Consider the following 72089-nt stretch of genomic DNA (forward strand, 5'->3'; position numbering starts at 1 on the left):
CTTATTTTAGTCAATTAAGCATGATATCTAATTATAATAATTTTCACAACACTTCCATCTATTTTCTTCTTATTAGATTAGATTAGATTATTTTAAAGTAATTAACTATAATTGTTTGCAAAAGTCAGCCTGATAGTTGGGGAAATAGAATTATAATTTTTTTAAAACTTTCATGCATCTTGTGATTTGTATATGTGATAGTGTAAATTTTATTTAATAGTTCTTGGAAGGAAATTTGTTGGTCATTTATTTTTCTTATTCATTATTTTAACCTTCCATTATTTGAATCCTTTATCCACTGAACTAATCAACTTCAGTTTCGTATCACCAGTAGTTATCCCCATGGAAAAGTAACATGTTGTCAGCACTATTTCATTGGATAATGACTTTGATTACTTCCAATGCAAAGTTTTCTAAATTTAATAAACATGAAATTTGTATGTAAAATTAATATAGACCAATATGTCTCTTGTCTTTCATTCCGTAAAAATACAAAAGAAAATCACAAACACATAAATATGAAAATTTTAGTTTTGGAGTCTACAAGAATATGCCTGATTCTCTTAAAAGTTTTGATACTTGCACAAGAATTCAAAAATATATGATATCAGCAAATTGAAATTTGTGTATGCACAAAAAACTGTAAGACCAAAGAAAGCACAATCATGAGACTACATATAGAAAGCGGTATATACTTTTCAAAACTCAAGAAATAATATCAAATGAAAAACAGGATCACTAAAACTTTCGTAAGGTAACATGTGAAAGTCTTCTAATGATACAACAAAATCTAACATTTGGTTAATTAGACTATCATAACTTTTATATGTACGTCATGCACTTCTTCGTGCTGTTTTTCTAACATACACTCTACACATTTTATTTTTATTATATTAAGTTGGAATCTTTTAATACGAGGTCTTCTCTCATCAATTCGTACAATGCCATTAAGTGACAACATATATCGTGAGATCATACCTTGAGAATACATAATAAGTTCATCCATTACTTATGCAAAGACATATAAAATTGTCATAGAATTTAAAAATGTGCTGATTACCACTATTCTGGAGTTTGATTTAGAATTGGCTTTAGATATTGGATTAGAGCCTCCAAGCATAGTTTTGAAGATAAATATTGCCGCTTGGGTTATGAAAGTTTTTATCTGTAATACAAGAAAAAGAAGAAAATATTGTATTTTTTTGTTATTTTCATAATATCAGCGTTTATAATTCAGCTTGTATTTTTTTTGTGATTGTCATTATCTATTCGGTAAATTTTATTAAAATCCCAATAACTTTTAGAATGCCTTTTTATGTTGTTTTTCTGTTTACCTATCTAATTAAAATATAATATAGCTTAGTATTAATTAATTATATTTTCTACACATACCTCTGGTGTTAATAATATTTGTAGAGTAACAAAATACATGGAGTTATGTACGGAGAGACTATCAAAAAGTTTATAGATATGCTTCGAAAGAATCAAATTATTTTCATTTCAAATGGAGAAGTGAAAGGAATAAACCCATCTTTTCCAAGTATCCACAAGGAACTTAAATTAGTATTAACAAAAGACGTATTTATCAAACAAGCACCAACAGGTTTCCACTTGGAGAACATATTGAACAACTTTGTCCCATTTGAAGAAGCATTTTTCATGAAAGATGCAACAAAAATTAGTAAGTACTTATAAATTTCTTACTTTAATCTTTAATGCAAAATGAGACGTTAATTTATATAATCACTTTTTATAAAATTACTTGCAGATATTCTTGCAATAACAATTAACGTGAAGCCGGTGATCAACTATATTACAAAACATAACAAATCAGACAATAGGAGGAAAATCATGCTAATGGATAAAAGGTATATTCATGATACTTAATTTCTAATATCATAAGAAAAAAAATAAGATTAATGTACTTTATTTTTTCATATACAGTAAAATGACTATGCGCGCAACTTTATTTGGGGATTTGGCTACAAATAAATGATCAATTCTTGAAGCCGAAATCAGCCTATAATAACATTATTAGATTTTAAAATCTCTATATATAAAGGTACATAATTTATTGCTGAAATTCTTATTAAAGACAGCTAAACATAAAATTCATCCAATAATTATCTCAATTTTGCAGGGGAGACAAGCATATCGTTGTAAATTACATCAACAATATGTATCAACCCAAAAATACAACTAGCTAAAGAATTAAGGGAATAGTAAGTAGAGCAAGCATACTTTCATATAACGCAATAATGAAATAGTATTATATTTTAATCTAATATGCAGGTTTCATTTGGAAGAAGCCGCAAAAATAAAAGGATCTCCATCAACGCTTTTTATAAATGCAAAAGAAATTAAAATTAGTGATATTATGCATACATCACAGAATTAGATACAGGTACAATATTAGAAACCTATTCTTATTAACATATTTAAATCTAACTAAATTTTGTCAATATACAGAAAAACTATTGCACATTTAAGGTAAAGATAAATACTATTTTAAATAGACTCGACTCATGGTTTTATACTTACAAAGGCTGTAATAAGAAAGTAGATAAAGATGTTAGTAAAGAGTGTCTGAATGATAAATACCGCAGAATCATTGATGACTCAGTATCAAGGTCAAGTAATATATCTTTTTTTATGGCATGAACATATTAAAATACAATATTAACTATCTCTAGAAATCAACAATGGAAACTACAGATACGTAGTTAAGATTCTCGTGGAAAATAGCACGGATAATGCAAGAGTAATACTATTTGATACAGCAGAAACCCTTATTGGATGCATAACAGAATAATTTATTACAGAAAAAGAGGTAATTCCTAACTCTATTCAAGTAATAATTAAGTATATTAAAATAACATTTGTTCTCATTAAAACAGAAAAATAATCAGAGTCCATATTTCTAGAAATTTGTATTAAACATTGAAAAAACGTTCAAATTCCTGGTGAAGTTAGATGAAAAAACAAAAGATGAACGAAGCAAAGGAAATATAATAGCACAAGAAATCTAACTCCAGCATGATATTACAATCGACGTAGATGATGAAGATGCTACTCTAAAATTGCCCAAGAAAAAGATAAATGTGGAGAAAGATTGATCTCAGTTCACTTGAAATATGAAACAAAAATAATAAAGGATAATATTTTTTTTGATCATTTTATATCATATCTTAATTTTTGAGTAGAATTAGGAATTTTTATAAGAGACTTTCATATAACATTATTAGTAGTTTTTTATGCTTATGTGATTGCTTTCATCACATAAAAGTATATTATAGTTACTACTATTATTTAGTTTTTGTCTTTTTATTACTGCTTTTGGACAATTATAGGTGTATTTACCTATCTTTTTTGTAATTGGTATGCTTTGTTCTTCAAATTTCATTGTAAATTTTTGTATGGGATTGCTCTAATCTTACTATTTTTGGATAATTACTCTCTAATTGTAAAGTTCTACGATGCACAATTGTTTAAAAGCTTCATGTTTCTTCAAGTTCGTTCTAAATTTGTTTATAGGTTTGCTCTAATCTTACTGTTTTTGGACAATTACTCTCTGACTATAATGTCCTGCAATGCGCACTTGATTAAAATCTTCATGTTTCTTTGAGTTTCATTATAAATTTCTTAACATGAGCTTATAATGTCCCAATATGTTGTGCAATTTTGTTTTTAATGTAATAAGAAATGTGGTTTCTTTTTTACTAGAATATTAGTTCATAATGATATTGCTATTCATGCTTGATTCTATATTATATCTTGGGATTATTAGAGTTTGGAATATGACATAAAATATTAATTTATTTTATTTTTTACTATTCTACTTGAAGATTATTGTAATATACTAAAGAAATGAAAACAAGAGACAAGAGACAAGAGAAGAAGAGAAAATATAATTTTTATTCTTCTTGATCCATTTTCATACATGGTACAATTTATAGATACATGATAGAAGATAAAAGGATATTGGGCTAATGAAAAGATATTAAGTTAATAGTTCACATACAAAGTAATGTCCACATACATTTTGTCTTTTAGATTTCAACACTCCCCCTTGGACATTACTTTGAGATGTCATGCCTCGTTAAAAATCTCGCTAGAAAAACCTAGTGGGAGAAAAACTAGTCGAGGAAAAGAGTACACGACATAAGTAGATTCTTGTGTTGCATAAGTTGCCTCATTAAAAACCTTTGGCTAAGAAAATCTTGTGGGACAAAACTTAGCAAAAGGAAAAAAGAGTACAATTATAGTCCTTCAAGGTGCAATCTTCGGGATTGCATTGAAAATTCGCTCCCCCTGATGATGACAATCTTCTGAGTCTATGCTAAGAATTGCATTGAAAATTCGCTCCCCCTGATGATGACAATCTTCTGAGTCTATGCTAAGAAAAACCCAGTGGGGCAAAACTTAGCGACTCCCCCTGATGATGACAATCTTCTGAGTCTATGCTAAGAAAAACCCAGTGGGGCAAAACTTAGCGAAAAGGAGAAGAATATGATGATAGACCTTCAGGTCCTAATCTTCAGGGTTATTCTTTAGGAATTTTCTCCCCCTGAAGACGATAGTCTTCCAAGTCTGCGCATACCAACATTATAAACATATTTCTCATAAGTTGATGTAGGCAGAGATTTAATGAACAAATCTGCAAGATTGTCACTTGAGCGAACTTTTTCGACGGTGATTTCGCTATTCTTTTGGAGCTCATGTGGATAAAAGAATTTTGGCGCAATATGTTTTGTCATGGTTCCTTTTACATATCCACTGCTCATTTGTGCAACACAAGCTGCATTGTCCTCATAAAGGACAGTTAGGGCAATATTGTCTTTCGCTAGACCACACGAGCCACGAATGCGTCGTATCAACGATCTTAACCATACACATTCCTGTGAAGCCTCATATAAAGTGATAATCTCTGAGTGGTTAGAAAAAGTAGTCACAATGGTCTGCTTAATAAACCTCCAAGAAACGACAATACCACCACAGAGAAAGACATAACCAGTCTGGGATCTGGCGTTATAGGGATCAGACATGTAGCCGACGTTCGAATAGCCCACCAATGTCATATCTTGGTTTCTTTTATAGAATAGTCCAAGATCTTTTGTACCTTGAAGATAGCGAAGGATATGTTTAACGCCATTCCAATGCCTCCTTGTAGGAGAAGCACTATACCTTGCTAGCAAGTTCACCGCAAATGCAATATCAGGCCTGGTACAATTTGCGAGATAGAGGAGTGCTCCAATGGCGCTTAGATAGGGAACTTATGGCCCTAACATTTCTTCATTATTTTCTTTGGGTCTAAATGGGTCTTTATCCACTTCGAGGGACCTGAGGACTATTGGCGTGCTAAGTGGATGAGATTTATCCATACAAAATCTTTCCAAAACCTTTTTCACGTAGGTCGACTGGTGTAGAAAAATTCTTTTTGGGAAATGCTCGATCTGCAGGCCGAGACAAAACTTGGTTTTTCCCAAGTCTTTTATTTCAAATTCCGTCTTTAGGCATGAGCTAGCTTCTGTAAGCTCCTTGTGCGTTCCAATAATATTTATATCATAAACATAGACTGAGATGATACAGAAGCCATTTTCGGATTTTTTTTATAAACACACAAGGGCAGACGTCATTATTTGCATATCCCTTCTTCAGGAGGAACTAACTCAGTCGATTATACTGCATTTTACCTGACTATTTCAAGCCGTATAACGACCTTTGCAATTTAATGCTATACATGTTGTGATTCTCATTTTCTCTCAATGCAGGGATTTTAAGTCCATCAGGGACTTTCATATAAATATTAGCGTCCAGTGACCCATATAAATATGCGGTCACGACGTCCATCAATTGCATATCTAAATTCACTATTGCTGCCATTGATATTAAGTAGCAGAATATAATACCATACATAACCGGAGAATATGTTTCATTAAAATCAATGACAGGTCTCTGCGTAAACCCTTGAGTTGCTAATCTCGCTTTGTATCTCACCACCTTATTATTCTCGTTTCTTTTTCGTACAAAGACTCATTTATATCCTACAGGGATAATATCATCAGGTGTATGGACTACATGTCTGAATACTTTTCTTTTATTTAGCGAGCCGAGCTCTACCTCTATTGCTTCTGTCTATCTCTTCCAGTCTGAACGCTTCCGGCACTCTGCTATTGACTTAGGCTTTGGATCCAGATTATCATTGGAGATGGAAAGAGCAATCGTGGAGGCAAATATATTGTCGACAACTATTATATTTCTATTATATGTTTTTTCGGTATTCACAAAATTTGTAGCTACTTCTATGATTATATTTCTATTATATGTTTTTTCGGTATTCACAAAATTTGTAGCTACTTCTATGTTTATATCCACCAAATCTTCATCATTTCCCATGTATTCACAAAATTTGTAGCTACTTCTATGTTTATATCCACCAAATCTTCATCATTTCCCATAACATTTGCATTTGGTTGTTCCGCAAATGCAACCTCAGTGCAATGATTATCAAGTGCACGTGTAATTTTACTAGGGCTTTTGCCTTCAGGACGATCCTATTTAGGAGGTTTTGGGAGTGACTGACTTTCTTTATTATATTTAGTTTGTCACAGATTCTTATCTTTCGCACCGATTGGTCTCCCACACTTCTGGCGTAGTGGAGCATCATTTGATATACTTAGTTCCTATAGGATTTCCACTCTTTGTGGTGCATTTACAGTAGGAATATGGTACTTGGTCACTCCTTTGTGATCAGTGAATGCATCTGGCAGCTTATTTGCCAAATTTTACAAATTAATTATCTTCTGAACTTCAAGCTCAATATGACTAGTATGTAGATCTAAATATTAAAGATCTTTTTTGTACCACGATATTTCCCAAAATTCATTTAATTTTTGGTGTTTATCCCCCCCTAAGGAAATGATATCGAATATGCAATCAGCGTACCGAGTAGTAAATTGATCCCCTGTAATGGGCTCTAGGTATTTTATAATTGACAAAGTTTCATAACCGATGTATATACCTAGCTTTCGCTGAGGGCCCATAAAGGTACGCTTGGGTGGTGATATTAGAACATAAACTGCACATCCGAAAACACACAGATAGGAAATGTTTGGTTCTTTACCACACACTGGTTGTAAGGGAGAATAATCATGATATACAGTGGGTCGGATTTGGATTAAAGCAGCAACATGTAAAACGACATGTCCCAACAAGAAATAGGTAGTTTTGAATTTTGTAATAATGACCTAGCAATTAATTTGATCATCTTAATTAACGATTATGCTAAACCATTTTGAGTGTGGACATAAGGAACCTGATGCTCTACTTTAATACCCAATGCCATACAAAAATCACCAAATGATTTGGATGTGAACTCGGCAGTATTATCCATATGAATAGATTTAATTGGAAAATTAGGAAATTGAGCTCGTAATTCAATGATCTTTGCTATTAATTTAGAAAAGGCATTATTGTGGGTGGATAACAAGTTGATATGAGTCCACCGTGTAGAGGCGTCGATCAAGACCATAAAGTATCTAAATGGCCCTGATGCAGGATGAATAGGTTCACAGATATCTCCTTGAATCCTTTGAAGGAAAATGTGAGATTCAACATTCACTTTAGTACGAGAAGGGCATACTATAAGTTTTCCTTTAGTACAAGACTCACAAATATAGTCTAACGATGAGGGGACATTGCTGTTTGGCATATTATGCCCAATTGAATTTAATATTATCTGACGCATCATATTTTGCCCAGGATGACCCAATCGCTCATGCCATAATTTAAATGAATTTGGGTCTTTAAATTTTAAACTTATTGCAACATGGTTAGTATTAGATCGGATATATGTGTAGTACAACCCTGAGGAGAAAGATGGAAGCTTCTCTATTGTAACGCTCCTGGTTTCAACAAGGCTGCAGTCCGAAGTGAAACCAAGAATGTCAAACCTGTCATGCACTACACCGCGCAATAATATGTTTCACTATCATAGAAAATATCTATCTAGTGGAATCAATAACAGGTGTAGGTACAAACAGGCAAAAGAGAAAGTACTGAAGAGAGTAATAACCAACGGATACTCTAAAAGAGATAATCATCACTGATATAAATAAAATAAATCTCTGAATAAAGGAACAATATCTGAACTGAAATACAAATGTCTCGACATCAATCGAAAGAAATGATACTAAGGCACCCTGCCTTTACAAAACTAGAAATAATATCTCAAAGTCTCATAAACAAAGTCATCGTGGAGTTCTAACAAAAATACTATTAATAAAATGTCCATAAATAGAACTAGTCAACTTCATCAAGCTACGGCTCTCCGTACACCTGGCTCGTTACCTGAAAGTAGGGAAACAACGAGCGTCAAAGCGCTATAGCGAGTAACATCTCAACTAACCCCAAGGGGATGGCTAGTTGGATAGAAAAATAACTGATAATACATATAGATAGACAATCATCTACTCTGAAATAAATGAAGATTTGATACTTAGAAATTTACAACACAAGCATGGTACGTCGAGCGAAATAATCCAAACAAGGAAACCCTCATGTATATACTGAAGGAAATCGTGCTATGTCTACATGCATAATACACAGCGGAAGACATGTATGTACAAAAATACTAAGCATGTAGAGAGCATGAAATATTCATATGGATCGTCTAATTAAATCTAACATGATCCTTATTATTAAGTGAGCATACAAGAGTTAGAAAGTCATACTTTCGTAGCGTGATTCGATGGAAGATCGAATAACCCCTAGCTCTTGCTCCTTGTAGTAGAAAATCTCCTTGTAGTGGATCTCCAAGTCTTCAAGTGAGCTTGATAAAATGGGAGTCTTCTTAAGACACAAGGCAAGATATCCACCCCGGGGTTCTTAAAATCCTACTACTTCCTCTTGCTCAAAGATTGCTAAAGTTTAGTAAGAGGAGAGCTCTCTTTTATTCTCTTATGGAAAAAAACACTTAGCCAATTTTCCATTAACCTTTCCATAAGAAAAAGAGCTCATATTTATAGAGTGAAATGTGTTCATGATATGAATGACTCATCCTATGAGTCATGCAATGAATCATCAAAAATTAATGATTAATCAAGTGAGTCATGCAATGAATCATCTTATGAATCATTACATTTCAAAACCATGTGCTAATAAACCATGTGCTCAAACCATACCACTAAGTGACTCATCTCATGACTCATTATACATGGTATGTGTATTTCATAAATGAGAATACCAAATTATTATCACTAATACAGTATTTCATAAATACGGTATATAGTATTATTCCAATCTTTAACTAATTAGTCACTATATGACCAAATAAATCAAGAGTTGACCAAAAGTCAACTGTTGACCAAAAAGTCAACTAGTTGACTAAAAGTTAACTTTATGGGAAAAATACTGGAATTCATTTCCTAAGCACATAGCATTCCGATTTTACCGATATACATAACCGTTTATGTGTATCCGAGCCACCCCGAGGTGGCTCGGCCACCGAGCCACCGAGCCACCTCAAGGTGGCTCGGCTGTGGCCGAGCCACCTTGAGGTGGCTCGGCTTTGGCCGAGCCCCCGCGGGCGGTGTTTTCCGACTTTTTCGAGTCGTTTTCCATTGTCTCGTTTGTCCGTGTTTCGGTTGACCTGAGACTCTGATTTGATGATCTGATTTGGCAGTAAATTGGATTCCTGATTTGGCAGTAAATCCGCTTCTGAGTTCGAGTCCGAAATTAATCTTGATTCGATCGTGATTCGTCCGAGTTTCCCCTTGGTTGGATGACTCGTTGACTCTTCGAACACTTGGCTTGATCCCACACGCGAATGGACGTATTTCGTTACTTGCGTGCGATTCGTCGATCTCGTCGCCTCGTTGGTTCGTCGGTTTGTGCCGAGCTGTGCTAAGGGACCTATAAGCAATTTTATATGCCTACAAACCCCAAGGGGGAGGGCAAGTTGGATAGAAAAATAACTGATAATACATATAGATAGACAATCATCTACACTAAAATAAATGGAGATTTGATTTTTAGAAATTTACAACACAAGCATGGTACGTCGAGCGAAATAATCCAAATAAGGAATCCCTCATGTATATACCATATTTCTAAAATTGTAAATCCCTAAATGCTAAATCCAAAAGCTACATTGTGGAGCAATAATGAAAGACGGCTCCTCTAAATCCCAAATCCAAACTACAACGTAGAGCAATACCTCCATTTCAAACTATATCAAAAATGTCCTGTCAGACATCAGAATACTTGTTCAACTCATGAACTGCATCTACTATATGTTATATAAGGCAAAATCCCATTGAATGTCCAACACATGGACTAAAATAGGAAATAGCCCAACACATGGACTATATATAATGCATGTCCAACACATGGACTATATATGATGTAGGTCCAACGCATGGACTATAAATACTACAGGTCCAACATATGGGCCGCAAGCTACATGTCCAACGCACGGACTAAAATAACGAATGTCCCACACATGGACTATATGATCAAGGTCCAACACATGGGCCACAATAGCTAAACGTCCAACACATGGACTGCGATGAATTATCTCTATAGCATACATGTTTACACTATTCACTATCATGTGTCGGTGAATAAACTAGTCTCTAGTCTGTAGTCAACTCATGTACACAAATCTTAGTGTTTAACAATCCCAAATAATCCAGAAAATCTTGCCAGCAACACTACGTATGCACAACAGAACGATGCAGGAAAACTGACTCACGGTCGATCGCCGCACCCAGCGCGGTCGACCGCACAGAGAACAGAAACTCACTATGCCTCGGTGCTCTCCATCGATCGACCACCGTGCCACGCACGGTCGACCGCGATCGACGATCAACCGCCGCGCCCAGCGCGGTCAACCGCGATCACAACAGAAACTTAGCTATGACTGTGCACGACAAGCGGTCGACCGTCGCGTCCATCGCGGTTGACCGCGCAGCAGCAAAACCCTAATTCTCAGTTTGTTCTATATAATTCGATATCAATATTTGTGTGTGATATTTATGCATACTAGCAACCCTAAACATGTGATATTGCATATCTAAAACGTGATATAAACAGTCTAATCACTATAGACAAGATGAAACAAACAAAAACATGCATCTATATGTCGAAAACCTTCGAAAACAATTATTCTTCTTTCAAATCTCTTGTTAGAATAAACACCAGATCTGGATCTGCACTTAGAAAAATGTGGGTGATCTTTATTAACTGAAAACATGTTCTTTTGTAACATACAATACAAAGATCAACTTTTTATACTCAAACTAGTATGTTAGGCTCATAAAAACATAAGAAAACATCATGTAAAAGCATTTTAAAACTGGGTGAGGGATTGGGCGAGATGAAACTTGCCTGAGAGATGATGAACTACTGTGGTAAGGCCGTGAGAAGGTTCTCCTCTACTGAACACCACTGGATCTCGCTCGAACTCCTCGAAATCCTCCAAAAACGCCCCAAAGAACAAGCTAGGGTTTGCAAGAGGGTAGGGGGAGGCTACTAGGGTTTTCTTTGACAAAAAGGAGGCTCCCATGAATTAAATAATATATATGAGCCCCCAAACCCGACCTGAAACCCGAAACCAACTCAGACTGGGAAAACAGTCTGGCCGCTGTGTGGTCGACCGCCGCGCCCAGCGCGGTCGACCGCACAGCAAAAAACTGCTGCGCCTGAACCTGGCCGCTTGGCGGTCGATCACCGCGCCCAACACGGTCGACCGCGCAGCTGTATACTATTGTGCATGATACGTTCGTGTGCTGGTCTTTTCCACTTAATTTCTCTCTCATAAATACACTAGTTTGATCTCCAAACACTTGTTTTTCATACTCTTCCATGACATAACATATATTTCACAATAAAACTCATTTAAATAAATTTTTACGGGGCTTTACATTCTTCCCCCCTTAAAAGAATTTCGTCCTCGAAATTCCGAGATTGCATCTCAAACATCAACAACATGAGGAAAAACACAATATCCAGTAACTATCATGTATAGACATAGCGGTATTTATAGTTAACAGTCTAGAATGTAAATATTTATACCTTAATCCCCAACTAAATGAAATAGTACGTCGGGCGAAAAATCCAAACAAGGAACCCCCCATATATATACAATGTATTCCAAATGATTACGGATTAAGTGTCCATACCCTCATTCTAGTGTTAAAGATAAATACAGCTATTCTAAAATCATCATGAAACATAAGAAAACAATATTCAAACAAATTACCTGTTTAAACAGGTGTGGGTAGTCACAACGCATATCCTCCTCGCGCTCCCAAGAAATCTTCTCGGATCCTCTCCGGTTCCATTAGACTTTCACCAAAGGAATCACTTTATTCCTAAGCTTCTTGTCCTCTCTAGAAAGTATACAAATTGGGATCTCAATCGTAGTCAAATCGTCCTGAATCTCAATCTCTGGGGCATCTAATACTCACTGCCTCTCCTCATCATGAAGGTGCTTCCTGAGCATAGAAATGTGAAATACATCGTGTACACTAGACATCGATGCTGGGAGATCTAGTCTATATGAAACAACCCCAATACGCTTAATGATCCGAAAAGGGCCAATAAATCTCGGGGCTAGCTTCCCCCGTCTACCAAAACGGTGCACACCCTTAATGATCCGAAAAGGGCCAATAAATCTCGGGGCTAGCTTCCCCCGTCTACCAAAACGGTGCACACCCTTCATCGGCGATACCTTCAACATGACGTAATCTCCCTCCTGGAACTCTAAAGGTCGCCACCTATGATCTGCGTAGCTCTTTTGCCGGCTCTGGGCGGCTAGAATACGCTCCCTAATCAATGCTACCTTTTCGGTAGTCTATCTCACCAGCTCTGGTCCAAGCAATAAGCTATCCTCCGGTTCTGCCCAACATATAGGGGATCTATAAGGTCTCCCGTACAGTGCCTCATATGGATCCATACCAATAGTTGCTTGATAACTGTTGTTATAAGCAAACTCTATCAACGGAATATGATCATCCCAGCTGCCCTGGAAATCAATAATACAAGCCCGTAGCATATCCTCTACCACCTGGTTCACTCTCTCAGTCTGGCCATCCGTCTGAGGGTGGAATACACTACTATGCAATAACCTGCTACCGAATGAGTCCTGAAAACTCCTCCAAAAGTGCAAGGTGAACACTGATCCTCGATCTGACACAATCGTATCTGGAACTCCGTGAAGTCGAACTATCTCTCGAATGAATATCCTCGCATATGCCTCGGCTGTATAAGTAGTCCTCACTGGAATAAAATGTGTTGACTTCGTCAGTCGATCCATAATCACCCAAACTGAGTCGTTCCCCTTCTTCGACTTCGGCAAACCCACAATGAAATCCATCGAAATATCCGCCCACTTCTACTCAGGAATTGGTAAAGGCTGAAGTGTTCCTACTGGTCTCTCATATTCTGCTTTCACTTTTGACAGGTGAAATACTTAGCCACAAAATCTGCAATGTCTCTACGCATACCACTCCACCAAAAGTGTCTCCTCAAGTCCTTGTACATCTTAGTGGTCCCTGGATGTACTATATACCGGGTACGGTGTGCTTCATCAAATAACTCCTTTTTCAGCTCCACACTGGCTGGCACAACTAATCGACCATTCATTCGAATGCCTCTATCTGCCCCAATGGTCCAATCATCCTTGGGCTCCTTAGAAACCTCCTCCTTTCGGATTTGAATCCAAGAGTCCTCTAACTGAGCTCTGACTACTCTATCCTTCCAAGATGGCTGCACTGATATAGCTCCCAAGTATGCGCTGGTCCCGCCAACCTCTGGCCTAAAGTCGAACTGGCTAAGAGTGAGAAGATCTCTATACAACGAGCATCTCAAAGCCGCTACCTGATGTCGACGTTTCCTATTCAAGGCATCTGCTATGACATTCGCCTTCCCCGGATGATATTGAATCGCGAATTCGTAGTCCTTAATGAACTCAACCTATCGCCGCTACCTCTGGTTAAGTTCCTTCTGGGAGAAAAGATACTTCAAACTCTGATGGTCTGTGAAAAGCTCGAACTGTACTCCATACAAATAGTGTCTCCACGCCTTTAGCGCGAATACAACTGCGGCTAACTCCAAATCATGGGTGGGGTAGTTCTGCTCATGAACTCTCAACTGCCGTGAGATGTATGCTACTACTCTCTGAGTCTGCATCCAAACACCTCCCAAACCTGATAGCGATGCATCTGTGTATACAACAAATGTCCTATCACTGCTCGGAATAGAAAGAACTGGCGACGTAGTCAACTTAACCTTCAAGGTATCAAAAGCCCTCTGGCACTCCGTGCTCCAAATGAACTATACACCCTTTTTCGTGAGGCGTGTAAGTGGTGTCGCAATCTTCGAGAAGTCCTGAATGAACTTCCTGTAATATCCGGCCAATCCCAAAAAGCTACGAATCTCGATTATCATCTTCGGTGGTTCCCAATCAAACACTACTGAAACTTTAGCCGGGTCTACTGCTATGCCCTCTCTGCTGATAATATGGCTAAGAAACCTGACCTCAGAAATCCAAAACTCACACTTGCTGAACTTAGCATATAGCTGATGTTCACGCAAGGTCTGCAAAGTCAAACGTAGATGATGTTCGTGCTCCAACTCCAATCTCGAATAGATAAGAATATCATCAATGAATATGATCATGAACTGGTCCAAAAATGGACAGAAGACCCGGTTCATCAAATCCATGAATACCGCGGGTGCATTGGTCAACCCAAATGGCATAACCAAAAACTCAAAGGATCCATATCGAGTCAGAAAGGCGGTCTTGGGAATATCCATCTCCCGGACCCGCAACTGATGATAACCAGAACGAAGATTAATCTTCGAGAAACACTGTGCTCCCTGCAGCTGATCGAACAAGTCATCAATCCGAGGCAAAGGGTACCTATTCTGGATAGTGACCTTGTTCAACTCACGGTAGTCGATACACAATCGCATACTACCATCCTTCTTCTTCACGAAGAGGACCGACGCTCCCCACGGAGAATGACTCCGACGAATAAAGCCCTGAGCTAACAACTCATCCAACTGGGTCTGCAACTCCCTTATCTCAGCAGGTGCCATACGATAGGGTGCTCGGGATATCGGGGCTGTGCCCGGCTGCAACTCGATACAGAACTCAACCTCTCTCACCGGAGGTAACCCAAGTATGTCCTGAAAGACATCCTAAAAATCTGAGACAACTCTAGTCTCGCATATATCCACACTTTGATCCCGCAGCATCACCTCCTCGATGTACGCCAGTAATGACTCCGCAACCTGGTTCCCCTGAGAGGTAGCTACAACTAACTTGGACCCATCAGACGCTCGCAACTTGACTGTTTTTACAAAACAGTCGATACTGACATGGTAGGAAGATAGCCAATCCATACCAAGAATAACATCGAACTCTGACATGATCAATACTATTAGGTCGACCATAAACTCAAACTCATTGATACTGATGATACACCTCCTACAAATGCTCTCTAAGAGCGACAGACTGACAAAGGAATATCTAGAGGTTGAGCTACAAGCTGAAGTCTACTCATAAAGACATAAGATATGAAAGTGTGTGAAGCTCCTGAATCAAAAAGAATACGAGCTGGAAAGGAGTTCACTGAGAACGTACCCTCCACTACGGCTCCACTAGCCCCATGGTCACGAGGGACTACTGCATAAATTTTGTCGGTGCCCTGAATCTACTCTGCGGTTGGTGGTGGGGCATATGGAACCACCTGTCCCTGAGGGATCTCCTGAACTGCTCGAACCCGTCCCCCTATCCTCGGTACCACTGGCGGTGCCTCTAGCCTCGCCTGTTAGCCTTGACCGCGGCCCTGGAACCTGCCCTGCTGCTGGTTCTGCCCTCTTCCTGGTTGTGCTCCCATTGGTGCACTGCGACACTCTGATGCCTTGTGCCCAACCTTACGATAGTTATAACATGTGCCCTGAAACTTACGCTGCTGAGGCGCTCTCTGATCATGCTGAGGTCCTCTCCTATGAGGGCCTTGCTGCTGATGTTGGGGTCCTGAGAAAGGTCTCTTATTCTTATTCTTTTCCTTGTTGTTACCTTCCTTGTCCTTCTGGAACATGGCTGACTCATTCTCCTGAGAGATGGCAGCATCCGCTACCTCTCGAACTGAATAAAACCTCCTAGAAGCGAGGTATCGACGAAGGCCGGGGCGAAGTCCTGCTAGAAACATCTGAGCCTGACGCTCTCCGGTCTGCCACATGCCCGTGAAATGAAGTAGACTCATAAATTTGCTCTCAAAATCCGCTATTGACATGTCTCCTTGAGTCAATCTGGATAACTCAAGCTCTTTCCCGGCCCGTGCCGCGGAAGAGATAAACTGCTCATCAAAGAAAAAGGTGAAGTCCTCCCAGGTGAGCGTCATCCTCTGATCTGGAGTAAACTGTAACCGGTGTTCCCCTGAAAACCCTCAGCAACTGGAAAAGCTGGTACAACCGGTGGTGGAACTACTGGTGGCGGCGGTGGGGTGATGTGACTCGTCATAAGCTCCTCAAGAGCTACCATCCTCGCGGCTATGGGAGCCATCAGATCTATCAAATATTAGGGAGCCTGTTGTGGCTCTGGTGGGGTCTGCTGCGGCTCTGGTGGAGCCTGCTGCGGCTCTGTCGGACCAGCTCTCCGGGTACTAGGTCTACCACGTTCTGCCATCTGTTCGCATAAAAGAAGGTTTATGAGTCTTCAATCAAAACACTTATGGATCTCATATAAGTAGAGAGCTCATATCATATATCTTCACTCAAATACTTTTAAATGTCACAAAAAAATATTCAAAATTTTTGAATACGCATATATAACGTCCTCACCTTTTTTAGGAAATTCTTAGCGGACTCTATACATGAATCCTTAGAAACTCTATTCTAACTCCACGACCCAACCCAGAATGATCCTAAGGATACTGGAACTAGAGCTCTGATACCAACTGATCCTAAGGATACTGGAACTAGAGCTCTGATACCAACTGTGACGCCCCTGGTTTCAACAAGGCTGCAATCCGAGGTGAAACCAAGAATGTCAAACCTGCCATGCACTACACCGCGTAATAACATGTTTCACCATCACAAAAAATATCTATCTAGTGGAATCAATAACATGTGTAGGTACAAACAGGCAAAAGAGAAAGTACTGAAGAGAGTAATAACCAATGGATACTCTAAAAGAGATAATCACCACTGATATAAATGAAACAAATCTCTGAATAAAGGAACAATATCTGAACTGAAATACAAATGTCTCGACATCAATCGAAAGAAATGATACTAAGGCACCCTGCCTTTACAAAACTAGAAATAATATCTCAAAGTCTCATAAACAAAGTCATCGTGGAGTTCTAACAAAAATACTATTAATAAAATGTCCATAAATAGAACTAGTCAACTTCATCAAGCTACGGCTCTCCATGCACCTGGCCCATTACCTAAAAGTAGCGAAACAACGAACGTCAAAGCGCTATAGCGAGTAACATCTCAACCAACCCCAAGGGGAGGGCTAGTTGGATAGAAAAATAACTGATAATACATATAGATAGACAATCATCTACTCTAAAATAAATGGAGATTTGATACTTAGAAATTTACAACACAAGCATGGTACGTCGAGCGAAATAATCCAAACAAGGAAACCCTCATGTATATACCATATGTCTCAAATTGTAAATCCCTAAATGCCAAATCCAAAAGCTACATTATGGAGCAATAATGAAAGACGGCTCCTCTAAATACCAAATCCAAACTACAACGTGGAGCAATACCTCCATTTCAAACTATATCAAAAATGTCCTGTCAGACATCAGAATACTTGTTCAACTCATGAACTGCATCTACTATATGTTAGATAAGGCAAAATCCCACTGAATGTCCAACACATGGACTAAAAATAGAAAATAGCCCAACACATGGACTATATACAATGCATGTCCAACACATGGACTATATATGATGTAGGTCCAACGCATGGACTATAAATACTACAAGTCCAACATATGGGCTGCAAGCTACATGTCCAACGCATGGACTAAAATAACGAATATCCCACACATGGACTATATGATCAAGGTCCAACACATGGGCCACAATAGCTAAACGTCCAACACGTGGACTGTGATGAATTATCTCTATAACATACATGTATACACTATTCACTCTCATGTCTCGGTGAATAAACTAGTCTCTAGTCTGTAGTCAACTCATGTACACAAATCTCAGTGTTTAACAATCCTAAATAATTCAGAAAATCTTGCCAGCGACACTACGTATGCACAACAGAACGATGCAGGAAAACTGACTCACGGTCGATCGCTGCACCCAGGTCGACCGCTGCACCCAGCGCGATCGACCGCACAGAGAATAGAAACTCATTATGCCTCGGTGCTCTCCAGCGGTCGACCGTCGTGCCACGTACGGTCGACTGCGATCGACGGTCGACTGTCGTGCCCAGCGCGGTCGACCGCGATCACAACAGAAACTTAGCTATGACTGTACACGACAAGCGGTCGACCGTCGCGTCCTTCGCTGTCGACCGCGCAACAGCAAAACCCTAATTCTCAGTTTGTTCTATATAATTCGATCTCGATATTCGCGTGTGATATTTATGCATACTAGCAACCCTAAACATGTGATATTGCATATCTGAAACGTGATATAAATAGTCTAATCACTATAGACAAGATTGTTGGCCTTCTTGTTTTGATGGTGATTTAGTAAACAATTTACATCTAATGTTGTTTGTCTAGTATTTGTGTTTTTGTATTTATTCTAGGCAAACAACGTGTTGGAGGATGGATGGAATAACGCTTCAACGACGATATCAAATGGAGGTTGGCGGAATTGTGGAGTGAAGCTTATGCAATTCAAGTTAAAGATCAAGTTCAAGTTTCATCCGCAAGTGTACCAAGTCGAGCTTATTGAAGATCAAGATCTAGCTTGGGTAACTTAGTTTAGGTTTTATATTATGTGTGTTAAGTACCTTAAGCTCAATATTATATACACACACGTATTTGGTTTCTATGTATATATATAGTTATATATATACATGCATGGTTTTGGGTTTTCATGTTTTGGACACACTTGCAAAATACATGAGTTTTCACAAATGGAAATTCAATTTGAGAAATTCTTTTTCTAACATGTTTGTTTTCATGTTTATAAACATTTCACAAAGTTTCATCAAGTTTGGAATTGATTTGTTATGTTTAATGGAATTTACAAAATCATATTTTTGTTCATGCACATGTTCGTGCATGTTTTACACAACAGATGAGTTTTCATAAATGGGAAGTGATATTCAAGAAATTCTTTCTTTTATATGTTTATCTACATGTTTAGAAACTTTCCTCAAAATTTTACTATTTTTGGAGTTGATTAACTGTGCCCAATTGATTTTACAAAATCGTGTATGTCAGCAGATTTTTAGAAACTGTATATCTGTGTTCAAACATTTATTTCTCTCAAATGAGAAATTATTTTTCAGAAATTATTTCTCTAACATATTCTTCTACATGTTTAGAACCTTCCCTCAAAGTTTCATAATTTTTGGAGTTGATTTACTATTTTTAATTGATTTTTTTAGAACCTTCCCTCAAAGTTTCATAATTTTTGGAGTTGATTTACTATTTTTAATTGATTTTATAAAAACAGATACAGAAATTTCTAGAATGCTGAATTTAGGGGTATTTTGGTCTTTTCAGCCTATAACGGCTAGTAACGGCTAGTTTTTGATATTTTCGATTTTTGAGAGTTTGTGGCTGGTTTAAGAGGCTATAAAAAGCCCTCAACTTTCATTGTTTCTTATGGATGTTTAAGAGAGTTTTAAAAAGAGTTTTACAAGTTTGTTGAAGGGTTTTTAAGTTTGTTTCAAGAGTTTGTTTGTGAAGAAAATTCCACAAGAGCTTGAGGAGATCATCTATTGGAGTTTGAGCAATCAACTATTCTTCCTCCATCTCTTATTATCTATTGAGAAGTTTTCTAAACTCTTTTCTAGCTTTATATTTATTTGTTTGATTATCATCTTATTAAAGCTAGTTTTATATTGAGTTTAGATTTGATTAATCTCATTGTTACACACACCCACTTGAGCTTATTGTATTTGCATTCATAATATATTTGGGGTTGTGAGAGATAGTAACATTGAGTTGAGCCTAATTGAGTTCTCATCAATATTAGAGAACAATCATTTGTTGTATTGTTACTTTGTAATACACTTGTACACTGAGAGGAGTGTGTGGTGAGAGTCGGGGATCGTCCCAAGAGGAGTGGAGTCGGTTGACGAACCTAGGGAGAGGTTGTAACCGAGCACTTGAGGGAGACACGGCTAGGTCCAACACTTGTGAGGGTGTAGAGTGTGATTGCATAGTGTTTGTTGTGTGCAAGTTTTTGGTAAGCTTGTAAACCGAGTGTGTAGAAGTTCCAGCTTCCAAACCGGATTGTGATAGTGGTTTTCTCCCCAGGAGTGGGGAGCGGAGACGTAGGACGGAAGGTCCGAACTCCGTGATCATATTGCTTGTTTGAGTTTGACTTAGCACACTTATATTTGTTCATCTTTATAGCCTTTCTCTCATTGTTTATTTCATCCACTATATCATTTGTTTATGTTACCCTTGTGTTTGCATATCCTTGCATATATCATATAGTATACCTCTTTGCTGGGATATATCACCTTGTGTATATTGCATATTCTTGCACATAACTCTTTGTATATCTATCTTGCAAGAATATATTTATTAATTAGTTTTAATTGATATAAAATCAGATTAGATTAGCATAAGACCCTAATCACCCCCCTCTAGGGTCTAACAAAGATGAAACAAACGAAAACATGCATCTATATGTCGAAAACCTTCAAAAACAATTATTCTTCTTTCAAATCTCTTGTTAGAATAAACACCAGATCTAGATCTGCACTTAGGAAAAAAAACAATTATTCTTCTTTCAAATCTCTTGTTAGAATAAACACCAGATCTAGATCTGCACTTAGGAAAACGTGGGTGATCTTTATTAACTGAAAACATGCACCAGATCTAGATCTGCACTTAGGAAAACGTGGGTGATCTTTATTAACTGAAAACATGTTCTTTTGTAATATACAATACAAAGATCAACTTTTTATACTCAAACTAGTATGTTAGGCTCATAAAAATATATGAAAACATCATGTAAAAGCATTTTAAAACTGGGTGAGGGATTGGGCGAGATGAAACTCGCCTGAGAGGTGATGAACTACTGTGGTAAGGCCGTGAGAAGGTTCTCCTCTACTGAACACCACCGGATCTCGCTCGAACTCCTCGAAATCCTCCAAAATCGCCCCAAAGAACAAGCTAGTGTTTGCAAGAGGATAGGGGGAGGCTACTAGGGTTTTCTCTGACAAAAAGGAGGCTCCCACGAATTAAATAATATATATATATGAGCCCCCAAACCCGACCCGAAACCCAAAACCAACTCAGACTGGGAAAACAGTCTGGCCGTTGTGCGGTCGACCGCCGCGCCCAGCGCGGTCGACCGCACAACAGAAAACTACTGCGCCTGAACCTGGTCGCTTGGCGGTCGACCGCCACGCCCAGCGCGGTTGACCGCGCAACAGCATATTGTTGTGCATGATACGTTCGTGTGCTGGTGTTTTCTACTTAATTTCTCTCTCATAAATACACTAGTTTGATCCCCAAACACTTGTTTTTCATATTCTTCCATGACATAAACATATATTTCACAATAAAACTCATTTAATTAAATTTTTACGGGGCTTTACATCTATAACCTGCTTCCGACATCTAATTGACTGAGTCATGAGAAGATGATCAGCACCATTCTCATTTTCGGTTTTAATATGAAAACCATTAGACCGAATATCTTTAAAACTAAGAAGGGTACGTTTGGATTCTGGATATAATAATGCATAATTGATAATTAATTCTGTACCCATAGGAAGTATTAGTGAAGCTCTGCCGGAGCCTACTATCAACACATTATCGTTAGCAATGGTGGTTACACTTTCTTGTTTTTTAGTCAAAGTTTGGAAAAAATTTCTATCTTTCATGATAGTATGTGTGGTAGCACTATCTACCAAGCACAAGATAGTCTCCTTCTCCATGGGTTGTATGCGAGAGTTGTCATGCTATTTAAAAAAAATGAAATATTCATATAAGCACAAAAAAATAAGGTAAAGGAATAATCATTTAAACAAACCCATACGAACTTGAAATTGGCTTACAAAAACATGCAAAATAAGTCTAAAACAAATTATCTTAATGAAAGCAACTAGAACAAGTCTGAAAAAATGAAATAGACTAATAAAACAGGCATAGATAGTGATAAATAACATGATCACTCCTGGTCACCAAAATTTTCAAGCTCCATCTTCAATAAGTCATCATCGTCCAGATTCATATCTCCCATCTTCAACAGGTTATCATCATAATTGTCATCTTTCAGGGTCATGTTTGCTTCAGACAAACCGGCATGATGTTTCTCACCTTGTTTTGCCTTCTCCTTTGAGTCCTTCAGCATTCTCTGATAGGCCTCAACCAAATGTTTCAGTGCATGACACGTGCGAGACTAGTGGTCCTCACATCCACATCGATAGCAAGCTTGCTTGTTATTTACAACCTGTTGATGAGAGTTAGGCTTGTGTGAAGGAGATTTATCCTTGTTCTGACCCTTACCATGGTCCTGAAGACCATTAGCATTGCGACGACCATGACCCCTACCACCACGATAAGACCCGCGACCATGTCCACGACCTCTACTATGTCCACGCCCATGAGTATTACTCTGATTTGCGACATGTGCTTCAGGCATAGCTTACGAACCAACTGGTCTAGCATTATGGTTGCGCATCAGAAGTTGGTTGTGTTTCTCTACAACTAGTAACGCAGGGATCAATTCAGAGTGTTTCGAATAGTTTTTGGTCCTGTACTGCTGCTGGAGTATAAGATTGCTTGTATGGAAAGTAGAGAGGGTCTTTTCAATCATTTCAGCCTCTGTAATGTTTTGCTTACAGAGCTTTAGCTCTGAGACAATGCAGTGGAGAGTTGAATTGTATTCAGTCACGGATTTAAAATCCTAAAATCACAAGTTCAATCAATTATATTGTGCTTGCGGGAACATAATAGTCGTCTGTTGGTCAAAGCGATCATTCAGGGATTGCCATAGAACAACAGGATCTTTTTCAGTAAGGTACTCATTTTTTAGGTCTTTGTTGAGATGATGACGAAGAAAAATCAATGCCTTTGCCTTCTGGACAGAGGTGCTCTGAGAAGCTAGAACAATAGTGCTGCTTAAATCACAAGAATCCAGGTAGATTTCAACATCTAAGGCCCAAGTCAAGTAGTTGCTGCCATCAACGACAAGCTCAACAAATTCCCTTTTGGTGATGTTAGACATTGTTCAGAAATGCTATAATTATCATTAGAAGATATATCAATCTACCAAATTTATAAAGTATTATACTATACAAGGTGTGCATATAAACAAAAGCGAATAAATAAGGGAGCCACGAATCATTAGTTACAGTGCATGCCTCTGTTCTAATTAGCTAGGACAAGTGATCAATCAACTGAAGGTGTGCATTTACAAATTGTATTAAACCAGACTGCATGAAATCAACATATAATAAATGGTTTATATGCATGTATATTATATAACAAATACGAGAAGGGGGATATTCTATATATATAAAAACAAACAAAATGTGAATGTTTATTTATTTATTTTTACAAGATGAAAACAAATTGTATTCATAATAAGACCAACATGCCTGTTTGTGTGTTTATAAAAGGACAACTTAGTAAATATATCATTATCACATGATTCGCATAAAAACAAACCAAAGAATTGCATATCATACTGGACATAATCATAATCATTCGAACATGATTCGCATAAAAACAAACCAAAGAATTGCATATCATACTGGACATAATCATAATCATTCGACGGAAAGCTTGATAAAAGAATTGCATATCATACTGGACATAATCATAATCATTCGACGGAAAGCTTGATACTATGTAAATAGACTAGTGCCGAATGTATTATTACATTGCAGAATATGTATACCTAAAAATCTATTACTACGAACCAATGATCACGAATCGACTAGAGCCACTTGTACTGATAACGTATTATAATATACTAAAGAAATGAAAACAAGAGACAAGAGACAAGAGAAGAAGAGAAATTGTAATTTTTATTTCCCTTGATCCATTTCCATACATGGTACAATTTATAAATACATGATGGAAGATAAAAGAACATTGGGCTAATGAAAAGACACAAAGTTAATAGTCCACATACAAAGTAATATCCATATACATTTTGTCTTTTAGATTTCAACAAAGATATTATTATGTCAATTCATATTGTTTCTTAAGAAATCAATTAAGATGACCCAATTAAGCTTATAATATCCAAAAATATTGTGCAATTCTATTTTCAATACAATAATAAATGTGATTTCTTTATTGCTATAATTATAGTTTATAATGACAATTACAATATCCTAGTTAGGTATATTCATCTTAGTTTAGCTTAAAAATCAATTACATTAATTTTTAATAATATTTAAATAAAAATAATAGTAAATCTAATAATTTAATTTTACATATTTTAATATTTAAATAAAAATAATAGTAAATCTAATAATTTAATTTTACATATTTGAACTCAAGATAAATCTGACTTATTTATAGTAACAAAATAAATATATAATTTAATTTTACATATTTGAACTCAAGATAAATCTGACTTATTTATAGTAACAAAATAAATATAAAAAGATATTTTGATATTTTACCACGTGCACTGCACATGCATAAAAACTAGTATAATAAAGATGCATGTAATTAATGAACAGGCTTGGTTATGTAATTAGTGAGAAAATATCTGAGAACTTTTATTCATTGTTGACGGAGGATGTAGATCATTGGTTTTATAAGCTTTTTCATCGTGTGAAGAGCTTTTATCTAATACTATTATAAAAGTGTGTTGGTATGTTAAAACATTTCTTCTAAAAATGCCCTCCAAACCACATACATGCATCCACAAAACACATACTTGCATACATATAAACATAAACACATACATATACATGCATACATTCTTAATAATGGCATAACTCTCCTATTAATTGTCCACTAATATTAACTTCTATTTTTTATAACCCCTCCACTAATCCAATATTAATGTTATCATAAAAAATTTGCACACATATAAACACATACATATACATGCATACATTCTTAATAATGACATAACTCTCCTATTAATTGTCCACTAATATTAACTTCTATTTTTTGTAACCCCTCCACTAATCCAATATTAATGTTATCATAAAAAAAATTAAGATTGTAAGTTGTATTTGACATAATAGTTGAGAATTAAATGCACACACATATGACAAACTAATAATATACGTTTCAATTTGCAAACAAAGTGTTAACTTAAAATGCTTATATGCATACATTCTTAATAATGGCATAACTCTCCTATTAATTGTCCACTAATATTAACTTCTATTTTTTGTAACCCCTTTACTAAAACGCACATATGACAAACTAATAATATATTTTTCAATTTGCAAACAAAGTGTCAACTTAAAATGTCATTAGTGCATGCATTCATGCATACTTGAAATGAGAGTTACATTTTCAATTGTAGTTTTTATTTAAGTGACAATTACATTTGATTGTTACGGAATTCAAAGAGCCTGCTTTTTATTTATTTATCATAATAGCCCTTACTTGCAACCTATATAAATTCACTCATTTGTTTAGATTTACACTCACCTCTTACAACCCTAACAACATCCTATACTCACCCCATGACTTTACTATGATATTATTTGGATGATACAAGCTCGCCAGTGAAAACATTATCCCTTCAGAAGAGAGAACGACAAAGGGGTGAAAACAATTGGAGTTGTGCTGAGGAAGTACTGAGCTTTACTCGGATTATACTTTATACTGATGTGATTGTTAGATTGACGGCTATATGTGGATTGAGGATACGATTGATACAAGGAAATGTGAAGAATTCGGATTGAGGCTAAAGTTTGAGGTCTAATTTGGTGGGGTTTTAATAAACTTTTTTCTATTTCTATAATTATTACTATGTACTTAATTGTGATTTGAGAGAAATATTGTATTATCCATGAACTTAGTAGATATATTTTTTGTAGCATGTTACTAATTATATGATAATAGAAGAGAGAGAAGGTGAAAGTGAGAATTTTATTTTGTTATAATAGATTAGCAAAAATAAAGATAATTAATATAAACTGGAATAGCATGACACACTTAACATAAAAGCAAAGAACAAACTTGGAATTTTTGTCTTTTGAAAAAAAAAATTTATATAATAAGTATATTATAACCTCCCTATTGTTAAAACTATATTCTAAATTTGCACATAAAACTACCAGTAGTTATTAAATGTCATTCATTATCTTAAATTATAAAGTAAATAGAACTATGTCTTTTAAGATTAAAAAAATTGTATCTTTTGGGTATTCCATGATTTGTCGATGTTCAAAAAATAACCCTGAATTTTTTCACAAACAACCATGGATCTTCATAATTTTCACAAAGACCATTGAAATTTCATATATTTATAGAAAAATACTAAAACTTCATATTTTTTACAGATAAACCCCTATATAGTTCATATAATTTCATATAATTTTTTATAGATAAACCCCTATATAGTTCAAAACTTAAATCTTAAGAAGATTGAAAGAAGTATATGATCTAAATTGTAAGAAAATTATAAATAAGTCCTCAAATGTTGTTATAACTACATTCAAAATGAAACTCTTTCATTAATTAAATAATGAATTGTGTAAAGTATTAGAACATAAAACAAATATGTCCACGTGCAATGCACGTGCACTATACTAGTTTTAAAAAATTGTTTAGACTTTATTTTTAGACCAAGTTCCTTTGCCTGATGTATAGTGTCCAACTATGAGATCAACCAACGATAATGCATTATACAAATTCTTAGTTTTCAAACAACACTAATAGTTAAAAATAATTTTAAATATATGAGGGTCTAGCTAAGTTGAATAAGTAGTATCCTAATGTCTCAAATTCAACTCTCTTGACGAGCACCCATAGAAATTTCATTTTCTGAAAATACCCTAGATCATGAGAAGTTCCGTCACCAAACCCAAAATAAAAAAAATGAAAATAATTTACCTCAACATTAATAAGTTTTCGAAAAAAATGAACAATTCACGCAAATGAAATGAAGGCCAATGAACCTATCAAATTGCTTCTTTGGAAACAAAAATATCTGCCTATCTATCCACTCACCAGTAAATCAAACAAGCGGCTCAGATTCAATGGTCTATTACCATCCCTTAAAACATGTCAGCCACCCATAATCCACACCCTATAATCCTATTTTCGAGCTCAAAACTTGGAGGTGGGTTTATTATTTTTAAAGGAATCTGGCTTGTTTTTAGAGACGTGGTTTCCCACTTTTCTAATGAAGCAAACAAGAAAATGACAATTATTTGAGAAAACGCTTTTTTGTATGGGCGTGTCGGTAATTTTTCTAGGGATTCACATTTTTTTATTGAACAAAACAACTTAAAGCTTTTTGTGATAATAAATAGGTTAAGGCGCGCGATGTCTTTTTTTAGAAGAGCCATAAGAAAGCTTAATTATCTTTTTAGAGTCCATTAGTTTAATGGACGTATAACTTATAGCTCACGCCAAAATAGAGGGTGCATATTTTCCCCTCAAAACGCAATTCAATTCTTGATGATAAGAAACCTCATGTAATAGTTATGTGAAAAAGAAAGAAGGGAAGAATTGAATCTACGTTATGTTTTTCTTCTTATACCAAACAAATGTTCAAAAAGTATTAACTCTAATGGTTAATTGTCTTCCCTAGATCTTTCTTTTCAATTATTTCTCTAATTATGAATTCTTACAATTATTAAACTTGAAACAAGGCTGAAAATTATAATAAAGATACATGTAATTAGCAAACATGTTTGATTTTATAATTAACGAGAAACTATCTGAGAAATTTTATTCATATCATTGACTGAAGACGTAGGTCATTAGTTTTTATGAGCTTCTTTGTGTGCAAAGAGCCTTTCTAGAGTGTCCGACTACGAAATCAGCCGGTAATAAAACTCTATACAAATTCCTTACTTTCAAACAACACTCATATTAAAAAAAAAAAAACTGAAAATGGTTTACCTCAACATCTAGTTACTCAGGTTAATTCAGTAGATTTTTTAATATGAACATTCACACAAATAAAATGAAGTCCGAGGAGCCTATCAAATTGCTTATTGGGAAACAAAAACATCCGTCCATCCATCCGTCTACTCACCAGTAAATCCAAACTAACGGTTCAGATTCAACGCTCTCGCGTCGCGCCGTCACCTAGAACACGGTGGCCGCGCAAAATCCACACCCTATCATTCCAGACTCAGGTCCTTCGATTCTTTTTCCATAAAAGTTATTTCTCCCCGCTCTCTTCTACGACGAAACCCCCCAAATAACAAAAAGAAAACCCTAATCTCGAAATTGTCACTTCATTTCTCAATTCCTAAGGCTTCAATTAGAAGAAAGTCTAGGATTTTAGGGTTTGCAATGGCCGATGTTATGGACATGCCCTCGGAATCCCAGGATCGCGGGCGAGAGAAGTCCCTGGATGAGTCGCCGCCGCCTCCTCCGCCTCCTCCGAGGAGAAGGGATCGGGATTATCCTGCGCTTCCTCCGCGTCCGCCGATGGGATCTTCGAGGGGCGATAGAGATCGCGAATATAGAAGGAGGAGTAGTCCTAGCCCGCCGCCTTATCGAGATCGCCGTCATTCTCCTCCTCGCCGTTCGCCGCCTCCTGGAGGGTTCAAGAGATCGAGGAGGGACGATGGAGGTTATGATAGAAGACGAGGGAGTCCAAGGGGAGGGTTTGGATCAGATGACAGGTGAAAACTTAATAACAGTTTCTTACCTTGTGAAAGTGAGGAGGGAAAAAAACCCCCCTTAGGGTTTGCAGTATTGTTCGCTTGTATTTCAAGAAAAACGATCTCTTGTTTATCTTGAGATGGGAATATGCAACTCGGGGAACTTAGGGCTTAGGATTATTTATTTATTTTGTTGTTGTTGTTGCTATTATGTTCAACATGATGATTTTATTGTTGTCCATGCGTTTTGGTGTTAGGTATGGTTATGAATATGGTGGAGGATATGACCGAGGTGGTCCAGGAGGCAGGGGCGGGTATGATGATAGGCCTCGTGGTCGCTACATGAATCGTCAGTCAGGTAATTGGAACCTTCTTTTGGTTGCTTCTTTGTAAAATCCCTACTTTAGAATTTATGACATATCACTTTTAATTTAGTGTCTTACTATGAACAACCTATGTGGTATGCTCATATACAAGCAATAGAAGGTTCTGTGGGTAGTGTCCTCCACATGTTTTTTGTTCTTTTGGCAGTGGTGGTTATGGTGGTGTTAATATTAAGTAGCAATCAACTACAAATAATTTTTTTATTTTTTATTTCTTTCTGATGGTTTATGTTTATGGATCGAATATACCGGCATGCTTCAAATTTGTGATGATAGTAGCTAAATTGGTTTTTTATTCGTATTTTATTTACATTATAGTAGTACTGAACAAAAGTGTCTAAACTTGTACAGCCAACTATTAGACTCTTCAAAATATCCAAAGTACTTTAAGGCTGTATTTTCGAATCTTGTCGTTTGCCACTACCCCTCCTGTAATGCCCCTACTGGACGTTCTTTGTCCTTGTTTTCCACAATTTCTTTCATTCATCTGCAATAATTGTCTATCCCTAGTCATTTTCGAGTGGCATTGCAGGTTAACATTTTAAAGAAATGGCGTGCATTGGGAAAAATGATGTATGTTTTTTATTGTTCAGGTTGTACTTTGTTTTACATATTACTAGTAGGGATTTGCCATTATCTGATGTCATATCAAATGCATCAAACTCTATCTAGTGGGCATCATGATAATTCACAAAGAAAGGACCATGACATCTATCACGTGTTCATCATTTGAAAGTCACTTGAAGTTTGCACAGTTTAGTGTGTGTTATAATTTATCAGCTACCCTTGATACCCTCAAGGTTGCTGATAGCGGATCGCGGCGAGGTACCGCTAAGGCTATATCGGGCTATTGCGGCGAAATCGCGGTAAATAGCGCACAGTCAAATAGCGGTCAAATTTAAATATATTTAAATATCCTAAATAATAAGAAAATTCATAAAAAAATCTAAAAATTCAATTAGTTATAAATTTCTTGTATTATCAATAAATAACAATTAATAAGCTTGTTGTATGAATGAAACTATGAAGAAATTCAAGAAATATAGCATCATAATATGTGTGATGGGTTTAGCCGCTTTTAACAACAAAAATCCGCTTTTAACCGCGAAAATCCGCTTTTAACCGTGAAAACCCGCTTTTAACCCGCTAAAATCCGCTTTTACGCGCTATTCGAATGAATAGCGGATTTTCCCGCTTAAGCCAGCCGCGAAACCCCTACGCGTAGCGCTGAAGGGTCGCGACCGCTATTCGCGCCGCTATAGCCCCGCTATTGGCCGCTATTTACAACACTGGATACCCTTTCCTCTATAATAATGTTTGAGGTATAGTGAGTGTTTCAGGATGTAATTTGAACATCGACCTAGGTGGCTACCTGGATGGAGTTGACACTCAAGTCATTGTTGTTAAGTGATACTTAAGTCATTGTGATTTTGGGTAAGAACTTTAGCTAGACACTTCCACGTTAAAAACAAAAAGATAACGTGTTCCTACCACCCACCAAATAAAAAAACACATCCTATACATCATTTATAACAATAAAGATCTAACACTCCATCACGAATGTGCAGAAACATTATTGAAGTTAAAGATCCAAAGAGATCAATTCTCAAAAATGTTGGGATATCAAGAGCATGAGCAGGACACGGATATTTATAACTATTAACAGATCAAGACAAACATGAACTTTGAGTCTTTTTTTAACAGAAAATAACTATCAAATATGCATAATTCCTAAATTTTTATGTATTAACAGCTGACTGTGCATAATGGACAACTTTGGTAAGTTTAAATAAAATGCTTAAAACTCATTGGTGGACATGAAGCCCTCAACACAATAATCTCTCGTTCTCATTCTACTATCAAATCAAAATAAATAAATATATATGAAACTTTGCCATATATTTATAAACATCCATGAGTTGATTCAAATAGGATAAACAATATCAAACAATTATCTCAAGGAATTTTTAACCAGCACTATAATGATTTCTGCTTAAATATCACGAATCATCCAAGTAAAATCATAACCAATATATTAAAAATCAAACAATTATCTCAATAATCATAAAGCAATATATTAAGAAAATCTGAAATTTGATTGACACCCACATTCAAACATATTATAATTCAAGGTTATTGATAGCGGATCGCGGCGCGTCGCGGCGAGGTACCGCTAAGGCTATATCGGGCTATTGCGGCGAAATCGCGGTAAATAGCGCACAGTCAAATAGCGGTCAAATTTAAATATATTTAAATATCCTAAATAATAAGAAAATTCATAAAAAAATCTAAAAATTCAATTAGTTATAAATTTCTTGTATTATCAATAAATAACAATTAATAAGCTTGTTGTATGAATGAAACTATGAAGAAATTCAAGAAATATAGCATCATAATATGTGTGATGGGTTTAGCCGCTTTTAACAACAAAAATCCGCTTTTAACCGCGAAAATCCGCTTTTAACCGTGAAAACCCGCTTTTAACCCGCTAAAATCCGCTTTTACGCGCTATTCGAATGAATAGCGGATTTTCCCGCTTAAGCCAGCCGCGAAACCCCTACGCGTAGCGCTGAAGGGTCGCGACCGCTATTCGCGCCGCTATAGCCCCGCTATTGGCCGCTATTTACAACACTGGATACCCTTTCCTCTATAATAATGTTTGAGGTATAGTGAGTGTTTCAGGATGTAATTTGAACATCGACCTAGGTGGCTACCTGGATGGAGTTGACACTCAAGTCATTGTTGTTAAGTGATACTTAAGTCATTGTGATTTTGGGTAAGAACTTTAGCTAGACACTTCCACGTTAAAAACAAAAAGATAACGTGTTCCTACCACCCATCTGGCTAATGTCTATACCTCAGAAGCCACACTGGTAGCCTACTGCTGCGCCATTGCCTTGGCATTACCGTTCTGGTGTCCCACAACATCTCCCTCTAAGGTGAAAAAAGAGGGGGCAAATGGGTAGGGCATCAAGCCCTACTTTTGCAGGAAACATTACGGGTTTAACCCCACTTTTGTATAAGTGAAACCTATGAAGTAGATTAAAATTCGACATGCTTTGTATACACAAATTAGGACTTCTCCTAGCCCATTTTCTTCCTTTCATTTACGGGTCCGTAGAGACAACAACAAGGCACAAATGTGACCATGGGGTGGTGGCACGTCAACACGCGACCTAGGTCCTGATAGTGGCGGGAGATGGAACTAAGATGTGTCTCAAGTTTTCTTAATTTAATAAAGAAGGGAAAACGTTTTCTTTGCAGGTGGCAGGGCAGTAGATCAACTCTCCACAATGCCTGGCGCCTTGTAGACACACATATAATAGAGCAGGAAGTATTTAGAAGGCGGCAAAAAGTCAAAATAAAATGGGGATCCTGAACAGAGAACTGAGAACCAATTATCACTGGGATGCATAAAAGAAAGCTATTGAGCAACTCACTAGAAAAATAGCTAAGTGAGAAGGAAATCAATAAAATTATTTGTTCAACACATGATTGGATTCTATAAGGCTCGGATGAAGTTCACTTGACCAATCTTTCTAAGGACAAGCTCCACTTCATTCTTAAAAACATGTAACCGCTGTCTGTATGAATTGTAGTGGTTTAGAAAAATGTTAGACATGTCTCGATGTCAAGAGGCACCAATGCCTCGAGCTTTGTGCGTTGCTTACAATCCCTCTAAACTTCCATTTAATTTAAATTCCTACTATACTAGAGGGCTTAAGTGTCCACCTAGAACTTCTTTTGCAACACTTATGAAGTGTTGTCATCCGCTCATTTTCAATTTCTTCTTATTTAATACTTTGCTTTGACCAATAGTAAACCATGTATGCCCCTGTTTTCTGAATTTCAAAAAAAAAGAAAAAAAGAAGAAGAGAAGATCATAATAACAACAATTAAGAAGCAATGATCTACACTATATTAGAAGCACGTGGATATAAACATGAAAAAAATGCATAAAATCAGTTGTTACTCACTTGGGGCTAAAGCATTTACGCATCATAGAGAACAACATAGAGAACATGGCTTTTTGAAGTGGAAAAACCAACTTGCTAATGTCTAATATCCGTTGCCTCTATGACCTTTTGAACTGGAAGAGGAGAGGTAATGTGTTTTTAGTGATGCGCTAAAGTCCCTTCGGATTTTGTTTAATTAGTAATCGATCTAATCTTCTTGGCTTTGATTTCATAACAATTTGATTTTTAAAGAATGAAGACAGACATATAAGCAGCTCTGCATGATAGTAGCATATCACTAGTTTGATACAATAATCATCTACATAATTTTATGCAGCAATACAGGTGGCTGCATGGACCTTGTTTTGTAATAACAGTAAAAGCATAGTGGATGCTGTTATAATTTTTTGGTTTGATTTTTTACATAAAAGTATGTCGTAGTGCTTATCACTTCTTTGAAGTTTCTTAACTTTTCTCGTCGCAGTTCACGTGACTATTCTTTATTTATCTTTTTTTCCATAATATTATTGGAGCTGTATCAATATCAAATTTATGTTTGCAGTTTGAAGAAAATCGTCTAAGTAGATTGTATAGTAGCATAAACTATACAAGTTTCTTGTCGATCCCACTTTCTATTGTAGCAGCAATTTTCCTGCTCAAGTTGTATTTTAATATCTAGTGTGAGTTGCCAAACTATCTGTTTATGATTCTATTTGAGTGTTGTTGTAAACCACTTTTCTCAAGTCAAAGGTTACTTTTTGGTTATGAGGCAACAATGTATAAATTATAAACAGAGTGTAAGTGGGTCTTATGAGGAAGGCCTTCCGTATGGAACCCGCTTGTTCTTTTGTTTAACTGTAAACATGTATTTCAGTAAGCGGACAGGAAGTATTAACTGTTTTTACTGAATACTTTGAGGTTCAATTCGAGGACCTTTGCTTGCATCCTGGAACTTCCCAAAAAAATAGAAATAAAATTATGTTAATGTTTTTTGGGCCAACAATGCATATGAAGCATTCTAACAATTATGTATGGCTATCTTAATAGGAGATTTGATCATGTACGTAGGAAATTATGTTAAAACGATTATTGATGTTGTGAAGTTGATGAAGCATGTCGATGCTAATTTTGATTGTTGCCTCCACGTAAATGTCTACTGTGTAGTCATAGGAAAATTATATCAAAACTAGTAACAAATTCATGTTTCTTTGTTATGTGAAGCATAGTGAGACATGCATTTAATTACCTACACAATAACTTCCTATACTCTTTCTAGATTACATTAAAGAAAAACTTTACCTAGGTTCATTTGAAAGAAAACAATATTTTGTACTTACACCATAGCAGCGTTCGGTGCAGCATTCAATGGTGCTTATTTTGGTTGCTAACACCACAATGTCTACTTAAATGCCTACCTGAGAGTTTCAGAGAAATTTTAGTGACAATTCATAAACAAATTTCATGTTTCTTTTCTATGTGAAATACAGGGCATCTGCATTTTATACTTGCTCCATTATATCTTTTATGCTATCTGGAATGCATTGAAGAAAGAACTTTACCTAGGTATTTGGAAAAACATAGTTATATGAGTGCTTAGCTTTTGATACCAATATTTGGCCGAGTAGTTATCTAATGCTTTATATTAACATTGTGGACTTCGTTAATATACAGTTTCACTAGTTTCCTTAAATTTAATGCTTATTCATATCCTTTCTTTTTCTTTTTCTGAACCTGCAGATTGGCTTGATTCAGGTCGTGGTGGTTATGGTGATAGTTCAAATGCTGGAGGCGCCCGGAGGTATATAACTTTGAAATTTTTTAGAATTAGTTCATGATCATTGTTTTTGTTGGCTATTCGGTTACCTTGAAGTTCTACTAGATCACTTAAACAATCATTTTCTCCGGTTTCTTCTATGTTTGCGAAGGTCAGTTGATGAATAATCATTAGTCTTATTTGTATGGTCCGTGTTCACTCCTGTTTTCTGCCGTTTCTGACACCACCTCTGATTAAATCATATCTCCTTTAACCTGAGTGGAGCACATGTGGGAAAAATTCAGCAAAGGCATTAGTTGAAAAAGAGCTTGAGTCTTTGATAAGTGCAAGAGTGCAAGAGAGAGTCTCCTTTCTGAGAGATAAAGGTGTTCGTAATTTCTTGGTTTGGCCATTTGGATGTGCTATTGCTATCACATTTGACATTGAGTTATTCCCAGTGCTACTTGTCCTGCAGGATCTGGAAGAGTGTTGATATTGTGACTCACTATGAGTCTTTGACGAGTGCAAGAGTGCAAGGGAGAGTCTCCTTTCAGAGAGAAGTCAGTGTGATTTCTTGGTTTGGCCCTCGCTATATCAACTGATGCTCTTGCTGAACTTTTCCCACTTGTCGACTGCTCTGCTGTTTTTATTTTTGCCTAATAGGGTATACGTGATGGTGTAAATCTGGAAGCAGTAGCATTCTGTGAGAGTTTCCACTTTCCCCGATGCCAGACTGTCCTTTCCCCCCTATATACTTAAAATCTTCGCCGCTTAACTTGATCTTTGTGATTATCTGACAGCAGTATGAAGTATCGCCCTCTGACATTTCATTGCTCCCTTATTTCTTTATATGCTCGTCTTATCTTCTGGAGATTGATGCTAGGAAGCTTAATGAATGATTAATTCATTGTGTCATCAGTCTTATTTTGAATCTGCTGTCATTAGGTACAATAACATTTTTTCTGACAAACAGCATAGTATATCCGAGCTATGTTCATTATTAGAAGGTTGTTACAAATATGCTTTAGTTCTCTGCTAACACTACTTAAAATAGTTGCTCTTGATCTAGCAGCTGAGCATACCCACACTAAGTTGATCATCTAATTTATTCATCATATACCTTTCAACACTTATTCTTTACATTTTTTGTTGTAGGAAATTATATGTTTCCATTATGAAAATATTCAGCCAGTAAACTGGCCCATCGTTTCTCTTAAATTGTTAAACATGATACAGCCAAGATACATGCACGTCTGCAACAATGTGCAGGAGGTGAAGAAGAATTTCTGGAGGATGGAAATTAATGAGATCATCAATTAGCTGTATTTGGTGCTTTTTGAAATTTTAATTTCCTTTTGTTTGGTGTGTGTGGCAAATGTGTGGTTATTGAACCCTTTTCTTCCAACTCCTAAACAATAGTTGATTTGTTATTTTTTAACTTCCTGAGAGTCCATGCTTGTTTAGGATTACCTTTTCGCCACCCAATCAGTTATTCTCCCTTTTTCCTCTTAAATTTCTCACTTATTGCTCCATTGCACATTTAAGGATCTTTTTCTTCTTTTATCCTTTATCCTGTCTGAAGCTACACTTGAGGTTATGGGGATGCATTCATATCTTAGTTTCTGGTGCATCTTCACTTGTCCATTTCAGCATCCTCTCTCAATATTAAATGTTCGGCTGTGGTACTTTTTTATTGCTCGACATTTTGACCCATAAAAGCATGGCTAGCCCGTATGTTCATTTTGTAAAGACTTATCTTCATTTCATTGATATTCTAATTCCTAAAATTACATCATACTTTAGTAGCACTTCTCTCATCCTGATCTTCTTCTGTGAATATACTCTTATTGTCAGCATCCCTGTTAGTGATCTTTTTTAATAGTGAAATCATGTCAGCCCTGGTATTGATATGAACTATAACCTTTGTCTCATTGTTTCCCTCACATTAAATTTTATATATTTCACTAGAATATTAGCACATGCAATATTAAATTACTGTCTAAAGAGTTCTGGTTCATGCATATTAATTATGATATAATTATTTAATGTGTATTTATAGTATCTCCAGTAAAAAAAATCAACCAAAAAAATGAGAATTTATTGAAAAATGTATATCTTTTATGCATCTAAAAAATTATTATTGTATCCTACATAATAAGAGAAATGGGATTGAGCTTAAGGGTGTGTTTGGATTTCAATGGGGTTGGAAGTTAAGGGAAAATAGGTAAGAGAATGGAAGGGAAGGGAAGGGAGTTCCCTTCCCCTTGGTTACACCCCAATTTGGGGGTAACAAATTAAGTTCCCTTCCCCTTGGTTACACCCCAATTTGGGGGTAACAAATTTTATACTATTAGGGGGTGAACCAATGGGAACTAGGGTGAATAACTTCACCTCCTAAATGTTCCCAAACAAGGTGAATGGTTCCCCTAACTTCCCTTCACCCTTATTCCCCTCAATCCAAACAAGCCCTAAGTGCATATAATAGTTTATAGATCACAGGAGGATAAAAATAAAACAAATTCTAGTTTACTTGTTTTTATTTTTTTCTAGATTTAAGTTTAGATTAAAGAAAAATTTTTTATTATACATAACAAAAGCATCCAATTTTATAATTTTATTAACATAATTATGAAAAGAATTTTTTTAATTATTAATCAATATTAAATACATGTTAAATAAGGCTCTTTTTGATAATACAACCTAGATCACATCGTGTTGCGTTTTTATTGCGTTTAATTATATAATTTTTAAAAAGTCACTCATAAAATTTTAAATTTGAGGAGATGGAGGAATGAAAATAATAGAACCTTCTAGAGAAAGGGGAATGGAATATTACATTTGATAAAGAAATGGATTTTAAATTTGGGAAAGAGATTGAAGAATGAACAATAATAGGACCTTCTAGAGGGGGTGATGGAGCCCACATCAATAAGATGTAAACAAATGACTAAACCATTGTCACCTTTTATTAAAATGACCTCCAATTCTATACCTATACTACGATATAAAAAACTGAGTGGAGATAATCCAAAATTTGGATGAGTGGTGGACATATTCTCATCTTCTACCATATTTGGAAGGGCAAAAAGGCAATTTAACAAGGGACCCCCTCTTTTTCTTTTCTCTCTTTATTGTTTTCTAGAATATCACAAACATTTTGTCTTTGTTTTCTCTCTTTTTGGTTTTCTAGAATGTTCCATACCATACTCCTTGAACATAGGATATGTGCCCATAACTACATATCTAATATATTTTAGATTCTAAAAGGAATATAAATTAAAATTATAAGTTCCTGTTAGCAAAAACAATAATATGTATTGCTTAAAAAGCCAAAAAATATACAGTATAAAATATTTTTTTATTATAAGTTTCGTGCATTAGGCACATGCATTTTATTCTGCAACAAAAGAAATAAAACATATACAAATGATATTAATAGATGCTAAAAACCTCAGTTTTCCCTATAAGATAAAAAATAGTTTCCTAAGATTTAAGATATCACATTATAATTATAATCGAACCTATGATGCATTCTTAAGAAATAGGGATTTATTGACAGTTTTGCGCCTATTATATGTGTGTATGCACGTGCGATAATGCTAGTGAAATTGAAAGAATAAAAATCCGTCCTCCACTTTTGCATACCCCTACAATTTCTTTAATAGAGCAGCATAGATTTTCTTTGAGCTGACCATAAATCATTTAGATTTGCATACTTTCTCCTCTCCATCTTGGAAATATCTCTTCTTTAGTCTGACAAACTATATTTAAATTATATAGATTCTAATGAATGCATTTATCATTATTAAGCAACATAGCTCATTGGATTTCATCCTCAACTTGTCTAGCTAGTTTGTTTAAAGCTAACACAGAGAGATAAGGTTTTACTGTTGAGCCTTACTATAATCTGGTGGTGACGAATAATTGTGCTTCCTCAATTATTATCGTCATCTCGTGCAAGTTGATATTTCATCAAACACATCTTAATCACGTCTATATACTAATATACTTATTATTTTCTAGACCTATCTTTAGGAAAACACCATATCATATGCTTTCCTAAATTAGAAATCCTTAAATTTCTTTTTCCCCTTCATGTAATATTTCCATAAATTGTGTTCATAAGTAAAGGCTTGGATGGTGGACTCCTCAGGCATAAAATGAAATTGAATAATATACAACCATTTCTTTACTTATTCCCCCCCTCTCAGTCACTCTTTCTCAAAGTTTTACTAAGTTGAATCATTAGCTTAGTTTGGGTATTTACTCCTAATCACCAGGTGTCTGTCATGGTCTTGTGCACTTCAGTTATTACTTTCCATCCTCTTCTTACCATCACCATTTTATTTATATGCGATAGATTCTAGTCTATAGGTCTTGTCATGTCTTTTGCCTTTTGAAACAACCTTTTGTGCCATCTCGTTGTATACTTATTAATTGCTACCCAGTCTCGTGCACTTCAGTTGTTACTTCCCATCATTCTCTTCTTACCATTGCCATTTTCTTTATATGTCATGGATTCTAGTCTATAGGTCTTGTCATGTCTTTAACCTTTTGAAACGACCTTTTATGCCATCTCGTTGTATGGTCTAACTTATTAATTGCTACCCAGTAATGGACACTGCAGCAACACCACTGCCAAGTACTAGATGATAAATGAGGCAATACATTTTCATTGTGCACTATCGTTTTTCACCAGCTTAGCACAGATTCACTGAAGGAAGAGAATTATGTCAATTTAAGAGTCAATGTTTTAAAAAGCCTCTGCTAAACCCGAATAGGCATGCTCCTAGGCCTTGGCGGTACCTTGGCCGCCTACCTAGCGCCTATACGATATCTAGGCTGCCCACCTATATTTTGGGAGCGCCTAGGTGGTTTGTCTACATGGACTGCACCTTTTAGGTATTGATCGTGATTTCCTTTTTTGTAGCCTTCACGTCTTCCAACCTCCTCCAACTATGAACACCTCCTGTACCTCTCCCGACGTTCAGCGAAACCTCCTTCACCACCATTTAAGAAATCTACATTTAAGAAATCTACATAGGTGTCAGTCCAGCATCTAAGCTTTCCATAACATTGGCATTGGCTATCAGAAATTGTAATTACAAACTAAAAAAATAGGAAAACATCTAGGCTCCCGCCTAGGCTCTAGGCGTCATGTCCATCGCCTAGGCCGCCTAGCGCTTTCTGTAACCTTGTTAAGAGTACTTAAATACTATGGGAATGGTAGGTGTAAGCATCAATTTCAAGTTGCATGTTGCTCCTGTAATCGTTTTAAATGAAGTTTTACCGTAACCTTCCTTTAATATAGATTTTGAACCTGTACTGAATTGATTCAAGTAGGAATCACGAATAGTCATTGGCTAATAAAGTGCTCTGTATATATGGATAGGTAAATGTTTATCCAGATTTAAGTTATTTTGCCCATGATTTATAATATGAATGAAAAATACTTCTAGAAGAGATGGATCAACAGGTTTCCTTATTCATATAAGATATAAGGCGTTGCCATGGCACACTCTTTTCTTCATTATTTCCTCAATAGATGTCAAATCATAATGCTGTTTGAACTTCATAACACTCATAAAATATGAATTATGACCTTGAGTCCTTGAGAATCTGAGACTTTTTTGGTTTTTCCCCCATGTTAGAACTGCTTTAATTTCAAATATGTATTATGTGATTACTCAGTTCCGTTCTTTTGATGCATGGAATCAACTTGGTACCTTTTAGTTTTAAGGAGGCATGCATATTTTGTCCCTTTCTATTTCTAATTGGATTTACATTGCGTATTTAATTTTTATTTGGCACGTGCTGGAACCGAATGCAATACTTGCTCTTTTTATTGCCTCATGTTGGGTTTTATATGAGATATGATTTGCAACACTTGTATAATTTTTGTTGCTTTTAGGGAGGGTTTGATGTCATACAAGCAATTCATTCAAGAGCTTGAAGATGATATATTGCCAGCTGAAGCTGAACGCAGGTAGGTAGATCATATCTATGATGAAATTTTGCATTGACGAGTTACAGTTGTAGTACTCTTTGTTGGTTTCCTGACAGTGGTAATGCTCATCCATGCTGTTACAGTTCACAGTGTCGAGTTAGCTATACCTTTGTATGCTACTTGTTACATTTTCTTTTTGTATATGGATAGCATGTTCATAGAGTGCCTTTATGTAACTCTGTATGGTGTTGTTCTAGGCTCTAGCACGGGATTGCGTGCATGTGCCCCTTTAGGCGTGCTGCATGTGTGCAGAAACCTGTGCATATGCTTTGTGTGTGTGTGTGTGTGTAGTTTAATTAAGGGACTAACTTAGTTGGTACTTGGTAGTTATGCTACTTTTATTCCAGAGCTAATGTTAATTCTGTTTATTAGCTATTGAGGTATTGGATTAATGTGTAGGTATGAAGAATACAGGTCAGAGTACATTTCTACTCAGAAACGTGCTTATTTTGAAGCCCACAAAGATGAAGACTGGTACTACTTATGATTTAAGTGTATTTTGTACAGTTTATATGCAACTACAGTTTTTATGTTTGGACATCTTTCTAACAAATCCTGTTTTTGCCCGGGCTTAATTCTGTTGTGCAGGCTCAAGGACAAGTATCATCCTACTAACTTAGTTACTGTTATCGAAAGGTGAGATGGCAACATGTAAATTTGAACAGATATAGCAAGTGGGAAATTAGAGTATACTGTAAATTTCTCTAATTAAGGTTTTTTCACCAAACAGCCAATTACTCAATACCTCTTACTAGCCAATCACATTTATTTCCATGCCCTAAATTTAATCTTACAATATTTCTCCTTATTTTTATATGTCTATACTTATTGTCTTGTGATATAAAAAGGCGGAATGAACAAGCAAGGGTTGCCGCAAAAGAGTTTTTGCTTGATTTGCAAAGTGGAATTCTTGACCTGTAAGTTTCTCTTATTGGCTGCATCTGTGCTTGGTCATTTAGATCTTTGTCTTAAACTACCTTTCACTTTCACATGTAGTGGCCCAGGTTTGACAGCTTCCACTTTAAACAAGTCAGAGCACGGTAGTGATGCAAACTCCGAGGATGAAGCGGAGAATGGTGGCAAAAGGAGAAGACATGCAAGGGGTCCAGCAAAGGATAGTGATCTTCTTTCTGCAGCTCCAAGAGCTCCCCCTGTCAGTTCTGAATCTCGGCGAATCCAAATTGATATAGAACAAGCTCAGGCTCTAGTTCGTAAGCTTGACTCTGAAAAGGGCATCAAGGATAATGTTCTTTGCAGTAGCGATAGTGATAAATCTGATGGACAAAAATCACATGGTGGATCCATGGGACCGATAATAATAATTCGAGGCTTAACAACTGTTAAGGGACTTGAGGGAGCTGAGCTGTTGGATACACTGATTACCTATTTGTGGCGCATCCATCATTTAGATTACTATGGAATGTCTGAGAGAAATGATGCCAAGGGTCTTCGGCATGTGAGAGCAGACAATAAGACTACTGATGTATCTTCTTCGACCGGAGCAGAGTGGGACAAAAAGCTTGATTCTTTTTGTCAGGAAAGATTGCAGGGTCAGGATCCTTTGGAAACAATGACAGCCAAGGAGAAGATTGATGCTGCTGCTGCAGAGGCTCTAGATCCGCTTGTCAGAAAGATAAGAGATGAGAAATATGGCTGGAAGTATGGATGTGGAGCCAAGGGTTGCACCAAACTCTTTCATGCTGCTGAATTTGTTCATAAGCATTTGAGACTCAAACATCCTGAGCTTGTGATTGAACTGACTTCAAAAGTTCGAGAGGATCTTTATTTTCAGAATTATATGAAGTAGGTGGAGCTTACTTTCCATTGTGAGTTTAAAAATTTTGGGCAGAATTTTCAGAAGAATATACTGACAGTGTTATCTTTGTTGCAGCGATGCAAATGCTCCTGGTGGGACTCCTATCATGCAGCAGCCTGCACCGGTAGGATTTTTCTTTGCTAGTGAATCTAGCGAATAATACTATATGATGCTGGTTTTATTATATTATTATGTTATTTCGATCCAATATGATACTGGTTTTATGTGCTACTTTATTTTTCTTGCATGTGTTACCTGACAAAGTTCTATCACATCCAGAATCACCTCTAGGAAGAGTAAGAAAGAAGAGAAAACAATTATTTGAGTCAAATTTAGTACGATAGTTTGTTCACAAGCACTCATGTGAAGAAAAGATTATTAACTGTTGAATTTGAATTTTCAGTTTTAGATGAATCTGCTATCATGTAGTAAACTTAAATATTAACTGTTGAATCTTCAGTTTGAAACCTGCTATGATGTAGAGATTTTTTTTTTTCGTTCTTTTGCATGCATTTGTTTTCTGATTGCGTTCCTCAGTGAGGAGCCATGTCTTGGGAACCGCAAAGTTGATTTACAAATAGAAAAATAATCAGCTTTATATATCCATTGAATTGTTCTCATGTATATCCCTTTCCATCATTGTCACAAGTTCTATGGTGCCCCCCCCCTCCCCCCCTTTTTTTTTTCTGTAAGGAAGATCTGTTGTTTATTTAGTGTGCTTCTAATGCTTCATGATTGGGAAAGCTATCATTACTTGGTAGAGCTGTAGAGGTACTGAATTTGCAGCATTATTTAAAAAAATTAAGAATAAATTAGTCAACAATAATGTTGTTCTTTTTTGGTTGTATTACTAATTGTCTTTGGGCTTATTACTTAGCAACCGTTTTAAATATCATCTATGATTTCTACTTCAGTCTCCTGTTAATATGACCGATCAAGAGTTTTTAGATATTTGTTTCACTTTTTTATTTCACTTTCTTCTTGCAGCAATAGATTTGTGGCATTCTTGTTGGCAGGTTAACACTGTTCTTTACTCTTTGGTCTATATTGACAATTTGACATGCAGTCACATGTACAATCATTAGAAAACTTTATTATACATTATTTTTTATGAAAGGTTATTGATGCATAACAATGATACGGTACAGTAAGGAACTATATATTGCCTGCATATGTTGCTTATTAGATTACTTGATTTGTACTATACATTCGTCTCAAAATTTTGCAGGACAAGGCCATGCGACGAAGGCCAGTTTCAGATCGGCTGAGAGACGAACGTGGAAATCGTAGGTATGATAGGGCTGAGGGGTCACCATCTGGTGATGCAAACGGTGGGCCTATCGGGGGTCATCCCGATGAGCAAATGTATGATGCATATGGCGGACAAGGATTGGTTGGCGCTCCTCCTTTTCCTGATGATATTCCTCCTCCACCAGTTCTTATGCCTGTGCCTGGAGCAGGGTAGGGAAGCAACATGCTTGGTTTGTGTTTGATTTATTTTCACTTGTCTTATGAAGTAGTGCTATTTTGCAGTCCGTTGGGGCCTTTTGTTCCTGCTCCACCAGAAGTTGCTATGCGCATGTTAAGAGAACAGGGAGGACCGGCTCCTTTTGAAGCAAATGGGGGTCCTCGTGGACGAAAAGGAAGACCTGGCCCTGGCCCACAATTAGGTGCTCCAGCACCAATACTTGCTATGCCTCCAGCAATGCGACACGATCCTCGTCGTATACGAAGGTTGTTCTCGTTAGAAATATCTTTAATTTGATTTATTTTATATTTCAATATTTGACAGCACTTAAAATTCTTCTTATTTTGCTGAGCTAAAACATCGGTTCTTTGTTCTTGTTATAACTAATATGATGATGATGATGCTTGTTAGTGTAAGTTGCACGGGTACGGGTGTGGATGTGGGTATGGGTAAGGGACACTGCAAATTTAATGTACGTGGACACGGCTGAAATGCATGAGATTTAATCATAGTTCTGAGCTGTAGACAACCCTTGCTCTTAAAGCTGAAACAAACTTTACACTTTACAGTATCCAACAAGTTACAAAAATGGAGGTAAAGTGTAGGATATATATCCAAGAAGCGTGTTATGAGTGTTTTAAATTCAACATGCATTGTATAATTGAGTATAGGTCTGAATAATATATGTTTAAGGAGTGCCCAAGAAGTGTCGGGTACAGGTAAGGGAACTACGTCGGATATGGGTCTGGCTCCGGCTCCGTGTTAGAAGCACCGAGGTAACGTAGTTGTTAGCTATTGTTCTCCAAAACAGCATGTGTTCTCAATTTGCTTCTCGGGCCTAGAACTCATAGACCATTGTATCATCTCCGTAAAGAAATGGGTGACTAGAACTTACAAGACCTGAAATGTCTTTTATTCATATATGCTGGTCTGTCTATAAGAGTTTATTTTATGGGATTTGAATCATTGATAAATCGAAGAATTTGTAAATTGCTTGAGATGGTGGAGGATTAGGGAATTTGGTTTAGGGGCTATTTTTGTGAAAAAAAATAAATCCAAATATATAAAAAGGTTGATTTAGGTTCTGATTTCAGATCTGGACCAGTTCAGAATAGCAATAAACAAAAGGGATTTGGGGCTTTAATGAGAGTTTCATAAAGGTTCTATATAATTTTTATGGGCTAGGGTTTTCTCAATGAACTAAGGGTGAAAAAAGTAGGAAGGTGGTAAGGCTTCACTTCTTAAATCTGCCATCACATTGGAGTTGGATTTATTCACATTCCTTTAAAATCTTTCATCTACTATTGTGATATGAGCACTAAACAAAATGTAGCATGGAACTCCAAATTTTCTGGAAATACATCCAGAATTAGTGCTACAGAGATTAATACATAAAACCGGTCATTGAAATTGTTCATTAGCAACAGTAAGTGTTGGCAATAGCCGATAGGTATACTTGGCCAACTGTTCCTGCTAACTCTATATATCATTCAGATTCTGAAGCTTGGCCAAATCGTTCTATAGTAATAGATACATCTTGTTGAAACTTTTCCTGCTAATTCTAGAGCGTTCAGTTTTTTGAAGCTTCTTGCTATCCTATTGTAGAGAAAACCTTTACATAGTTTCATGAATTGTATGGTATGATGACCAAACAACATGCAACATACAATGATATCCTGAAACTCCTAGTAGTGCATAAATCTAGCTTATTGGATTTTTGTTCAGAAACTGTTGTGCTACTCCTCTTTTTTGCTGATTATATGAAATGACCGAGGTAATCTTCATGTCAACTTTGGTTCGTATCTGTTCTTTTTACACAAGAGACTTTGTTTCTGTATATATAGGGAATTTCTGTGCTGAAAGCACAGGGACTATCCGCCTCTTTTATCCGTGCCGCTGATTTCTGCCATTTTTTGTGGTTGCAGTTATCAAGACCTTGATGCTCCAGACGATGAAGTGACGGTTATAGATTACAGGAGTCTGTAGGCTTTTTATGTTTGCCGGATCTGTTAATTTCGGGAGCCAAATTAGTACACAGTGGACTTGGAATATTCTCCGTGAGGCTAATCCCAGAGATTTCCTGGTATTGTACTTAACTGTTTTCTTACCTGACACAAGTCAAAACACGTATTTAAGATGTCTTAAAATTTGTTAGAACAAGGACAACAAATCAAATTGTACTGTGTATTGGTAACCGTGGTTTATGCATCTTGTTTAGAGTTAAGACAGGACGTTTTCCCCCCTTTCTTGGAAGCATGTTTTAGTTTTGCTTGTAGCTTTGTGATTGTGAACTTGCTGATATGTTGATGTTTGAACTGAAAATGAGAAGTAATGTGTGAAACTACTTATCTACATTGTTGATTTTTTCAAGTGCAAATGAATGTGTTTGTTTTTGTTTCACTGGTTTCGAGCTAATATTTTGGGTTTAATGCTGCTAGAATTCGGATGTAATTTGAAGCGTAGAAATGCCAGATGATTTTTTTTTCCTTTTCTGGTGAACATCTGTCTCTTGAATTTGTTGTTAGTCAGGTAAATTGGTAGGACTTCCGGTGTTTACTCCAGAATCTGCATATATAATACACTAAATTGAACCTCTGAATATTTTGCGAGCCTATGCCAATTGTTGGTTAACATGTGATCATCGTACGCGCGTATGCAAATTGATTTATCAAAGGAGCAAATTTTTTTGATAGAATAACTTCCCATCTACGTAGTTTTTGTATGCTAATCTCTTTATATTTGGAATGATAGAAGTACATCCAAATGGTGTTTTTCCTGCAATCAATCAGGGGCGGGCCCCCCCTAACAACCACCCCCCCAAACACCCACACCCATACGCACAAAAACAGCTTACCATTTAGTTCTGACGCATGCATATTAATTGATCAAATTCCACAGCCTAAATACTAAAGGCCTATTTAAATTAAACATCTTCCCCACACAGCAGAGGCCTACAAGCCGAAGTTTACCCCCAAAATCTCAGTCAGATAAATGCTTTTCGGCCGCCCGTATGCATTCAACACAAACGGCCCAAGTCCAATATTGTAATAAAAAATGAGATCCCAAGGCTTCCCTGCTGTCCGCTGAGCTGGAAGATGCGCACGGTGCTTTTTTCGGGTTTTTTTTTCCAATTTAACTCAAATTTAACCAATTTCTTTCAAAAAAAAAAATTCCTCAAATTAAAGAGTTTAAATTTACATCGAGTTTTTTTAAAGCTTTTTCGTCAATTCTAGAGACCAACTACTAATGTATTCTCCAAACTCGTACAATTCTTTTTCCTTTTTAATTCCCATAATTGTTGTCTTCTTTTTTGCTTTATTTATTTACCTATTTATATTGATTTGTTTTGTGAATCCTACATGTAAATAGTTTTATTTAACTACTTGATGATTTTGTTTTCGCTAAAATATGCTGCGAACAATTTTGTGATTAAGTTTTTACTTAAAGTTTTATCTTTATAGTAAATGCAAACTTTATGTATTTTAAAATATATTTCTTTTAACATCGCGTTTATGTATGTATTTTTGCCCCCCACCCGGAAGTTGAAATTCTGGCTACGCCACTGTAACCAAAAAAGGTTGCAAAATTCCAAAGAAGGATATGTAGCAGGCATGAACATGATGCCCTCTTTTATAGGCATTTGACACTCCCAATTTTTATAAGAAAAATTCCTCAAGAATTCAAAATATGGAACCAATAAGGGGGACAATTGAGGTGTCCCTCTCTTATTGGATAATGAGTTAATTATTATTAATGATGATTAACTTATTATCTAATAGAAGGGGATATCTCACTTGTTTTTTTATTGGTCCAATATTTTGGGTCTCTGTAATAAAGCTGTTTCTATAGACACTTGAAACTAGATTACGAGAGAGTAACCCACATAATCATACTCTTCAGGGCTCGCCCTCTCCTCTTTGCTGTTGACTAGCAGTTAATGCGTAAATCTCCGCGCTTCGGCGGCCTCCGTCTCCTCCTCTCCCACCATCACCGCCCGAAAAACCCCCAACCCCGCTCCTCCTCCATTTGCTCCCATCTCCTCTCCGGTCAAAATCAGCGACAGCAGAATCAACAACCGGAGCAAAGAAATGCGGGCTTCTCTTCGCTCAGCGGCGGCCCTGGGCCCCCTAGGGTTTGCGAGCCCTCGCTCTTGTTCCACAAGAAACCCAACAGGGATTTCTGGTCCTCGACCAAACCGCCGCCCGGCGCTCAATCGTCATCGCCCCATTTGATTTACTTCGTTCGCAGTAGCTTATCTCTTGCTTTCTGATTCTATTCTGGTTTTCATTTTTCATGTCGGGTTTTATTCGAAAATTGAATTTGTTGTTGTTGTTGTTGTTGTTTGCAGATTATTCACTTAGGGTTGCCAAGGTTAAAAAGACCGTGTTTGATGATGAGACCAGGTATGGAACTGCAATCGCATTCTTTAATTTGAATTACAGAGCATTGGAGTCTTGGCTGTCAATGCTCTGCATGTTCTATTTTAGGGAGTTTTATGTTCCCCGCTGAGTTTATTATTTTATTATTACGTCTGTGGAGATGGTCATCTACTCATCTTGAAGAATATTTTGATGCGGAGGAGCGGACAAGTTCTTCCTTTTTCTGCTTCCCCCTTTTTCTTGATTTTGCTATTATAAGGGCTGATTGATGTTAAAGATAGATAACTCGCTCCGTGTTAAATAAACAATTGCATAATTTACTAGTTAGAGCATGGATTCTGATAATGTCTCGTGGAAGTCGCTGAAGTGACCTCCCATGTGCACATGCATGTACCTACTCATACATGGGAACAAGTAACCAAATGTCATAAAATGTAAGTAACATAGGTGATCATTCGATTTTCTTCTAAGCAGAATGCAGATATTTTGATTATTAAGAGAGTTCGACTGCAATTGGTGACACAGATAGTATTTAGGGAAATTTATTTCGGGCCCCCTTTTCTGAACTACCCCACGAAAAAAAACCAACTCCTTATGTGAAAGAAAGGAGGAGAGGAGGTGGGAGGTAGGACGAGGGGTGGAGGGAGAGGTGGAGGAAAGAGGGATGGAGAGGAGGACAGGAAGGAGAAGATAGGACAAGAAGTGAGGTGAAGTAGGAGGAGGAGAGGAGGAGGATGAAGGTGGAGGTGGTGGAGAGGAGGGCAAAGCCACAAAAGTGAAAGTGAAGGGGCGAGGATGGAGGTCAAGGAGGAGGGCAGTAGATGAGAGGTTGGAGAGGAGTCGGGAGTTGAGAGGTTGAAGATGAGGCTATTTTGGGGAGAAAAAGAGGGAGGGAAGGGAGGGGTGTAAAAAGGTGCAGTCAATGGTTTTTTCACAAAAGGAATTGGTCGGGGGGACGAACAAAAAGTTCAAAAAAGGGGGCTCGAAGCAAATTTCCCTTACTATTCGTCTATTAGGAGGTGGGGATGATGTATGCTTATGGTTCAAAAAAAACTTATCATCACTTTGTAGGATCATATGTGGCTTGACCTCCCACAAAGTGATATTTTCGAGTAAAGAGCCCCCATATTGTCCTATTAAAGAGCCCTCATAGGCTCATAATAACAGATAAGTTGAACAGTTGCAATACTTAATTCTTAACTGGTGAGCTTACTATTAGGTTTCATCCGAAAGAAAGGGATATTGTGTTTCATTAATGCAAAACCCCTCATAGGCTCATAATAACAGATAAGTTGAACAGTTGCAATACTTAATTCTTAACTTACTATTAGGTTTCTTCCGAAAGAAAGGGCTATTGTGTTTCATTAATGCAAAACCTTCTGATTTGCCATCATTCAGTCTATTGCGTATTTATCTAAATGTAATACAAAGACTTCGTACGCCCTGACATTAGCATGGAACTTGTCAACCTAAAATGAGATGTTTCAGCCAACGGGCAGTTAATACGGCATTATGGTGTAACTTTCTGGTCTTCTCTCTCAAGTTTGGTGTGTGGTTTGTGACCTCCAGTCATGTTATGTTAGCTGAAGTGGTGCATTCAGTTGCTGATTTTGCAAACCAGGTACTTTGTCATTTCAGTTTCTCTTTGCATATCTTGCTCGTAGGTCATGCTTTTCAATCACTATTTTTATGTCTAAAGCTGGCATATCTTTATATTTAGGCACTTCTTGCCTATGGTTTGAGTAGTTCAAGGCGTGCTCCTGATGCTATGCACCCGTAAGTTTTTTTCATCCCATGTACTGGTTCAAAAAATTTCATAGTATTAATAAACAGTGATTTTAACAGTTAAAGTCACCATTAATATCATTAATTAAGTGTATAAACAATCATTTATCAAACTTTGATTCTATTTCTACTAAGGAAGACCAATATAATGCTTAAGGCAGACCAGTAGAGTGCTGATGAGAAAGAGTTGTAAAGCTTTCAATTTGTGATAGTTTTTTTTACCTATTGTTTTAGTTTGTTTACCCACTTTTCTGCAGCTATGGTTATTCAAAGGAAAGATTTGTCTGGTCCTTGATATCTGCAGTTGGTATCTTCTGTCTGGGTTCTGGGGCCACAATTGTGCATGGATTCCAGAACTTGTGGACATCGCATGTATGTAATCTGCAACATAGTTTTCACACTAGATTTGCATTCCGTCGATAAATACTTCTTCGAATGCTAATTTCTAGTATGAATTACATGGACAGCCTCCTGAAAATATTCACTATGCTGCTTTAGTAATTGGTGGTTCATTCCTTATTGAAGGTTTGTTCTGCACATTCAATTTTTTGTCCTCAATTTTATGCAAGTCATATTTCTAATCTTTTTTCTATCAGGAGCTTCACTGCTGGTTGCTATTAATGCTGTAAAGAAAGGAGCAGCTGCAGAAGGAATGACAGTCTGGGATTATGTTTGGCGTGGTCATGATCCAACATCTGTTGCTGTTATGACTGAGGTACTCCCTAGGTTGCACGGTACAAAATTGGCGATCTCGAAAAGCTAGGATAAGGCATGTGGAAATCTGTCATACATATTTTTTATATGAATCTTTATTAGCATAACCATGTCATGATTACAACAGGGAAAATGTAAATAGAATAAGAATTAGCAACAAGTGAAGCACCTCTGTAGGACACACTTATATTTCACAAAGCAGCATTTATATCGGAAGTTAAATGTCGAGAATCCAACAGGTTATCACAAATAAACAAATGGCATTATGAAAACCCTTATGTGTCACTTGCACTGTGATAGAATATGAAAAGCGGACCTTGGATTCACTATGATAGGGATAAAATCAAACAGCCAAACACATTAAACATATGATACTGTTTCTTTGCTTTATATATATATTTATCCCAAAGGTTTACATTAAATTCAAATTTCATATATTACCAGACAATTGTTGTTATTTGTAAAAAAAGTAAAATCTATAAATACATCCAGTACCACAAATGAAATTGAGCAAAATCATTAATGTAAAAGGTTAAATTCTTAATCGCAGATATATCTTGTTAATATATAGTGTCTTGAATATTTGATGAATTCTGGGACGCATCCAAAGATGGTCCTGATATTATCAGTCAAGAACCAAAATATCCGCAGATCGCTCAGCATCTAGTGCACTTCTGCACTATAACAGCAGATGTTGGCCCTTATCTTTATTAGACACCTTTTCGGTCGGCACTGCTGACTTTCTCATTGATTTCCCTTCTGTGTTTTCACCATTGACTTTGGGTTGAGCAATCTGTCTTGGGCATTATACTTCATATATAATCTCTCTCATAACTAGTGTGTGCTATATAGGATGGTGCTGCTGTTACAGGTCTTGCTATTGCTGCTGCCTCACTGGTCGCTGTAAATACGACAGGAAATGCAATCTATGACCCAATTGGTTCCATCATAGTTGGTAATTTACTTGGAATGGTATGATATCTTTACATCCGTGCTTGGATTGCAGCATTCTGAGTAACATTATTTTATTTGTGAATGGCTACTCATTGACATTAACAAATTATTTGTAAATAACTGTTCTGTATTGGTCTGTGAGCAATTTTGTCCAGTACCACTTCAATGTCGAGTATTTGTAAACTGGTGGAAATAAAAATATGAGAGCTGGAATATAAGTACACTTATCTCTGATGTAGTTGCTACTGGTATTAAAGCATCTTACACCATTTTGTTGGATTTGAACAGTAGAACAAGTATCTGAAGATGAAATTTGCTTCAATAAGGAACATAGTTTTCAACCAGTTTCCTCTTCTAGACGATCTTTATTATGCTAAAGCTTGTATAAACCTACCACCATCTAGACAGATTTCATCATAGAAGTTATAGATACTTATATGTAAATGGGTTCATTCAGTCTTCTGCTAAAGTTTTCTTGAACATCCATTCATGAGCTAGGCTACATCTGATAATTTTATACATTCGTGCAAATAATTTTGTTAAAAATTAATGTTGCAGGTTGCCATATTTCTCATTCAAAGAAACCGACATGCTTTGATTGGTCGAGCAATTGATGACCATTTCATTTTTTGAAATCAGATCCAGTAAGATCACCCCAGTATCATTTAATGTTCTCCTAATTGTTTTGCCCCCATTTTATATGTGTTGGTTTCTGCAGGTGGTTGATGCTTTATATGATTGCAAGAGTGAGGTGATTGGGCCTGGATTCTTTAGATTCAAAGCAGAAATTGGTAACTCCAATAACCTTCTAATGTTTACAGTTATATCCTATTGGTCTTGCACATTATGCCAAAAAGATCTTTAACCAAGAAGCTAATAATAACTGGTTATGACTGAGGTCGGTCACCATGAGGCTAACAAAGACAGAACAGCAAAAGAAAAAATAAATAAAGAATGAAAGGAAAAGAGTTGAGCTAATGGTTGCAGCTGTATGTTGGTTCTCTGTTTTACTAGCCAATGTGTACGTTGCCAGCTATTGGTGACGTGGGGCAATGCATCAAGTTTAGGAAGTTAGGTTGGTTGTTCTGTAGCAAACAGTAGTGCTAGTGGTGGGACAGTGATTGTCAACAACAATGGTAGGGAGCGTCTTCAGCCATGGTGGCAGCCAATCTTTCTTTTTTCTCCTTTCTCTTTTATCCCTTCTGCAGAATCGTGCCTCCTATGTGAGTAGGTCGAATTGATTTTAAATCACTTAACATCTATCATAAAGTTTAGACTTTAGAGCTTGGTTACTCGGGATGGATCAGATAGGTATGCAGTATGCACTACTTCACTGAATGTTAAATGTGGCGGGGTAGAATTATGCTTGTTTGGATTGCTCATTTGGAAGAAAATATACTTTCCAGGTGTAGAAAGATTTTTAGGATTACATCTATGGTACATCCTTGTATAGTTGTATCTTTAGGTGCATAAAGATTTGTTTGAGACAGTGACTTGGAATATTTATCTCATTGCTCCATACCCAGGTTGCAAGTTGCAGTGAGGTAGTAATTTCAGTTGAAACAGTTTTATATTATTGTATTCAAAGTACTTGACATGTTCCATATGGGTGCAGTAAAATGCTGCATGAGTTGAGAGTCTCAGAACTTCTGATAACTTCCGTTTGCAGCAGAGTCTGGTGCTTTGGAATTCAGTTCACTAATTATATGCAAGTTATAAAATCTTACCTGGTTAGTTTTCCTACTGGAAGTCCCAAACTGTGACCACTGACCAGGAAGGTGAATAATCATCATTGTAGTATTACACGGACATGCCTATAAAAATTGTCTTAACTCGTGAGCATCAAAATAGTTGCTACAGAATTTAGGTAGAAAGCATGCTAGTTTAGTGCATGGTTGATGTCTGTGGGGAGTAAAGGAAGAAAGGATGTGAAGTACATAATTCTGATTATTCATTTAGGAACAGGTTGTAGCATGCAACTCGTGCATAACATATTTATATACTGTAGTGAATGTTCTCTTCATGTTTCTTATCACTTATTTTATTTGAGTACCTTGAATCAGCATGCTTCCTATTCTATTATTTTCTCTCCTTTGCCCTTTCACCGTCTTGCTTTATTGCTTTTATTGATACGATTCTTCGGTTATCATTTTGAACTAATACTCCTGGTTTTTTTGTTTTTTTGTTTTTATTTTACTATTATTATTATTTTGGGAAATATGATACATATATTAACTAGAATTGTGTTAATCTCACATTTCCCTGGATTATTTTTAATTGTAAAAACTTTTGCTTTAACAGATTTCAATGGGGTGGTGGTGGTGCAAAATTATTTGGAAAGAACTGGACGTGAAGAATGGGCCAAGCAGGTTGGTTACAATTTCTCAGTTTATCAGAATATTCTATATTATTCTCATAAAACCGAGGAAGAAGGAAAAAGTATGTTGCATTTACAAACACAGAACACAAAAACTTAATGTGTTATATGCACTGATTTTCCCCCCCTTCAAATATCTTTTAGCTAAGGCCTGTTTGCTTATGTGATATCTCGGTCTGAAAAGCCAGTCTAGCTATGACCAGTTAAATCCAAGAATTGCAAAGGGTTGAAAATTTATGCATGTTCCCTTTTACCAGTCAAGAAACAATATATCAACAGAATAAGCCTAGCTGGGAGAATATTTAGATGGATGAGTAGTATCTGGTAGCACACAAGTTATTTCTGGATAAACCGGACCAATTGGTACCCTTCACATACATGCTCATCCAGAGGTGGATCCTATAAAATCTGTCTGTGATAAATGGAAAAGGATATTGAAGCTTTGCATTAATATATAATAACCTATTTAAATGGTTAAACTGTGCTTTCTTTGGAAGACTCCATTATCTTTTCTACCTTAATATTTTGAAATTTGCATTAAGATCATAGTAGCTATGTAATGGTTAACTGTGCATTCTGAAGAGGACTCCACTTACTATCTTAAAAGTTGATGATTGCAGTCGGATGTAATAATTTATGTAAATGTTTCAATTGTGCTATCTGAAGATAAATCCGTTATCCTTCTGCTTCCAAACCTTTCCTATGTATATGTTGCATTTAATATTTGACAAACTATAACAAATTCACGTTCCAACGTAATCAGTTCCTTTATTGTTTGGCAGTGCATACTAACTCTTCTTTTGATGTTCCATGAAGTTAACATTCATTAGTTTCCTTTTGAGTTGCAGAAGTCTTATAGATGTGCTCTATTCCATCAACTTAAATATAATATCTTTGTGTGACCTTTATTAATTCTAACTAACATGGCACTTATTTTCTTTCATCTAAGGATAATGTAAGATAATGGACATTGTATCTTGATTGGCTTGCTACTCGTTTTGCGCTTGCTATTGCTATTGATCTGATGCAGAATTGCACTTCTAAATTCGTTTCTTTATTTAGGCCAAATTTGTAGGGAAGAAAAGTTGATTGATTAAAGAGACACTGCTCATCTTACTGGATGAGAAATCCTTCCCTTGACCAAAATTATGAGACATTTATGGAATAAGTGTCCTCACTAGTCCTTGATTCTGAGTAGAAAACCTAGAAGGAAAGTGAAGACGACTCATTCTGTCCTTTCTAATGTTATCCCATGGACATTGATTAAAAGAAAAGTGCTCTTATGGGATACGTCACTACAAATCATGATTAGAATTCCCATACAATTAGGAAATGTCCCTCTCAATATCTCTTGTGCATGTTATTATAATTTTGATGTGGTGTGATGATCATATTTTTCATAATGTCTTCCCACTTGAAATAGATGACAATGTCATAATTCATAAATGATAAAACTATTCGTTCTCCTTTTTCTGCTTGTTGTTTGTGTATCATGCTAGTTCTATACTCTTTGTTTCATTTGCATGGCAATGAATACATTAAGAACCTAAATTCATGTACCCATGGATACAACTATGATACCCATACACTGCTTGTACCTCACTAAGAAGGGTCTCCAAAATTAAGTTTCCTTGTGCGAGAGCTAGTGTGTCTGATGACCAAATTCTATCCATTTGCCATTAGCTTCAACTTTTAGATGTCTACTCTCTGCCCTCCTACGAAAGATCGATTGTTATACTTATGGAAAAGCTTTGTTTTAACTGAATGTGTTATCCACTTTTGATGCTTACAGTTCCGTGAGGCTGCAAAATGCGAGGATGACTCCGCATTACTGAAGGCTATGGCAAATTATGGTATGAATTATTCAAGGTGTAGAAATCATGTAGACATTTTGTTATTACTTTTTTATGTCTCTAAGCTACCCCCCCCCCCCCCCCTCGTGGCAGCGGTGAGGAATGTGGGACTTTGGGAAGTGAGGTTGATCGCCTTGAATCAGAGATCCAACAAATTGTTCCTGGCATAAGGCACGTTGATATCGAAGCACACAATCCCGAGACACTTACAGTGAAATAATCACTCTTTGCTAACAAGATGTATTTCTTTTCTTCTATCAAGTATCATCAATTGGATACAGCATCTAAAAATTTCATACGAGATGCTTGGCTTCTCTTTCATTGTAGAGAAGCCTTTTAAAGTGACCTTGAAAATTTGCAGGTGCTAAAGCAAAAGAGATCATATTCAGTACAGGTGTCTGGCTTTGTGTTGGTTAGTTTGGAAATTAGAATACCTACTTACATGCAGATACTAAGTTATGATGCTAAAAAAACTTCTTAATTGTTGGAGTACCAGATAATTGGAAAACATTACTCGTGATATCCCCTATGCTGTCATGATAAGAAGCTATGCTCTTCAAACAGTCATCAGTGCGTTTACAAGCTAAGGCGTGCAAGTGTAACGGGGTTTCCCATGCATTGTCAAATTTTCTAAGGCTTGTCCAATTGATTTTTTTCTACTTGCTCTCTCACCCTTTTGCTTTTGATAGCCAAATAATCCAATTCCAACACGACAAGATAAATAATTGGTAATCACAAAGAAAAAAAAATTATTAGAAAAACCTTTATTGAACTTTTTATATGTCTAACGACACTTATGGCATCTCCAACAGCTTTTCTAAAATTTTCTCCAAAATGGGGAAGCAAAAGTCATATTCTCTAACTAATTTTTATACTAACTCCAACAGCTTCCCCATTTTGAAGAATCCTTTTTTTTTCCTCCAAAAATTTGAAGAATGCTGCAGATTTAGGGAAGCTTCCCCATTTTTTCTCCTTCATCCCTATTTTGGGGAATGGGATGAGGAATCTGTTGGATCAAAAACCTAACTAAATTCTCCAAAAGTGGGAAATGGAGAAGCTGTTGGAGATGCTCTTAGGGGCTGTTGAGAGTGGAAACCTCTCTGACAGTAGCATTTTAGTAAGTAAATATTTTTGATGCTTTTCGCTTTCTGAAACTAAGTTTGATTCAGTAGGATCTTTTTGCAGTGACCTAATTTCCAGTGTTTTGGGTGGAAAGTGGGGGAGAAACATGACAAAACACAACAACATAGTACTTTCTCCTTCTTTTTGCCTTTTCATGTGAGTATGTGAGAGAAAAGAATGCTTTTTCTTAAGGGGTTTTTTCTTTAAACCCAAAGTTTTACCCCTACTTATTTCAAAACCCACTCACTTTTATAAGCATCTAGTCATTTATTTTTAAACACATTCTTCTAAATACTGCTTCCCTGTATACTGTATTTGAGACAAATAAAAATAATTCCAAAATTACCCTTTTCTAATTATAAACCCTCTTTCACAATAGAAGCCATCATTGATCCCATTCTTTAAAAATCCCTAACCAAATTTTATCAATCACCTCCAAATCCCTCGCCGACTGCCTCCAAGTTCGCCAATGACAAGTGGACCTCCTTCGTGGAATTTGAGATTATCGCATCCAATGGACCTCCTTTGTGGAATTTGAGATTATCACATCCAGTGACCCTCGCACGTTCTAGAAACTCTAACACACATTGCTCTCGTTGATCACCTCTTGTCCCCTTTTGTCAACTGCCAATGATTTCCACCGGAGCGAAGCGAACTTTGAACGCGCCCAAAAACTCTCAGAGACGCTGATCCCCAACGTCAGAAGCATGTTTATGAAACCATGACTGCTAATTTCCCAGTCATTAGTTCTCAAACTTTGGTTGGAAAGAAATTTGAGTATTCTTTTATAATTTCTGTCTTTTATTTTTTCTAATTTTTTTGTCCATGACATGAAATTTGAGAATTTTTGTAAATATTGTATCCTTTCAAGTTGCTCACGAGATGTACTTGGGAACTTTTTGGTTCTATGCTTGGTACTTTAGAGAGATGTTGATAATTGTTATGATTTGTAGACATTGGTAATGATGGTCGTGTTAGATATAGGTGCCCTGCAGGCAATTATTGTATATTGTAACAGGACCTATATGTATATAACATCCTTGTTCAAAATGATAGTATGCTATTTTGGTCAGATTTATCTGATGTTCTAAATATACAGATAATGTCCTTAGAATTAATACTAGACTATCAGACATTTCGGATAGTGATCGTAATGAAGAGATCTGATTAGTCGGTAACGTATATTCTAAAATGTTCCTAGTTGATGAAGTGTTGAGATAGGACATCATCACTTTGGTTTAGACTAGTGTATGCTTTATTTCTCCTTTTGAAGGAGATGATCAATCTCTTAGATCATTGATGTGAGACATCAAGATACAGTATACAGGTGACTCATTAGTGAATGAGTTGACTGAACGACTCGCCGAGAACATCTAGTTGGTAATATACTTAACTGTCAAATAGAAGTTCTCAAGTGATATAGTACATAGTAGTCTCTTGACCTGAGGCATGAGTGCAATATCTTATATGTCAGTAAAGATGTATTTAGACTTTTACCTAACCACAGTTCTTATTGAATTGTGCATAACGGTTCTTGTTGGGTACATCCCGAGACATAAGTAGATATTGAGATGCCAAGAAGGGATTCGTCTCTCCCAGTATAGGGGTTGATGTCATAAGATTGTTTGATATAACTATAGCCTGGAAATCCTTGGCCAAGGTGAATAAGATAAACTGAGTGTCAGTTTGATCTTATAGGTTATGAGTTTAATATCAATAAACACTAATCAAGCTATTAGGGTTTGACAGTTTGCCATACCCTAGGCTCAATAGTTTGACATGGTTTGACGAAGAGACCGGACTGTACGGTATTATCATTGAGTGGTCCTGATAAAATTGGATAAGCATCTTGCAGACCTTTATCACAACTTATACCCGGGTGGTCTTCATGTGTAGCTAGCACCTCTGTTGTACTTATGGATATGATCCACTACCGAGTTTTTTAAGTTGGGCCCTAGAGTCACACCAAGCGCGTACTTGAATCCTATGAAACACAATTTATGGAGTGATGCGTATGATTGATACGCATATATGATTTCTTCCGGATACACATAAACGGTTATGTATATCGGTAAAATCGGAATGCTATGTGCTTAGGAAATGAATTCCAGTATTTTTCCCATAAAGTTAACTTTTAGTCAACTAGTTGACTTTTTGGTCAACAGTTGACTTTTGGTCAACTCTTGATTTATTTGGTCATATAGTGACTAATTAGTTAAAGATTGGAATAATACTATATACCGTATTTATGAAATACTGTATTAGTGATAATAATTTGGTATTCTCATTTATGAAATACACATACCATGTATAATGAGTCATGAGATGAGTCACTTAGTGGTATGGTTTGAGCACATGGTTTATTAGCACATGGTTTTGAAATGTAATGATTCATAAGATGATTCATTGCATGACTCACTTGATTAATCATTAATTTTTGATGATTCATTGCATGACTCATAGGATGAGTCATTCATATCATGAACACATTTCACTCTATAAATATGAGCTCTTTTTCTTATGGAAAGGTTAATGAAAAATTGGCTAAGTGTTTTTTCCATAAGAGAATAAAAGAGAGCTCTCCTCTTACTAAACTTTAGCAATCTTTGAGCAAGAGGAAGTAGTAGGATTTTAAGAACCCCGGGGTGGATATCTTGCCTTGTGTCTTAAGAAGACTCCCATTTTATCAAGCTCACTTGAAGACTTGGAGATCCACTACAAGGAGATTTTCTACTACAAGGAGCAAGAGCTAGGGGTTATTCGATCTTCCATCGAATCACGCTACGAAAGTATGACTTTCTAACTCTTGTATGCTCACTTAATAATAAGGATCATGTTAGATTTAATTAGACGATCCATATGAATATTTCATGCTCTCTACATGCTTAGTATTTTTGTACATACATGTCTTCCGCTGTGTATTATGCATGTAGACATAGCACGATTTCCTTCATGGTATCAGAGCTATGGTTCTATCTAATTGAATCTTAACATGTACATCTAACTCATGGAGGACCTTGTTCTTGCTTCTAATTTCTAGTTTACATGAAACTAGTTAATTAATTCAAGTTATTTTATAAAATAATTAATTACAACTAGTGTAGTTGTATGTTAGAAGCTTGTTAGTCTTTTTTGAGTTTGGATAATCCTTATGCTATCTAGTTTCCAATATGTTGCATAACTAGATAGATGCATATTTCTTAATGTTGATTAAGTTATATGATTTATCATCTTGCATGGATGTTATGTTTATGGATGGTAGTGGACAACTATTCTCTTGTATGTTTTGTATTGATGTAATAAAGTTAGAAATGTAATAATTATTTACGACCTCTTCCCTCCCCGAGCATGGGCTACGCCTACGGGTTTAGGCACTTGCTCACCGATCATGGGCTACGCCTACGGGTATAGGCCCTTGTTCGGGTGTGGGGGGGTATGGTTGCTTAGTTTAGTTATTTCATTTATAGCTTTTGCTTTATATTTAATGCAATATTATTACCCATCCTACGAGATGGTTTTTCCATTATAAATGGGGCTTGCACGTCCTATGTTTATATGATTGTAATAATACAGAGTTTGCAAGGGAACAAGCACCGCAAGGAGTTGCATATGGCTTGCTAAAATGTAATTAGTGTAGTTGCATTTTATTTTCTTTAGTTGTCCACTACCATTCTATATAAGTTTTACATTACATATGTTGATATGTTGGTTGTGCCCCAAATTGTAGATGTCAATACAATTGGGTGCTATTTTTTGCAAAGTTTATATCTCTATCTCACTAGAGAATAGTTTTTATTATAAAAACTCATTTTTTAAACTTTGTGAGACATGGCAATAAGAGTTTATTGACCATAGAGTGGTGAGATCGACATTAACATAGTGTTAGTGTGAAAGATAAATAAACCTAAAGCAGTTAAAAGAGATGTATTTAGAATGAGCTTTTAACTAGTGTCAAGGAAAGTAATTATGAGATATAGCTCATGGGGTGATGCCCAACTTAAGATTAGGGGTGATGCCCAATCTTTCGCGCTATAGTCTTAAAGAGAAGTGGTTACTTAATTAAGGTCCGATAAATATTCCCGGTGAATAGCTCGGAACCCTCCCACCAATCTTGCGCTTTCCTGGCTAGTTTAATTGTTGCAAGTATAAATATAGAGCATCTTTAAACTATATCAAGTTCGATTACGGTAAAAGATTTGAGAAATCGTCCGTAGCCTTCCATCATTTTAGTTAAATACTATTAAGCTTATAAATACTATGTTTGTTGGCATACGTCAAGGCATAACTATTCTATGGCTAAATAGTATTCATCTGTATATAAGATATTGTTGACATACGCCAAGGTTGATGCATTCAATGAATAAGGATAGCTTAAGTTGGTTATGCAACTTTGTTGGCATACGTCAAGAGTTTGCATAAGTTAAATTTAAGCCAGTCAAGAAATGATGGGTACAAACTTGACTAGCATTTTATGATTTGTTGGCATACGTCAAGGTCATAAAAGACTAGGGGTAAAATCATATCAAGAATTACAAGAGTGTAAAAGACAAAAGTTGTCTACCAATTATTGAATGTGTTAATTTGTTGACATACGCCAAGGTTGATGCATTCAATGATAATTGGATCTTGATCCCACTTGAAAACAATGAGTTGTTTTCCGATCACCTATTATAAGGTTTTGAGGGACTCGAAAAATAGTGGGAGGCATAACTTAGATAAAAATAAACCAAATCTATTTTATGTATTGAACATCTGCTAAAATACCTTTTCTCTCTCTTTCAGGCCATTATGTCTGGTTTAAAACTCATATTGGAACAGAACAAGTTAACCGGTCCTAATTACAAAGACTGGTTGAGGAATGTTAAAATTGCCCTAACTTATGACAAAGTAGCATATGTCCTCACTGCGCCTGAACCTGTTCTAGGCCTAGAACCCACTATAGCGGAAACTGAAATCCGCAATACATGAGATAAAGATTGTTCACTTGCTCAATGCCTCACCATTGCCTCTATGGATTTGGTCCATCAGAGACAACATGAGAATATGGATATCAGATCCATATTTCGTAATACAGAAGAACTGTATGGCGAGCAACCGCGACAAATGAAGTACGCGGCGTCTAGGAATCTGTTCCAGACGAAAATGACTCATAAAGTTAACTTTTAGTCAACTAGTTGACTTTTTGGTCAACAGTTGACTTTTGGTCAACTCTTGATTTATTTGGTCATATAGTGACTAATTAATTAAAGATTGGAATAATACTATATACCGTATTTATGAAATACTGTATTAGTGATAATAATTTGGTATTCTCATTTATGAAATACACATACCATGTATAATGAGTCATGAGATGAGTCACTTAGTGGTATGGTTTGAGCACATGGTTTATTAGCACATGGTTTTGAAATATAATGATTCATAAGATGATTCATTGCATGACTCACTTGATTAATCATTAATTTTTGATGATTCATTGCATGACTCATAGGATGAGTCATTCATATCATGAACACATTTCACTCTATAAATATGAGCTCTTTTTCTTATGGAAAGGTTAATGAAAAATTGGCTAAGTGTTTTTTTTTCCATAAGAGAATAAAAGAGAGCTCTCCTCTTACTAAACTTTAGCAATCTTTGAGCAAGAGGAAATAGTAGGATTTTAAGAACCCCGGGGTGGATATCTTGCCTTGTGTCTTAAGAAGACTTCCATTTTATCAAGCTCACTTAAAGACTTGGAGATCCACTACAAGGAGATTTTCTACTACAAGGAGCAAGAGCTAGGGGTTATTCGATCTTCCATCGAATCACGCTACGAAAGTATGACTTTCTAACTCTTGTATGCTCACTTAATAATAAGGATCATGTTAGATTTAATTAGATGATCCATATGAATATTTCATGCTCTCTACATGCTTAGTATTTTTGTACATACATGTCTTCCGCTGTGTATTATGCATGTAGACATAGCACGATTTCCTTCAGGTCGGTGCTGTGATGATTTTGCTGGAGTTCTATTATTACTTTCTTAATGTAATATCCACTAAGTTTCAGATTTTTCAGATAGCATAAAGAGCTCTACTTTAGCAATAAAGAGCTATGATATGGTCATAAAGAGCTACACTTTTATGATAAGGTGCTACGCTTTACTATAAAGAGCTATACTTTTCACAAAAACTGAAAAACTGAGAGTGGACCTCTCGTCGACATGAATAATTGATCAAATAACACATCGTACAAATCATCACACGTTTATATTGCTCAGAAAAGCACAAATATGATATATTCCATAAAGTTTTAGAATTTCCAGATACCATAAAGGGCTATACTTTATCAATAAAGAGCTATACTATTGTTATAAAAAGCTATACTTCACCATAAAGAGCTACACTTTCATGATAAAGTGCCACACTTTACTATAAAGAGCTACACTTTTCTAAAAACTGGAAAATTGAGAGTGACCCTCTCATAGACATGAATAATTGATCAAGCAACACATTATACACATCATCACACGTTTATAATGCTTAGAATAAAACTGATTTGAGATATTCCGCTAGGTTTAAGAATTTTCAGATATCATAAAGAGCTATATTTTAGCAATAAAGAGCTATGCTAAGAGCTATACTTTGCCATAAAGAGTTGTACTTTGATAATAAGGTGCTACACTTAACTATAAAGAGCTACACTTTTCTAAAAACTAAAAAATTGAGAGTGGATCTCTCGTCAACATGAATAATTGATCAAGCAACACATCGTACACATCATCACACGTTTGCATTGCTCAGAAAAAACTGATTTGAGATATTCCACCAACGTTTCATAATTTTTAGATACTATAAAGAGCTATAATTTAGCAATAAAGAAGTATGCTATGGTCATAAAGAGCTATACTTCTCTATAAAAAGCTACACTTTCATTGGAAGGTACTACATTTTACTATAAAGAGTTATACTTTTCATAAAAACGGGAAAATTGAGAGTGAACCTTTCGTCGACATGAATAATTGATCAAGCAATACATCGTACACACCATCACACATTTATATTGCTCAGTAAAAAAACTGATTTGATATATTTTAAAAAGTTCTAGAATTTTTAGAGACAAAAAAACTATAATTTAGCAATAAAGAACTATGCTATGGTCATAAGAGCTATACTTCTCCATAAAGAGTTACACTTTCATTGGGAGGTGCTACACTTTACTATAACGAGCTATACTTTTCACAAAAATGGGAAAACTGAGAGTGGACATCTCGTCGCCATGAATAATTGATCAAGCAACACATCGTACACATCATTACACATTTTCATTGCTCAGGAAAGAACTGATTTAATTTATTCCACTAAGTTTTAGAATTTTTAGACGCCATAAAGAGCTATACTTTATCAGTAAAAAGCTATACTACAGCCATAAAGAGCTATACTTTGGCATAAAGAGCTATACTTTCATGATAATATGTTACACTTTAGTATAAAGAGCTATAATTTTTCAAAAACTAAAAAATAAGAGTGGACCTCTCGTCGACATGAATAATTGATCAAACAACACATTGTATATATCATCACACGTTTATATTACTCAGAAAAAACTGATTTGATTTATTCTACTACGTTTTAAATTTTTCAGAGACCATAAAGAGCTATGTTTTATCAGTAAAGAGCTATACTATGGTCATAAAGAGCGATATTTTGGTGAAGAGGCAGTCAAAGACGGTGGTTCGCCGGAGCATTTGGAGCTCGATGGAGAGAAAAAACGTCACTGTCTCCAATTCTCCAGCTTGAACAGCTCTGAAGAATTCGTGCTCCTCACTTGACGAGCACATGTTAGAGACTAGCTCAGTCCCACATACCCCCCTTCCGCAGCCACTATCGGAGCTTTGCCTCGACGCGTGATAAAGCCGAAGTGTATTTTGCAACGGGAGAGAGTTTAGGGAGTGGGAGAGAAGATAGTTTGAAAGAATTCATGCTAGTTGCTCCTAGATTTTGATTTTGTGAAACAAATGAAGGAAAAAAAAGGAGAGAGATAGGTTTATCTGGGGAAGAAGGTTAATTTTGGAATTTTGTATTTATTGGAAAAATATAGTATAAGTATTGAGGATATTGTACAGAGCGGGTTTAAAAATAAGTGGTTTGGGGTACATTAGGTTTATAAGTGTTCATAAAAGTTGGTGGGTTTTTAAATAAGTTGGGGTAAAACTTTGGGTTAGAAGACAAAGACCCCTTTTCTTAAACGATTTCGTTCCCATTTTGTACTTTTAAATCAAACTAAAGAATAGATTCCATAATATTTGTAAGCCCAAAAAAATAAACAAATAAACAAGCAAACAAATAAAAAGCTTTCATATTTGTAAGCCCAAACAAACAAACAAATAGACAAACAAACAAAAAACTTTCCATGAAGTACTTAGAAACCCTTGAAAAATGGTATTAAGCACTCTTTTTATTTCCTTTTTTTGTTTATTTTATAAAATGAACCAAAGAGACCCTTAGTTGAAGTATGTGATATTGCGTGGAAAGTTTTGTTCTTATGTACTTTATATAATTTTCTATATTATTTTCTATGCGTTTGTCCTAATCAATTAAGGATGGTTTAGACTTTTTATCCAAGCTATTGTGATGTTCCCAAAAAAATTTTACTAGTTCATGGAAATAATTTCCCTTTTAAAAGTTAATGGTAATTATTTTCTCTAATAAAAAAGATTATGGTAGTTTTGCAAAATCCCTAAAGACATTATAGTTTTGTGAAATTTATCCAAAATAATGTTTTTCCTTCTTTTTTTTTGGCCAAGATAACCGTACCTATTTACGAAGAACGTCCAAACTAAATGCCTTTGATTTTGTCTGTTTGTACCACATTCTACTAAAAAAACAAATTAGACACCATCATTTTTTAAGTCATAGATAGATCTGACATCAAATTCTCTATATATTCTTTTATCTTTATAGCTATATGTGTCCGCAGCCTTTGTTGATTTTTGAGACAAATAAGCTCAATAATCTTGAACTTTAAAAGAGTAAACCCCTAGCCATCTAAGATGCAGAGAACCATCGTCTCCCCCCAACTTTTATTAGTCAATGCATGCTCTTAATTTTGATCGAGTAGCTCATGATGACATAACTTGATTCACGTACGTACTAACGTACGCATCTTGGAGTTTTTCTATTGACCTTTTAATTTTCATAGATACGCTAATAAGCGACAAACGAACACTAACAACATTATGGCCTATGGGGGTCGGTTTAATTACTTTGAAGATTTTTGTGCAAGGAGGTTCATATTTTGGTTCATTAATGAACCCAAATCTGACTCGCTTCCCGTTCTGATTGGCTGCTAAGCGACAAAGCTGTAATAATATTTGTGTACTTTGATCTCCTGATGGTCAACAAAGTTTATCTCTTTGTTATTTGCATTTATGTTCTGGGGTGGAAAAGAATCAAATAATTAACAAATAGTTTGTTTAGTTATTATTTAACTAACTAACTATTCGGTCATATTTGATTTAGTAGTTCATTTATCACTAAGCCAATAGTATTTAGTATTCGATTAGATTCGTTTGTTTACCAGCCCAATTGTGCTACAGAACATGTGTACCCTACACACTCTAGTCACTGAAATATCGCAAATCTGTTTGCATATATATAAACTATACATATCTAAGCTAATGCGTTTGTTTATTGCATGCTCGTTCCGCACGCTAATTTTGACTCGATTATACTATATATGATTGTAAACTGTCTATATGACTAAGATTCGAAAACGTGCTAGAACTGATCTCAGTTTAATTATGTCCAACCATAATGTAGTTAAATGAGGTGATTACTAAATTTTATTTTCATTTATTTAAAAGAAGAAGATGAAGACAAGGAGCTTAAAGCGTTGACTTCTCCTTTTGAATATGCAATTAATAACGAATTGTCTTGGAAACTGATAATCATGGCATACTCTTCTTCATTTTAACACTGAATCCCACATGCTTTATTAAGTCTCTAATTAAGTTAATTAAGACGGCTAATCATTATCCTAATCGCTATCTAATTGAACATGAAGTGCACGGGCTGGGAGAGTAGAACGTGTTATATTTATACAAGAAATTAGTTCTCAACGTGCATCAACTTGCATATATATAATAGGGGGAAATGGGTAAGACTTAACAACTTATTTTTCTGAATCAACCATCAAAAAAATAAGCTAATCATAATACTAACGGGAGGGATAAACCTCATGACTTTCGTAATTCCGTACACCAACTTAATTTGGATGAATGATAGTAAACATGAATTGGCTTGATGCTGAAAATAGGGGGAAATAAAAATGAAGGGGTTTTTTTTCCTTTGTGTGTGTGTGTTTCCCTTTCTTTCTTTCTTTCCTTTTTGTGTGTGTGTGTGTTTCTCTTTCTTTCTTTCTTTTTTTTTTTTTTTTGTTGGGGGGTGGAAATGAAGGATGAATTCAAGACTTCGTAGCACAAGTCCATTCTTGAAGATCACCGAGTAAGCAATAAAAGGTCAATAAAACAAAGGGAAAATTTTTCCCGACATTTACTATAAACTACCAACTAATTTTCTAACATGTCGGTTGCTATTACATTAATGACATTGTCATTAATGTATCTTAGATACAAACCACATGATATATGATACAGGTAGGCAATTCGACATGTGAAAAGATCATACATTCAGTTACATCAACTTGTAGTGTTAAGTACTCTATTTTTCCGAATATTCTATGAGCAGAATTTATCATAAATGGTAATATATTTGACTGACTACCTAAAGAAATGCTATTCACAGATCTTAGAGGAGAATTATGCACGCAGAGAATTGATTAATGACAAAAGCTCTTTGCTTGTAGCGTTTAGATCAAGAAGATAGCGAGGTCTTAAGCAAGTACATATTCTATAGGATAAATGAACTTGATGACTTTTTTTTGCTAACTAATTTGAGGTCTTTGTACTATTAAATTTCTTGTTTGCTTAGGGAGTTAGAGAACATAAGAAAACTCAGTTTAGATCGGATCTAGGAATAAACGCATAATTGATCATAGGTCTTTTAGGATATAGAATTGTTAGCAACTACTCATATCATTTCCTTCAAAAAGAAAAAAGAAAACCAACTAATCATAACCTTAATGTTCTCCCGTGACTTTTTAATCCTTAATGCTATTGAAATTTACTGCTAAACCTATCTGAATCTACTTCAAACCTACCTCCATTTTATTTTAAATAAAATCAGAATATGGTTAACTTTAAATTCAACAAAGATCGAAAGTATGAAATTTTCGTGTAAATATCACATGCCACGAGGAAATATTATTCAGACAAATATTCTCACATTTGCATAATAGAACATCGAATATGCCAATTTATATAACTTTAGGATACATTAATGTTATGAAAAAAAAATAAGGGAGGATATATAATTACAAATTATAGCAAACTATAACAAGTATTTATGTGCCAATTATTTACTAGTTGACATCGGTTAACAGATTGGGATCCTCTCCATTATTAAAAAAAATAGTGAAGATGTCACTACATCAATCCTAAGAGTCTATTGTTTAACGAATGATTGTGATTTTTCTTCTTGAGCCTAAAATAGGAATGAGTATAATTTATGAGGTATGTAATAAGTATTAAATTTAGAATGAATTATAATCATTCATTAAATAATCAATGATTACTATCAAAAGCAGTGATATCTCCAGTATTTTTTCATAGTGAGAGAGGATCAAATCCTTGCATAACTTAGGGATTTTTTATACAAAACCACCACAAAATATAGGGGATTTTCGGAGAACCACCATAATTTTTTTTTATTTTCATAAAACCATCACAAAATATACTAGTTTTTGGGAAAACCACCACAAATATTTTATTTTCATACAACCATCATGAAAATACGAATCTTTTACAAAGTCCCACCAAAAATCACAATTTACATCAGTATTTTGTTGGCACTTTCTTATAGATACATATTTTCATGATGGTTCTATGAAAGTAAAAAGAAATTTAGACTTGTTCTCCGAAAAATCACTATGTGGGGTTTATGAAAATAAAAAAATTATTGTGATTTTCTAAAAAGTCACTATATTTTACAGTGGTTTTCTATTAAAACCATATTTAATATTATGCATATTTTTCCCACCAAACCACCGAATTAAATTTGCTACTGATGATCCGCCCATTATACAATAAGAGGAGGACATCTCACTATTTTCTTTGTTGGTCCTATATTTTGGATCTGATTTTTCTTTTGTGAAACGCCACTGACAAACCACCGGCGACGTAAACTTTATTCCCACACGTGTCCGTGGCGACAGTGGGAAGCAACAAAGGCGGTTACACTTTAACTTCACCCCCTCTCTCTCTCTCTCTCTCTCTCTCGAACTTTCCCTCCCTTATATATACCCCAGCCCCCTCCTCTCTTTCCTCCCGGAATCAGAAAGCCGAGGCCTCGATCGATGTGTTTTGTGTTCGTCTGCGACGAGGAGGAGAGGGTTCTGGGGACCCACCAGGCTCCGGGCACCTGCCCGTACTGCGGCGGAGTAGTTATGGCCACCGACGTCGAGAGCGCGTGGAGGCTCTGCTTTCTCCCGCTCCGTTTCAAGACGAAGAGGAAGTATTACTGCTCTACTTGTTCGAGGCGTTTAGTTACTTATCCCTAAATTTGGATTGGTGTGGATTAATCAATTGGTTGATTTTGGTGTGGGTGTATTTTGATTTTTGGTGGGTCTCGATCGTTGTAAAGGAAGGAAGGAGGAAAAAAAAAAATTGAATTCGGGGTCAGGTGCGTAGAGATAATTCCGGGGTTAGTTTTGGTGATTTTTGAGTTTCTTGGTTTTGGGGTGTTTTGGTGGGAGCTCGTAATTTGAGGAGTTGGATAAATTATGTATCGAACTTTTAGTGGTCTCTTGATCTTGTATATATCTGAGTTTATTAGAGTTTAATTTCTTTTTTTTCTTCCTTCTGCCCCCCTGCTTTCCTTCTCTTTTTTATTATTTCTTTGTGTTTTGTGTGTGTCGAGAAGTATCATTTATGAGGGAATTAATATGATTCAGTTAATCATTCGTTTTTATTTTGATTTTGATTTTTCTTTTCTTGATTAATTCTATTAACAACATCATTTTGATTAAGTTGAGAGTATTTGAGAGGGAACTAATATGATTCATTTAGTCATTCTTTTTTATTTTGATTTTTTCCCCTTGATTAATTCTATTAAAGACGTTATTTTTATTAACTAGGAGTGACACATGTGCATTGCACCACGTGGTTATTTGTTCAATTTACTTCTTTAGTATAACTTTGGTTGTAAAAGTATTTCTTTTAAATCCCAACTTAATGATGTAATATTATCTGTGAACTTTCTTAATACTTACATTTATATACCTTCAGCTTCCATTTTATGTGTTGTTGTGATCATAAACAATGTAAGCTATAAATTATTAGAAAAGATTATTCACTTATAAACCATGAGCAATTTATGCTACACATTATTTGAAAAGATTATTCGCTCATATAGTAATCAATTTTTTCGATGACTCAAATCTAATAAAAACAGATGATATAAAATTCTTAGGAAGTAAAAAAGAAAAAGGGAAAATAATCTTCTGTCTTAATCTTTAATGACTATAGAATAACAAAACCTATCATCATTTAAGAAAACATCTCCATAAGTTTGTAAAAATAACCACATTGAACTATTAGGTTGCTCAAGTCTTATTATTTTAAAATTAATTTGTCAAATCATTGAAATAGCTATTATATCTATAATTCTTAAGTTATTTTGATATCAGCTTCTCCAATTAAGAGTAAAAAAAGAAATTAGAGAGAAATTCTCCAATTAAGAGTAAAAAAAGAAATTAGAGAGAAATTCTCCAATTAAGAGTAAAAAAAGAAATTAGAGAGAAATTCTCCAATTAAGAGTAAAAAAAGAAATTAGAGAGAAATTCTCCAATTAAGAGTAAAAAAAGAAATTAGAGAGAAATTAGTCCCTCAAATTGCTAATTATAATATTAATTTGAATGACTACTTTTAAATAACTTAAGAATTGAGTTACCTAATAATAATTTCAATGCTTTGACAGGCTAATTTTAAAATATGAAAGGTTTAAGGGATTACTACAAAAAATACTTTAATCAATTAATTTTTGTTAATAATTAATTAATTTCATAATTTGGTATCAATTAATTGGTTAATATTTACGCGTGCAATGCATGTTATGTTTACAATGCTAATGTGCTCTAAGTTTCTTTCTGCTCTTTAGTTGTTTACCAATTCTAATTAGATTAACTTTTTATTAATTGGTTTTGAATGGAGAGAGTTTTAATTCGGGAGTTTAAGCTTCCTTATACTCTTTAGTTGTCAACCAATTCTAATTAAATCAATTTTTTATTAATTAGTTTTGGATGGAGAGAACTTTAATTCAGGAGTTTAATTTTAATTTAATGGTTTTAGTTGATAACCAATTATAATTAGGATAAGAAAGTTAATATTAAAAAAGATTAAGAATAAAATTGACCAATGAAAATTTTTCAAGAACCCCCACTTTTAAAGGGGGTATG

General features: G+C 35.8%; 3 protein-coding genes across 3 annotated transcripts; all 3 read left to right on the plus strand.

The window, feature by feature from the left end:
• LOC109840395 (serrate RNA effector molecule) lies at positions 28768-46695 on the plus strand. Its single transcript, XM_020409023.1, has 12 exons — positions 28768-28984; positions 29221-29321; positions 35040-35100; positions 40967-41041; positions 41462-41536; positions 41651-41698; positions 41911-41979; positions 42059-42865; positions 42954-43002; positions 44107-44339; positions 44412-44612; positions 46272-46695. Exons 1-12 carry the CDS (start codon positions 28788-28790, stop codon positions 46330-46332), a joined length of 1977 nt encoding a protein of 658 aa, XP_020264612.1. The 5' UTR covers positions 28768-28787; the 3' UTR covers positions 46333-46695.
• Positions 48284-56889, plus strand: LOC109842256 (metal tolerance protein C4-like). The gene is given in 14 exon segments (XM_020411155.1): positions 48284-48593; positions 48695-48749; positions 50214-50346; positions 50446-50501; positions 50768-50882; positions 50978-51035; positions 51107-51225; positions 52077-52196; positions 52737-52794; positions 52797-52822; positions 52897-52969; positions 54480-54547; positions 56348-56437; positions 56770-56889. Coding segments are annotated over 14 exon segments (1401 nt in total).
• LOC109843170 lies at positions 69920-70491 on the plus strand. The gene has a single exon (XM_020412102.1). It carries the CDS (start codon positions 69990-69992, stop codon positions 70191-70193), a length of 204 nt encoding a protein of 67 aa, XP_020267691.1. The 5' UTR covers positions 69920-69989; the 3' UTR covers positions 70194-70491.

This window comes from Asparagus officinalis, chromosome 5 (genome assembly GCF_001876935.1).
Source record: "Asparagus officinalis chromosome 5, Aspof.V1, whole genome shotgun sequence".
NCBI lineage: Eukaryota > Viridiplantae > Streptophyta > Magnoliopsida > Asparagales > Asparagaceae > Asparagus > Asparagus officinalis.

Coding starts and splice junctions, on each gene's coding strand:
- LOC109840395 (XM_020409023.1), top strand. CDS start 28,788: ATGGGATCTTCGAGGGGCGATAGAGATCGCGAATATAGAAGGAGGAGT. Junction 28,985..29,220: donor GGGTTTGGATCAGATGACAG/GTGAAAACTTAA, acceptor TTTTGGTGTTAG/GTATGGTTATGAATATGGTG. Junction 42,866..42,953: donor TATTTTCAGAATTATATGAA/GTAGGTGGAGCT, acceptor TCTTTGTTGCAG/CGATGCAAATGCTCCTGGTG.
- LOC109843170 (XM_020412102.1), top strand. CDS start 69,990: ATGTGTTTTGTGTTCGTCTGCGACGAGGAGGAGAGGGTTCTGGGGACC.